General features: G+C 36.3%; 1 protein-coding gene across 2 annotated transcripts; it reads left to right on the forward strand.

Annotated features, from left to right (window-relative positions):
- Positions 1-8,454: 8,454 nt before the first annotated feature.
- On the forward strand, positions 8,455-48,059 carry USP38 (ubiquitin specific peptidase 38). Of its 2 annotated transcripts, XM_027598605.1 has the most exons (10): positions 8,455-9,782; positions 11,365-11,500; positions 17,867-17,996; positions 19,701-19,802; positions 23,194-23,352; positions 25,706-25,899; positions 28,436-28,529; positions 30,900-31,006; positions 39,891-41,253; positions 46,996-48,059. In XM_027598605.1, the coding sequence occupies exons 1-10, from the start codon at positions 9,101-9,103 to the stop codon at positions 47,155-47,157; spliced, it is 3,129 nt and encodes a 1,042-aa protein (XP_027454406.1). In that variant the 5' UTR covers positions 8,455-9,100; the 3' UTR covers positions 47,158-48,059. The 2 variants fall into 2 exon arrangements, with proteins under 2 accessions (XP_027454406.1, XP_027454407.1); XM_027598606.1 differs by lacking the exon at positions 19,701-19,802.
- The last annotated feature ends 24,030 nt before the right edge of the window (positions 48,060-72,089 follow it).

The raw sequence follows: 72,089 nt of genomic DNA on the forward strand, positions 1-72,089 counted from the left end.
TCCCCACCCCCCATCCTGAAGCAGCTGGCTTGACAGAACAGTGGAACAGCCTTTTGAAGACTCAGTTACAGTGCCAACTAGGTGACAACTTGCAGGGCCAAAGCAAAGTTCTCCAGAAGGTTGTGTATTCTCTGAATCAACATCTGATATATGATGCTATTTCTCTCACAACCAGGATTCACAGGTCCCAAAATCAAGGGGTAGAAGTAGGAGTGGCATCATTCATTACCCCTGGTGACCTACTAGCAAAATTTTTGTTCCCTCTTACTGAGATCTTATGCTCTGCTAGTTTAGAAGTCTTGGATCCAAACAGAGGAATGCTTCCACAAGGAAACACAACAATGATTCCAATGAACTAAGAGTTAAGAATGCCACTAGGCCACATTGGACAACTCATACCTATGAATCAACAGGCAAAAAAAAGGGTTGCTCTGCTGGGTATGGTGATTGATCCTGGCCATCAGTGACAAATCAGACTGCTAGTCTACCCTAGAGATAAGGAATGTACTCTGTCCAGAATATAAGAGATACTTTAAGGCATCTCTCACTACATGCCCTAAGTGATTGAAGTCAGTCTATAAGAATCCAATCAAAACAGGACTACAAATGCACCAAGACTCTTCGGGAATAAAGGTTTGAGTCACTCTACCAAGCAAAAAACCACAACCAGCTAAAGTGCTTGCTGAAGGCAAAAGGAATAAAGATAGTGAGAAAAAGGTTCTTATAAATACCAGCTATTTATAACATATTTATAACATGACCAGTTACAGAAATAAGGACCATAAAAATCCTAAGTATTTTTTCCTCATTTTGTTATATGTTTGTATGTAATATACTTGCATGGTATGTATAACAAAAGTATTTGCTTAGTATATATATTAATATATGCAGCAAATATTTTCTCTTTCCTCCTATTCCCTTAAGTAACATAAGATGGAACATCTAGTATGCAAGTATTGTTAATTTTACATCATTTGGTATTTAAGTTATAAAGTTATTAAGATATAAAGAAGAGAGAACATCATTCAAAACTTTATCTTCTCTTCTGGGGAAGCAGGGAAACCGTATTTCAGGATATTTGGTAAAATTATGATCTTGTCATTGTCTTTATTTGGAGATTAAATATGGTTTAAGGAGATGTGTGTGGGTGCCAAATGGACAAAGGATAGACCTGTGTAGTTAATTTTGTATCACCTTGACGGAGCCACAGATTGCCCATATATTTGGTCAAATAGTATTCTCTGGTGTGTCTGTAAAGACATTTCTGAATGCTATTAACATCTGATTCACTAGACTGTGTAAAGCAAATTGCTCTACCCAGTGTGGCTGAGCCTCATCCAATCCAGTAAAGGCCTGAATAGAAGAAAAAGGCAGAGTAAGAGAAAATTCATTTTCTCTGCCTGCCTTCAGATTTAGACTAGAACTATAGCATTGACTCTCCTGGAACTCTAGCTTATCAACTTTAGATCCTAGTACTTCTGTTTCCATAACTGTGTGAGAAAATTCCTTATAATAAATCTCAATAGAGTTCTGTTTCTATTCGTTCTGTTTCTCTGGAGAACCCACACTAATACACTACAAAACTATTTCACCACCACGAAAATCACCCTCAAGCTATCCCTTTATATTCATACCCACCCTCCTCTTCCCCAACCCTACCATCCCTAACTTCTGGCAACCACTAATCCATTCTTCACCTCTAAATTTTGTTTTCATTTTGAGAATGTTATATAAATGGAATCACATTTATCACAGCAGGGTCCTGGGATCGAGCCCCCTATCAGGCTCCCTGCTCAGGCAGGAAGCCTGCTTCTCCCTCTCCCACTCCCCCTGCCTGTGTTCCCTCTTTCACTGTGTCTGTCTCTGTCAAATAAATAAATAAAATCTTTAAAAAAAAATTTTTAATGGAATCACATTATATAACTTTTGAAATTGGCTTTTTTCACTTAACATAATGTCCTTAAGACCCATCCAAGTGGTATGTCTATCAAGAGTTTGTTCCTTTCTACTTTTATTAGTATTCCATGGTATGGATGTACCACAATTTGATTAGTCATTCACCTACTGACAAACATTTTGGTTCTTTCTAGTTATTGCCTATTAGAAATAAAGCTGCTCTGAACATTTGTGTATATGTTTTTCTATGAACATAGTTCTCATTTCTCTGGAATAAAAACCCAGTTTGATGACTCAGTCATATGGTAGTTGCATACTTAATTTCTAAAAAACTGCCAAATAATTTTCCAGAGTAGCTGAATGATTTTGCATTCCTACCAGCATGTATGAGAGATCCAGTTTCTCTGCATCCTTGCCAACATTAGTATAGTCACTATTTTTTACTCTAGCTGTTCTAAGAGGTGTGTAATGATACCTCATGGTCTTAATTTGTATTTCCCTAGTGACTACTGATGTTGAACATCTTTTCCTGTGCTTATTTCCCATCTGTGTATACTCTTCAGTGCAATGTCTGCATGTTTTCTTGCTTTTCAATTGGATTGCTTAATTTTTTTACTGCCCATTTTTTAAATAATTTTTATTGTTATGTTAATCACCATACATTACATCATTAGTTTTTGATGTAGTGTTCCATGATTCATTGTTTGTGCATAACACCCAATGCTCCACGCAGAATGTGCCCTCTTTAATACCCATTACCAGCTACTGCCCATTTTCTAAAACCTTTTTACTGTGGTGAAACATATATAAAACTTATCATTTTAACCATTTTTAAGTGTACAGTTCAATATTAAGTACATGTTGTGAAATCATTACCACTATCCAATTCCAAACACTTTTGTCCTCCCAAACAGAAATTCTGTACCCATTAAGCAGTAACTCCCAAATTCCTCTTTCCCCTAACCTCTGGTAACTTCTATTCAACTGTCTCTGAATTTGACTTTTCTAGGTACCTCACGTAAGTGGAATCATTTAATTTTTGTTCTTTTGTGTCTGGTTTATTTCATTTAGCATAATGTTTTCAAGGTCGATCCGTGTTGTAGTATTTCACTCCCTTTTAAGGCTGAATAATATTGTGTAGATATATCTTGTTTATCCACTCATCTATTAACGAATATTTAGGTTCTTTCCACCTTTTGGATATTGTGAATAATGCTGCTACAAACACCGGTGTTCAAGTATCCATTTGAGTCCCTGCTTTCAATTCTTTTGGGCATATAACTCCAAGTGGAATTGCTGGACTGGATCACATGGTAATTCTATGTTTAACCTGCGGAATCATTGTTTCCCACAGCAGCTACACCATATTACATTCTCATTAGCAATGCACAACTTCTACACATCCTCACCAACTCTGATTATCCCCCCTTTTTAAATAATACCCATCCTAATGGGTATAAAGTGGTATCTCATTGTGGCTTTGATTTGCATCTCCCTACTGGCTATTGATGTTAAGCATCTTCTCATGTGCTTATTGGCCATTTGTATATCCGTAATATCTTCTTTGCAGACATATCTATTCACGTCCTTTGCCCATTTTTTTTTTTTTTTTAAATTTGAGAGCTAGTGAGAGCACAAGCCCAGTGGGTAGAGGGTGAAGGAGAAGCAGACTCCTTGCTGAGCAGGGAGCCCTGACACAGAACACACAGGGCTGAATCCCAGGACCCTTGGGATCATGACCTGAGCCAAAGGCAGATGCTTAACTGACTGAGCCACCCAGGCACCCCTCCTTTGCCCATTTTTTAATTGTTTTGTTATTGTTGAGTTGTAGTTCTGTATATATTCTGGATATTATTCACTTATCAGATGTAAGCTTTGCAAATATTTTCTCCCATACCATGTTTAGTCTTTTCACTCTCTTGATAGTGTCACTGGATACATAAAAGCCTTTCACTGTTGAATTCTGAGAGTTCTTTATTCTAGATATGTCTTTGTCAGATACCTGGTTTACAAATACCTTCTCCCAGTCTGTAGCTTGTTTTTTCATTCTCTTAACAGGGTCTTTCGCTGGGGAAAAGTTTTTAATTTTGATGAAGTCCAATGTATTAATTTGCTTTTAAGTATTATGTCAAAGTACTCTTATCAAGCCCTATGTCCCAAGTATTTTTTTCTATGTCTTCTTCTAAAAGTGTTATGATTTTATGTTTTACATTTAAATCTATGATCCATTTTGAATTAATTTTTATATAAGGTGTAATGCTTAAGTCAAGGTTTTTTCTTTGCCTATAAATATCCAGTTGCTCCAGCACCATTTGCTGAAAAGGCTATCCTTTCTCCTCCACTGAATGGCTTTTGCATCTCTGCCAAAATTCAGTTGAGCATATTTGTGTGTGTCTATTTCTGGGTAGTCTAACCTGTTTAATTGATCTATGTGTCTATCCTTCTGCCAGTACCACATTGTGTTGATTATTGTAATATATAATAAGTGTTAAATTTGGGTAGAGTGATTCCTCCCACTTAATTCTTCTTTTCCAAAATTGTTATTATTCCAGTTTGCCTTTCCATATAAATTTTAAAATACTCTTGTATCTACAAAAAAAAAATCTTGCTGGGATTATAAAAGGAATTATGTTAAACCTGTATGTCAGTTTGGTAATAATTAACATCTTTACTATGAGTTTCCCAATCCATGAACCCAATATGTATCTTCATATATTTATATTTTCTTTGATTTCTTTCATGAGTGTTTTGTCAATTTCAGTACAAGTCCTGCCCATGTTTTATAAGATTTATACCTAAGTTGTTTTGTTATGATTGTAAATAGTATTACATTTTTTGTTTTGGTTTCCATGTGTTCATTGCTAGTATATAAAAGTATAATTGATTTTTGTCTATTATCTTGTATCCTGAGACCTTGCTGAACTCACTTTTCTAGAATTTATTTTGTTGATTTCTAGGAATTTCAAAACTAATTCCTTCATTTTGTTAAAAATAATAAAAAGTTCATTTGTTCAATAAATTATTAGATTGTTTACTTTGTGCCAGATACTGTTCTAACTACTAGATATGGAGGTTACTAAGAAAATTAGGGTTTCTTGACCTCATGGAGCTTAAGATTCTAGAGGAAAAAAAAGGACTGCAATTAATTAACAAGTTAATTTCACATGATGCCTAAGTACTATAAAGAAATACACAGAATAACATAATAGAGTGGTAGATAAACTAGAACTGACCCTATGAGGAGATGACTTCTGAGCAGACTTAAATTATAGTAGCCAGAGAAGAAAGTTTCAATAAGTACAAAAGCCCAGAGACCTGGAAGAGTTTGACCTAAGGAAGAACCATAAGAAGGCCACTGTGGCTCACATAGTAAGGAGGAGAGTGGTAGGAAAAGCCTCAAGAGCTGCTTCAGGTAAAGTCTTGCAGTTAATGGTAGGCACTTGAATTTTATTCTAAATAAGATGGGAAGCACTGAAGGTTTTAAAACTAAGTTGTTAGGTAAGTGTGGTGTGCATTACTTCAATCATAAAAAATATTATCCCACCATACCATATTTCTTTCCATCTTTTTAAAATTTAAAAAATGTATATGAACATAAACTGCATGAAGTGATTATTAGCAACTATTCACAAAATGATTTATTAATCACAGCTCTTTCTAGTCTACACAATGAGTTTGCTTTTGATTCTATAGGGAAATATAAATATCCTGGGTAAAGATAACCTCATAGTAGTGCTGTTGCAGTTGGCCAACTCTAGCCACTGCCTTTGAAAATGTCTTTCCTCTTTGCCTATTACAAACATATAAACACAGATACATTTTTCACCTAATAGCTATTTATTTAATCTCTCGTGCTTTCATAACCTTATCTGTAAAATGTAGCCACTAATGTCTACTTCCAAAGTCTGTTCTGAGAACTAAGAATAAAGTATACTATATTGAGTTCCAGGCAAATAGAGGGTGTTTAATAAATGATAATTCCCTATCCTGAGCTTTTTCTCATTCACCCCCATCACTTAGCTCCTACTTCCAGATCTAAGATAGTTATAAAACCATTTAATTCATAACTGGGGCCTTAGAGCAAATTTTTATACAAAATTTTAAAGCCTGTAGCAATAGCACCTATTAATTCAATGATTAGTGGCATAACACCCTTCAACAAAATCTTTCCATAGACTTTTGGAAAATATTTTAAGATATTGAACAAGAACATGGTACTGTATGTAACTTTTAGTTGTGGGATAAAATCAATTATGTAAAGCCAGCCACTTTTAACTGAAATCTTATAACAGAAGAGCATATTGTGTACATTCCTTTTTTTAACCAATGGCAAAACAGAAAAACATGCTTTGACTATTTTAGCACAAAAACCCACTAAATATGCTATTTCATGCATCTATCACTCAAGAAGTACTTTAAAAATACTGAGTCATGGGCTTTTGGAAGCCTGACAGTATGAAACTACGTTATCCGTATTATGCAGACTGAGAACAACTTGCACTATGTTCTCTCAGACACCTTATTTTACAACATTCAATTTCTCAAGACAGAATATTAACAGAAAGAAAGGTTATTAATGATTTGTTAAGTTTTTAACTAACCAGTATTTTTTTCCTGCCTATTTTGGAGTAATTACTTCACTCCCGTTATTCAGCAATCTTCAATCATCTTCAAGTGGCTCCCTTAGCAAACACTCCACTAAGGCTAATTCCAAATCTCTGCTACTCCACAAATCCACAGTCCTGCCATCCATTCCTCTTAATGTTTTACTTTCTACATTATTTTTGTCTTCCAATATGGCACCATTTCCAGTAAATTCCAACTTTTCTCTGTAGTTTTACCCTCTAGTTGAAAAGGAAAAGTTCCAAAGCTATTCCTGTGCTCTAGCATGATTGTCTTTTAGACTGATCGGTTGCCTTAGTTCTCTTTTATCTTCAATTTCTTCCTGCAAACTCAGTCTCAAGTTTCCTCTACTCGGCTCCTTTCTCATCTAAACTGCTATTCTTAAGATTACCCTAATTGACATGTTAAATATATTGGTATAATCATTTTGTAAATTGGTAAAAGCAAAACAATATTTAGCAAAGTAAAAAATGTACAATTTTGTTCCTTTTTCTATTGGAAAATATTTCTATCTATTCTATTTCTATTCTATATTAAACCATTTCTTTTAAGTTTTGGCATTATTGGAGGCCATTTATGCCTAATTTCACAACTATATTACCCAAACCTGAACGGGGCTATAATTACCCAATTTTTTCCAATTTAAAGGCCTCTGATTAAAGCCTATATTCTTATTGTAAATCTTTGGAATTTAACTTGAAAGAAGTACAAAGCATGATGACTGCAGCTGTTTACTGTAAATCGTCTTCACTGTCAGCAGGCACGCATACAGGCAAACCTCAGAGATACTGCAGGTTCAGTTCCAGACCACTGTAGTATGAAGTGAATATCACAAGAGTCAAATGAATTCTGGGGTTTCCCAGGTCATATAAAAGCTACGTTTACACAATATTGTCTATTAAGTGTGCAAGAGCTTTATGACTAAAAAAATACATACCTTAATTTAAAAATACTGTATTGCTAAAAGATGCTAACCATCATCTGAGCTTCCAGTGAATCATAATCACTGCTCACAGATTACCGTAACAAGTAATGATTAAAAAGCTTAAAATATTACAATAACCAAAATGTGACAGAGCCACAAAGTTAGCAAATGCAGTTTGAAAAACAGCGCCAATAGACTTGCTTAACACAGGGTTGCCACAAGCCTTCAATTTATAAACCAGTATCTGCAAACCACCATTTACTCTAGTGCATGAAGTGCCACAAAATGAGGAACTAAACACTGTGCAATTTTCACCTGGTTTTCTATTTTTCAAAGTACACTTTAAGATGACATAGGCAAATATCTACCTGTCATTCTTTCTCACCTGCCACCTTTTCCTTACTCTTCCACCATTTGTTGGGCAGCTTTTAGTTTTTCAGCATGCCCCAAAAGCTCACTAAAAAGATACTTAGAGGCTGGATAAAACAAATCTCTACCAATACTGACCCTCACTAGAAGCACGCAGCTGCCAGTACAGTTCTTATTTTAATAACCACAACATAGGAGAAGGCACTCACATTTAGGAGTCCTAGCTCATTTCTCGATGAACGAGCCAAAACCTAAATCATTTCTCCTCAATCACAGTTTTGAGTTCTCTTCCTTACTTTCTCCCCGAATGTTTTTCTCTCGTTTCCAAAACTTTCTCATTCACAAAATTTTACATAAACAGCATTTCCTCAGGCTTTCACGAGTAACCTGACCTGCACAGAACCTACAGAGGTCGGAACGTGGGAATACTAAAGTCGTGGCCACTTCCTCAGCGTCCACTCCCGGCCGCGCCTCCCAGAAAACCGCCTGTGACTCGACACACGCTCCCCAATGACGCGAGCGTCACCGCGCGACTCGACTGGAAGCGGCCGCACCTGCGCAGCAGCAGTGGAGAGGGGCGAGGCGGGGCGGGGAGGGGGCCAGAGCATAGCCTGGAGGGTGGCCGCGAGCTGGGGAGGAGAAGGGGGAGAGGGGGCGAGGTGGTTAAGAGAGTTGGAGGACCGGAGGGCCGGAGGGCCGGAGGGCGGGTCTTTCCGGAGGGACCTCCGTCCTTCACTTCCTGTTTGCGGGAACTTCTGAATCCGGGTCAAGGGGGTTCACCTCCTTATCTTCTCCGGGGCTGACCCGGCACTTTCAGTGACAGCGGCTTCTGACTCAAGCCAGGGCTGGTTTCATCTAAACGACCTGCTGAGCCCGGACGTCCACACCTGCCTCGGGACACTAAGGCGCGCTTCCTCCACGTACTGGCTGGCAGCCACGGGCCTTGAGTGACCGCCGCCGCCGGGGGTCCTCGCCGTCCCCTTCGCGCTGATGCTGAGAGGGAGCGCGGGCCCGGGGCGGCGGCGGAGTGCGAGCCTTTGGCTCCCTAGGCCCGCCGCGGGCGGTGCCGGTTCCGACGCTCCCCAGGCTTGCCACCTCCCGCCCGGGCTTGGATGGGCCCCTCTGCCCGATAAATGTGGCTGCTGAGACTGCGGTGGCGGTGGTCGGTGCCGCTGCTGCTGCTGCTGCTCTCCAAGTTCACCTTTGCCGCGGGACTCTCCTGCCCCACGTCGGGACTGTCGCCCCCCGCTCCTAACCCCCTGGCCCTGGCCTTGCAGTTTGGCGACAATGGACAAGATCCTGGAGGGCCTGGTGAGTTCTTCGCACCCCCTGCCCCTGAAGCGGGTGATTGTGAGGAAGGTGGTGGAATCGGCAGAACATTGGCTAGACGAGGCGCAGTGTGAAGCCATGTTTGACCTGACCACCCGGCTCATCCTGGAGGGCCAAGACCCCTTTCAGCGGCAGGTGGGGCACCAAGTGCTGGAGGCCTATGCGCGATACCACCGGCCAGAGTTCGAGTCCTTCTTCAACAAGACATTCGTGTTGGGCCTCCTTCAGCAGGGCTACCACTCGCTGGACAGGAAGGACGTAGCCATTCTGGACTACATTCACAACGGCCTGAAGCTGATCATGAGCTGCCCATCGGTGCTGGACCTCTTCAGCCTGCTGCAAGTGGAGGTGTTACGCATGGTGTGTGAGAGGCCGGAGCCGCAGCTCTGTGCCCGATTGAGCGACCTCCTGACCGACTTCGTGCAGTGCATCCCCAAGGGGAAATTGTCGATCACCTTCTGTCAACAGCTTGTTCGAACGATAGGCCATTTCCAGTGCGTGTCCACCCAGGAGAAGGAGCTGCGGGAATATGTCTCTCAGGTGACAAAAGTGAGTAACTTGCTGCAGAACATCTGGAAGGCCGAGCCCTCCACACTCCTGCCTTCCCTGCAAGAAGTTTTTGCAAGCATTTCTTCCACAGGTAAGTGTCATTATATTCCAGAAAAATCTCTCTTGGAAATTCAGTGTGTCTATTGGACACTCATCATATTTGCTTCTCTGCCCTGAAAACATCCTTAATGGAGAACAAATCTTAATACCCTCATCCAAAGTTTAATTCCCATCCACTTACGTATTTAGGCTGTCGCTTTGTACCTTTGGAAAAAAAAAAAAGTAGTGTTCCTATTCTAAATGTTGAAAACTTTGAGGTCTAAGACCTTTGGCACTAAATAAGTTGCTTAATTACCCAGCCTCTGCTGAAGTTATGGAATGCTTTGAGGATGATAGCTACTAAATAAAGCTTCTATTCATTAGTGACTAATGATAGCATAATAATGTTTACCATATTATTATTGTACTGTGACTCTGTCATTTTGTCATTATAATTTTCTCCCCTGTTTTTTAATTTTCCCACTTTTTTATTCATGGGCTGGGTGGTTTTATTACTGGATTATCACAGTTAACTATGTAGTTTTTGAATATTGACATTTTTTTCTACAATAGTTTACAGGTAGAGAGGGTACAGGAGAATGAGGGAAAGGAAAGAGTATGAGGACTTAAATAGGTGTTTTTGTGCTCAGTGTATAGCCCATGAACTACATCCTTAGAAAGTGGCAAGGAATCAAGTGATAATTGGCAAGAAAATACTTTCTCACCCAGAATTTTACCTTGCATTTACATTCCTTGTTTGGACTTGGAGCTTTCAGCTCTGTAAATTGTGAAAGAATAGACCCAAAATTGTGTCCGCTTCCTCTCTACTTGGCACAACCGTTCTCCTTTTCTATTGTTTGAAATTGAGCTTGTGAAGGAGGTGTCTTTTATCTTGGGAACCAGAAATAAGAACAGAGTTTTAACAAACTCCGTGTCTTCTGATGAATTAAATGTGTTTAGGAAAGAATTACCAACTATATATTTGCAGTATCTGAATTGTTTTAATTTTTTAATTGTAATTTTTCTTGTATTGCCTGTGTTGCTAGGACTTTTAGAATTCCCCACAGCTTGATTTCAACAGTGGTAGTAAAGGTGCTTACCTTGAATTTGCTTAATTATTATATAGTTTAAGCAAAGTCCCCTCAAAATTCACCTTAATTTTTACTTTTTTAAGAGATTTTTTTAAAATCTTCCTTAGAACAATGTAATGACTACTGTAATTAATAGTTATAAGTTACTTTGAAGATCTAAAGTGGGCATTTAAATGATACCTTGAATTCTTCTCTGACTGCTGACTTACAGATGAATATTTTAACACAACAGTGACTTAATATTAATAATGCAGGAAAATAAGGTAACTTATGAACTAAATATGGTGTAGTGAACAGTAGTTTTTATATTGCAGTAGTTCTCTCTATAATGAGCAATCATTGCTACTCACCCTTCATCTCTCATTTCTGTAATTTAACATTCCTTGTATGTTAGAGTTCTACCCATGAGGTAGAGCCTAACAACTGCTTCCAGAGTAACACCTTTGCCACAAGTACATTTTTTTTGTAAATTGTTGTTTCTCTCTAAATACTTCACTTGAACCTTCTTGCCATATTCCTTTTTCTTTTTAATTAAAAAAATAGATACATCATTTGAACCTTCTGTAGCACTGGCAAGCCTTGTGCAGCATATTCCTCTTCAGATGATTACAGTTCTCATCAGGAGCCTAACTACGGATCCAAATGTAAAAGATGCAAGTATGACCCAAGCTCTTTGCAGGTACTTCTTCATGACACTGTAGACGGTGGTGTAGATTTGGGAGAAGGAGATATTTTGTTGTATTTTGTGGGTAATCAAAAACTTAGATGTTTAAAACTGAAATCATAGAATGAAATACATATTCTCCAAACTAATTGGAATGAATTATTTACCTTACTATATAGGTTTGACAGGCCTCCTGGTAATTCGAAGTCCATTTTCAGTTCAGCTTTTTTTAATTCCAAAAATATACACGTGTATACACTTACTGTACAGTAAGGAGTTGGTTGGATTATCAATATGTTTTACTAATTTCCTTACTCATTATGGTTTCCTGCAACCTGTTTCTTCTCCCTGGGTTTTTTAATTTTTGTTTTTTTTAAGCTAAGTACATACTTTTACTTTCTCTTTTCAATCAGAATCTCTGGATAATACACTCTATCTTTGTCTGTTTAAAATATGTTTTTTCTTCCTTATTCTTAAATAGATGATTTGGTAAGATGCAGAATTCTAATTTGCTAGTCATTTTCTCTGCATTTTGAAAATAATACTGCATTGTCTTCTGGCATTTATGGTTGCTGATATGGAGTCTGCTGTCAGTCCAATTGTCATTCCTTTGTGAGTAGTTAGGCTTTTTCTGGTACTGTTTATGTCTCTTTCTTCTTGATGTCTTTCAGTTTATTCTTATATTTCTAGGTGTAAACTTAATATTTAGCCTCAGCATTTTCATGCTTTTATTAATTCATTCGTTCATTTATTCAAACCGTATTTACTGGACACTTACTTACCATGAGTGCTAGGCAGTGCTTCAAAACCTTGAACAAATGGATAAAAAAAAATCTGTATTCACGAACTTGCTTTCTAGATGGAGAGGAAGACAGTAAATTAGTAACATATAAGATGTATCTTGATTTCAGAGATGTCAAAATGTGGAAATACATAGTCACTTGATATTCTAGTTTAATTGGCATGACTTTTCCTTCCTTAGTGGTACATAAACTAATTATACAACCTAAAATTGATTTTGTTTTAGATTTTATTAAATATGATCATTAAAATTATAATTTAGTATTTGAATAGTGATGAGTGTTTTGGAAAAAAAGTAGATAGGAAGGACATAAAGTATGAGGGAGTGGTTTGCAATTTTAAATAAGATGGGTTAGGAAGGCCTCAATGAGAACATGAAGATGAAGTAAAGACATAAAGGAAATGAGGGAGCAAAGCCTGTGGAGATCTAAGGGGAAGAACATCAATACTGTCTTACAACTCACTAATTTTTTCTTCAAAGGTACTCATTTGTAGAGCTTGTTCCAGCTATTGAGTTTCTTTATTTCAATGACTCTATTTTTCTAATTGAGCTTTTCCTCTCTACCTATTTTTGTTTCACATCTGCCTGGGTTTTTTTGTAATTTTTTTCTACAGTATACACGCACATGTGTGTGTATGTATGTGGCACATCTAAATAAAATACAACGATTTGGAACAAAATGGTTTCTGTGTACCTGTTATAAAATTGCAGTCATGACATATAAACTTAAGTATTTATGTTGGATTTTCTGAAAGCTACATGTATAAATTTTACTATCTGTAACGCAAACTTTGGGGACTTGGATTTTTTCCACCTTTTCCCCCTTTTTATGTAGTGTTTGAAAAGACCCTTCTCTTCTAGCTTTCCTTCTTTTTTCCTTGTGGTCTTAAATTTAACTGAATCAATTTAGCTGTAACTATTACGTTCAGTTTCTTGTTGCTCATTCTCTCAAAGTTCCACAGATCTATATAAATATTGTTCCTGCTGTTTGGCCTCTATCTCTACTACTTTCAATTTATGGTTATCTCCTTGCCATATTTAGTGGTCTGTATTTTTGTTTTCATCTTCTTGGTATCTTTGTATTCATAGTTAAAATTCCAGAAATCCTGTGACGCCATGCTGTTAGGATTTTCTTCATATTGTCTGTTCTTTTTATTTTTCCTTTTCCCTTTATTCTTACCACTTTTTCAATTCTCTTCTATATGTGGTTAATTTCCAAGTCTTTATGTAAAGTTCTCATTGTTCATTTACTTTTAATTTTAAGAAACACTCTTACAGGGCACCTGGGTGGCTTAGTCACTTGAGCCTCTGACTCTTGATCTCAGCTTAGGTTTTCATCTCAGGGTTGTGAGTTCAAGCCCCACATTGGGCTCCACGCTGGGCATGGAGCCTACTTAAAAAAAAAAAAAAAAAAAGGGCACCTGGGTGGCTCCATCCGTTAAGCATCTGCCTTTGCTCAGGTCATGATCTCAGGGTCCTGGGATTGAGCCCCACATCGGGCTCCCTGCTCGGCAGGGAGCCTGCTTCTCCCTCTGCCCCTGCTGCTCCCCCTACTTGTGCTCTCTCTCTCTCTAATAAAAAAAATAAAAATTGTTTGAAAAAAAGACTCATATCCCACCCATCTCTCCATAATGAAATTCCTTCTATGTCCTATTTAGCAGTAACACTCCTTTATCAGCATGACCTCAACAGCACTAAAATTTCTTTCTCTTTGAGATGAATATATCATAAATTATGTTGTCCTTAAACAAAATAGAAAGATTCAGAGAATTACATATTTCATAGCTGAAAGTGAAATTAGAAATCAGTTTGTCACCTTCATTGCCTAGGTAATAATATCTAACATTTTTCATTACATGCCATAAGTCATTGCAGCAGTCTTCTAGTTGGTCTTTTTGCCAGCATGACTTACACTTACTACTCTAAGTCATCCTGATCTATTCAATTTTCCCTTCTGATCAGCAAACTGCAGTGACTTCCACCCCTTATTAAATCAAGTGCAAATTCCAATTCTTGGTATTTAGCAATCTTCATCTTAATTTTTCAACCTTTTCAAAACAGCCATGGTATCCAGCTTCTGAATTTGTTTTGTTTTTAAAATATATTTGGTAATTAATTTTTACCTATTTGTTTCTATGGGAAGTTGTGATCCAGTTTTTGTATTGCATTTCTAATTTATTCTGCATGATCCTGTTTAACCCATAGTCTGTCTGGAGTAATTATTCTTATATTGCATATGTAACTGAACAGGATAGCAGTGTTTATTTTTATCATACTCCCACCTTCTGTTTCCCCATAGTCTATATTTCCCCACACATAGTACTTACCATACTTGAACTGTTATTTTCTGTAAACCAAAGAAATGCAAATACCATACCAGGAACAGATAAATAACATTAAAGTATGAAATTGGCCAGATCTAACTGAAATAATAAGGAATGGGATACACAAGCACCTTCTAAAAGAGAATGCTGATCCTCAACTCCACTTTCAAAATTCAAAGAAATTTGAATTCAGTGTTGCTGATCTGATTTTTCAAAAGAAGCCTGTAATCCAGTTTTTTATGTGAAATTTCCCAATTTTTAAAACAGTGGAACAAGGTAAACTGAGGCTGGATCTAGCCATGAAGGTGCCATCTAAAAGTGAAAATTGATTTTATTCTGTACAAATTAAGAATAAATCTATTCTTTTGTCTTTTATAATATTGCCAATTTTAATGTTAAGATTTTCAAGTTGCATTTTTTTGCAACTTGAATGGTTTCATTTATTAAACAAATTTGAACTCCTTCTCAGTGCCAAGCACTATGCTAAGTACTGGGGATCCACAGATTAAAGATTAAAAAAAAACAATAAGAAGAAGATCACTGCTCTTAAGCTCATGGTCTAATGGAGGAAAGAAGATTTTTTTTTTTATTTTATTTATTTATTTGAGAGAATGAGAGAGAGAGAGAGAGCATGAGAGGGGGTTGGGTCAGAGGGAGAAGCAGACTCCCTGCCGAGCAGGGAGCCCGATGCGGGACTCGATCCCAGGACTCCAGGATCATGACCTGAGCCAAAGGCAGTTGCTTAACCAACTGAGCCACCCAGGCGCCCGGAAAGAAGATTTCAAAGTACATAAATTACAACTATAGTTAAATGTTCTTTAGTAAGAAATTAACTCAGTATATCAGGGTTAAGTGTCCTTAAAATTCATGTAGTAACCAATACATGGTGGACAAGATTAGTGTAGTTAACCATAAAAACAACTCATCCTACAATGCCTGTGCCTGAAAGGATTTGGGTATATATATGCAAGTCCAATCAAATTGAAGCAGAACTGGAATATAATTAAAGTGTAGCTGAAAGCATTGCATTTATACACTAGCAGAGCTTAGTTCAAACACTAGTGCTTCTGTTTATTAATTGTGTAACTGTTGACAAATTTCCTAACTTTTCTTACCAATTTGAAAGCAGAAATTGTAACTATTATGTTTTCAGCACTTAACAGAGTAACTGTTATATAATTGGCACTCAAATATTTGTTGAGTGAATGGCTTCTAATTCATGTTACTTCTGACTTGAAGTTTCTTTAGGATGGTCAGGAGATGGTCAGCTAGAAATACGGAGGAGAGGAAAAAGCTGATTGGGTGATTAGGTATAATGAAGAACCATGGCCAAGTGGAATTTTCTACTCTGCTCTTAGACCTGAGCTAAGGGAGTTCTGGCCCAGGACCCCGTGTTCTGGAGAGCCCAGTTTCCTTCTGCTCTGTAGGTACCATTCCCCATGGGGCAGAGTCCACAGAGCCAAGGAGATGTGCTCACATATATTTCTTCTCTTTGAACCACATCTTTTTTTGTGTGTATATTTGTACTAAAAAAATATAAAATGTGTCCTAACATGATTTTTTTAAACAAGAACAGTTTTTAAAAGACTTATTGGCACTTTTTTTCTTCTTTAATTGAACAAAATCTCAGATCTTTCCATGTTAGATCCTCACGGATAGATTCATATAGATCCATCTCATTCTTTAAAACTCTGCATGATGTTCCATAGTATATTTTGCCATTCCCTTATTGATGCACATTTAGATTGTTAGCATTTTTCCATATCCTAAATACAGTGCTACAGTGAACTTACTCTTTATACACAAATGCAAGTGTCTCTCTACTTCCTGTATGTAGAGTGGCTACAAACTTTTATGAAAATCAACTTAACAACAGTTAGAATTTGTGGAACAGCTGTCAGAGGCTATTTTAATGCTTTGTAACCATCATTATTTGCAGAAGATGGCCAGAAAAACAAAAGGAAATAAAATATGTGTAGGCAACATAAGGAACATACAGATAACTTGTAGTTAACATAAGCATTTGGACTTTGGGCCACTCTGGTTCCATCTGATGGAACATTTTAATCTTAAGAGCAAAAACTTTAAAAAAAGATAGCACTCTAGTGTTAATGTAGATAGTTATAGCATAGCTATTGTGAAAATAACTATCAATTTTGAAGTCAATTTTTTTAACATGTTAGTTGCTCTTTTGGGCATGTGCTTTTGTACTTAGTATTTATGTTTGACATTTTGTTCAATTATTTATTTATTGCCACATATGTTGATATTTGGTAGAAGAGAGGCATTCACAATGAGTATTTCCAGTGTCATATATTAACTCATGTAGTCTTCAAATCAACCCTGTAAAATAAACATGTTTATCTATAATCTACAGTTAAGGAAACTGAGACACAGAGTTTAAATAACTTACATAGGTATTAGGGCCCCCCAACTAATAAATGGTAAGTTGAGATTTTGAAACCAGATCACTCTGATTTTAAAACCCTTTTTTTTTTTCCCCACGACTATTTCTTATTGTGTAATCCCCAAAATTGGATTATTGGATCAAATACTATGAACATTTGACCCAAATGCTTTCCAAAAGGATTGTACCACTCTTCATTGTGATTGATATTTAACATTAAGGACAGTCTCCATCACATCCCATATTACTTTGTCTTTATTTCCATTAAACTGAGTTGATATTCAAGAAGAACACTCACTAATTCAGTATGAGGCCATTTGATGTATTTACACATTCAGTGCCCTTTTATTTATGTAAAGCTTCCTTTCTTGTCTTGGTATAGTAGGATAATGAAAGGGATGAAAAGACCTGTTTCACAATTCAAAATAGTCATTTTTAACAGTGCATTTCATATTTGGACTGCAATCACCAGAAAGGAGAAATTTTGTTTCCATGTATCTTAGCCCAATAGCTACATTTGAACTGTTCTTCTTTGAGTAAATTTGCCTAATAAATTCTAGATAGCACTGTGTAGAATCAACTTAAAACTGCATGTATGTGAAATGACACTTTATCAGAAATTCTTTTTATTGAAATATGTAAGAAACTGTCAGCTTACAAGATTGGAAACTCCTTGAGTACAAGCACCTTTATACTCATTTCTGCATCTTGAACAGTGCTTTTCACAAGCAAGCTCAGTAAATTTTGAGTCACAAAGGAAGGGGTTATCTACTGTAACTCTTGTTATTCCCAACTAAAAGACATTGAAAATATTTTCAAGACTGATAGTTTTGTTTTTGAATCTTCAGAATGATTGACTGGCTCTCCTGGCCATTGGCTCAGCATGTGGATACATGGGTGATTGCACTCCTAAAAGGACTGGCAGCTGTCCAGAAGTTTACTATTTTGATAGATGTTACTTTACTGAAAATAGAACTGGTAAGTGGGAGTATATAAATCTCTTAGAATGAATGGTCTCAATCTTTTAATCTTTGGGTAGTCCCCTATAAAGCATCTAATATTGAATATGTTCTTGTTTTTGGTTTGGTTTTGAATCATAATTTTAAAATAGAAATTAAGAATGGTATTTAAGTATAGGTAATCAGAATAATTTTGCTGTTTTCAAGTGTCTAATATGAAAACCTATTCCTCCCATTATCTCTTAAACCCAACTAATCAAGCTTTTACCACCATTCGTCTACCAAGACTATCTTTGACACCAGTGCTTTCCAGTACTGCTAACCTCAGGAGTTATTTCTCAGGCCTCCTCTCATTTGACCTATCAGCAGCATTTGACACAGCATTTGATCACTCCCTCTTGAAACACTTGCCTCACTTCGTTTTTGTCCTAGTTCTCTTGGCTTTTGTCCTAGTTTACTGGCACCTCAGTCTCCCATAATGGATCTTTCTAACTTTAGAGTGCTTTGGAGTTTCATTTTTGAGCCATTTTCTTCTCAGTCCATTCTCACAGCATATGTGTCCCATGGTTTTAAATAATGTTTCTAAGTTAATGACTGCCAGGTATATATTTCTTGTTCATTATTTTCCCATGAACTCCATAGTCATGTATCCAAGTGTCTATACTTGAATCTCAAATTCAACTTATCCATGATCTAATTTCTGATTTTTCCCTCCCAGACCTGGTCTTTCCCATCTTAATAGCGACTCCACTCAGGACAAAACCTGAAAGCTATCATTCTTTCTTTTCATTCTGTCTCAACCCTTATCCTACAAATCCTATCAACTCCACCTTTAAAATGTCCGGAATCCTACCACTTTTAACCAGCTTCATCAATACCACCTTGGTCCAAAGCCCTCATCATCCCTAGCTGTACAGATTGCAGTAGTCTCCCTGCTCCTGCCCTTGGGCTCCTATAGGTGTCACACAAGACCTACAAGATCTTGCCCACTGCTGCTTCTCTCCTCGAGTCTCCCACTATTATTGCCTCAGTCTCTGTACTTTGCTTACACTGCTCTCTTTGCTCTGTCTCTAGTACACCAGGCTGGAGATCTCAGGGCCTTTGTAGTGCTTGGCCTTTGCCTTGCTTATTATGCTCTTCTCCCAGGTATCTGCAGGCTTACTTTCATTTCCTTCAATTTTTTATAGTCAGATGTCACCTTTTAAATGACACATTTTTTTAATACCCTAATAAAATAACAGATCCCTTTGCTACTCAGCAGTCCCCGTTCTTCATACCCTATTTTCATAGTACTTATCTCCATGTTACTTTTTATTGTCTACCCACCCTGGAGACAGTAAGCCCTATCAAATTAGAAATTTTTTTTAATCCACTGTTATATCCTCAGTGCCTAGAACAATGCCAAGCCATAGTAGGTACTGAATCAGTGTTGGTTGAATGAAATCAAATGAAGCGTGGGCCAAGGAACAGTCACTTTGTGGGTAAGGCTTGACAGATTTGTATTTGATCAAGGGGTTTTAAGAGTTGTTTAGGCCACTGTATTCCCTTGATCTCTGTCATGTTGTTATTTCCCAACTTTCTCTCCCAAAGTGACATGTTATGGTAGAACTTTCCAGGAAGGGGAATAGTCACATAAATATTTTTGGTCCAAGGATAATAACCACTGATTGGGTTAATGATTTCCCTACAAACTCATAAGGTGGATGTCTTATCTTTTTTGAAGGTTTTTAATCGACTTTGGTTTCCTCTTGTGAGACCTGGTGCTCTTGCAGTTCTTTCTCACATGCTGCTCAGTTTTCAGCATTCTCCAGAGGCATTCCATCTGGTAAGTTAGGACACAAGCTTTCTGCTCTGAAGAACTTTGCGTTAAAATTTAGTTTAATATGGAGTCACATTTGTATATAGTGAAAAAGATTGTAGGTTAGTCCTGAATCTATTTTCTTGTAGCTTTATGATTTCTTAGAAAATTGAGGTTGTGGGATTTCCCTCCAAAGAATATATTTTCAGAATGTTTTGAGTCTCACCAAAACTGCTGCACTTGCAACCACTATCAGCAGTTGAATATTGCTCTACATGAGAGATGTCACGTGTCAGTGTCACTGATGGTTGTCTGTTGCACGTAGAACAGTGTAGAAGAAAAATGCTTTAGAATTTCAGAAATGTGAAAACCTCAGGTGTTGTTTTATTGCCCCAGAATTAAGACTTCATTCTCTTCCAACCCATAGTGTACAAATGCTATTAACTCTACCTTTAAAATATATCCAGAACCCTACCACTTTTAATGAGCTACATCACTGGTTTTGATCTGATTTGATTTGACTTCATTTCTTTGATTATCAGTCATTACATGTGGAAATGACAAAATGTTATTTTGAGAACCTGTCCATTTATCTATCTAGCGCATCACAGGAAAGCAGTGCTTTATGTGGTTATTTGCTTCTCCTAGGGTCTGATCCCTGGTTTTACAGGACTAAACTCTCATTATTAGTACACCCACAAGGTAAATACCTTAGGAATGCTGACCCAGTACAAGCAAATTCAAGGGAGACTGATGAAGAAGTGCGAATTCCAGTTGTTGATTATTAGCTAGAAGTAGAACTAGCCTCAAAGAACCATATACATACTTAGGCTGCTTAGTGCCTCACTACTACTGAAGGAAAATCTGCAGTCTTTGTAGAAAGTAATCCTTATCAACAAGTAGTTATATTATACGTTGTCACTTAGAATAGGTTTTTCTGAGAATTTCTACAGTTAATTGCATAATTGATGATCTTGACCATCAACCAATAACCTTATATCTGTTACATAAACAAAACTCAAAACTCGAGCTAAGATAGCATGTGTACTAGCTAAGTCTAACAAGATATAGAACATCAATCATTTGTGTCTGTCTTCAGGCACAATCATGTGTGGACCATTTGAGAAAAGGTTTATTTTCAGATTTTCTGAGAAGGAGATTCTTAATATAACTTACTCATCCATTCTAATGTTTATTGCTCTCACACTGAGGACATTTCTTAATCTCTCTGATGAGCCGTTTATGCCATACTCTAAATCTTTTTCTTGGCTCCCAGTTTTTTAAAAGATAGAGGATATCTCCATATGTTGTATTGCTTCTTTTTCTGAAAAACATAGTTAAAATAAAAATGGTTGACTCTGAAATATTTGGCTTATTGCAATATTGATATGAAACCGTTTATTTAAGGATTAGTTAGATCTGGAATTGAAAATTGTCATCTGGCTCAGTAAATTCTAAAAACTAAGATCTAATTATTGCCTACATACTGTGCATAGCCTGACTGGCTACTCAACTAAGGTGAACTTGGGCATCTAGTGATGTGTCATGTAGTAGTTAAGTCAACTATAACTCTAACTCAGTGAAGGACACAGGTTTAGAAGTTGTTAAATATGAGCAATAACCTGGAATCACCAACATCGTTACTCATAGCATTTTAGAGCAAACCAAGATTGATGTTATAATATATGTTATTATAGACCAAATTGCTTTTTATATGCTTCTTATAAGTGGAAAGAAATTTATTTTAAACAAAAGGAAAACATCCAAGTTTCTAATAAGTTATACACATTTTGTCAAATAGTAACTTAAGTTTAGTGAGTATTACAGTAAATGTCCACAAATATTTAGATTTGCTCACTCAAAAAAAATCAACTTTCAAGCAGTTAGAAGGTAATAGCCTGCTTGGACATATATTTATATGCCTGTGAAGAACTTAGTCTCATTTCTATGTCAGTGATAATTCTGACCATATAGGATATAATAATAGACAACTATATTACCTGATTGCAAAGACCAGATCTACACTAGGAAGGCTTTTGGAAGATTTGGAATTGTAAATTAAATAATCATTTTCTCTTCTCTTTCATTTCTCTCTCTCATTTCACCTGTGAGGAAACAAAATAACTTTGGATTTCTGCTACGTTAGCAAGAGTATCTGCTAGATATGGCTTTATGGAGCAGAACTATAATTCAGCTTTGTTTAGAAATGAGAGATGAGAGTAGTAGAGTGAACTTATTAGGAACTGATGGTTTCATGGTCAAATTAATACCTTTGATGGAAGTAAGATCAAAGAAGGTAGTGCAAAAGTTAAAATGTGATTTTAAGTCCTCAAGCATAAAATCAGAGCAAAATGAGAATAGCACTGTTAATTTAAGAATATGGTTGTTCCTTTTAGGAGGAAGGAAAGGGAGTCGATTATGATGCAACTATAATTGTTGTTCATTGCCATTTGGTGATAAGACAATAAGCCGTAACTTCACTTTTATCACAAGTTAGCAACCAAAAAAACGTTCTACAAATAAAACATAATATTATTAGACGTCTTTTACATATGAAGTGTAAATGTGTATTATTAGATTGTGATTAATAATTAATTCGATACCACTGCACTAATGGAATGAGCCATTTCTGCAAAACCAAGTTTATCTTGTTAATAACCTCTTGAATATGTGATGACTCTGTATTGACTTTAGTCTAATTTTATAATGAAAGGACACTGTTATGTTTATTATCAATACTAAGTTTTCTACATGTTTTTGAACAATGAGCATTTTAAATGTCCCTTTTATTTTTAACTCCAGTTTCTTAAAAATAATAGAAATTTCTGATCCCATTTATTTTTAGAACCATCTCCTTTTGGAGGTGGAGAATTGGAGGCTTTAATAAGGATAACCATGCTAACATAAGACATCTTCCCTATACTTACCTAAAAGAAGAGCCTGAGCTGTAATTTTAGTGACTTTCTTGAAGTAGACTTTAATGTGCAATGTACAGTGTTTAATTCTTTCAAGTGAAAAATCTAAAATTCACACTAGATGGAGCTCTTAAGCTAATTTTAGGTTTATATTTTAAAAGTTTGTTCCTACTGAACAATCTGGTAAATATAAAATAATCCTAACATTTTTCAGAATGGCAGAGGTGACTAAGGCTTCTATTTTGTACCTTAGTTTGTGTTTTAGATGGAGTATAAGGGTAAGGAGAGGGGTCTTATATGGAATTAAAATTATATGTGACTTTGAAACTCAGTTTACCTTGATATTCTAGAAATTTTAACTTCATAACTTTTTTAGAAAAAGACTGTGACTGAACGTACAGAAAAGTACTTGCTGATCATGTAACATTTGCATTCCATTTGTAGGCTAGGGAATTTGTTGCCATTTGTATAAATAGAGGAACGTTTGTCTTTTTTCTCTTCAGATTATTCCTTACATAGTTAATTTGGTTCACTCCTTCAAAAGTGATGGTCTGCCTTCCAGTACAGCTTTCTTAGTGCAGTTAACAGAACTGATACACTGTATGATGTATCATTATTCTGGATTTCCAGATCTCTACGAACCTATTTTGGAAGCAATAAAGGTATGATGGTAGTTGTACCAATATTTGCACAGCTGCAGACCATAATGTGATAGATTAATGTAGTGGAAGATTTCTATAACTATTCAATTTACTATTCTATGGTAATATGCTTTTTATTTGAAAAATGTAATTGGAATCAGGGTTCATTAATATTTAGGGAGTAATCTCTTTCTTATTATAATTAATCTAAATAACCATATTTCTTCAGTTCTACAATGCCATCAATTATAAGGCAGTATCTTTAAATTTATAACAGCTGTTGGGGAAATTTATTTAAAAAGAAATGCCACATTAAGTGAATACATACAATGTCAGAATTGTTAAAATATTTTCTTTAAAGATATTTATTTATCTTAGAGAGAGAGAGAGAAAGAGAAGGAGCAGCAGACTCCCCACTAAGCAGGAAGCCCAACATGGAGCTTGATCCCGGGACTCCTGGATCATGACCTGAGCAGACGCTTAACAGACTGAGCCACCCAGGCTCCTATAGTAGTGTTAAAATATTTAAAAACATCTTAGAATCAAGAAAAGGCAATTCAATAAAATATTTGACTTTGTTTCCATTCCATTTTTGCTATGGACTGTTCATGAAGATCCATATTTTATAGAATCTTTACTTGAGTTCTTTGTGAACTTACCCTGTTTTTCAACTTTGTATAGATAGTAGACCTAAAAAGCACTGATTCTGTTTGTCTTAAAGAATGGGTCACAATATACATACTTCACTCTTAAATTTACTGCATAATCAGGGTGTCGCAAAAGAATTGGAAAATTTGCCTCAGGCAGACCTAATCAGAAGTTATTAGAAATCAATTCTATTAATAGTGTTCCTTTTTGAGATCTGAAATACAAGATAAGTCTTATTATCTTTATTACCTCTTCTGTATCTGAAATGAATACAAAGCTTATTCTTTTTACTATGTAGCTAGCTAAATCAAACTGATTTTGGTTGAACCCAAAACAAGACTGTTGAGCAATTAATGTATTCCAGTAGTGTGACATTTGACCCTCCAGAAATAAATGTTTTTATGTATAGGAGCATTTTATCATGGACTTAATAGTAATGTTAATCTCCTTCTACGGTGTCTCTCTGTGAAGATAGATGAAATAGTATGTTAATCTCTTTCTACGGTTAATCTCTGTCTCTCTGTGAAGATAGATGAAATAGTATGTTAATCTCTTTCTACGGTGTCTCTCTGTGAAGATAGATGAAACCTCTTCCTGTTAATTGCCGTTTTTCAGTGCTTTACATGTTGAGAACTCTGATAACTGAAATAGGCTCAGAAGAAGCAAGGTTCTCACTCCTAGTCCAAGAGCAACACTTTTCTATTAGCTGCCAACATCAAGAAAATTAAGAGATTAAAATTCCTTCAGAAAATATTTTCTGAGGTCTAAGTACCAGTAGTAGCAGTCAAAAAAAGGACTTAATGATGTTACCAACTTTCATTATTCTCCATTGCTCTATTCATGCTTGAAATCACTTAGATTTAAAATTATATCTCAGGGCACCTGGGTGGTTCAGTCCGTTAAGCTTCTGCCTTTGGTTCAGGTCATGATCCCAGAGTCCAGGGATCGAGCCCTGCGTCAGGCTCCCTGCTCACTGGGGAGCCTGCTTCTCCCTCTCCCTCTGCCGTTCCCCCTGCTTTTGCCTGCTCTCTCTCTCTCTCTCAAATAAATAAGATCTTTAAAATAAATTATAAAATAAAATTGTATCTCAAATATCATAGAGCAGATAAAAGAATCTCTATCTTTTAATAATTTTCTATATTGTTAAACATGAGACTGAGTTTTATTTTTCGAAGTCAGAGGTCATTGTGCTTAGGTGCTTCCATTTTTCATCCCCTGATTACTTTGAGCTTTTATTTCTAAGGGTTAATATTGAGTAAATAGTAGTAGTGAATGAAAAGGAGATTTTCTTACTTTCACCAGAGAATTTGAAAGCAAATTATCTAGGTTATTCAGTTGTGTGCTAATTTAAGTCCTCATTCTAGTCCCTTTGAGTAGCACTGCAGTATACTCTATGACCTCAAAGTTTTATTCTGAAACATTTTCCTGGCACATTGGAAACATAAATAGTTCAAGTGTGACTTGAATTCCTCGTTCTTGAATATTTCTTAACTTGATAAACTCGACTTTTAGGATGTACTTACTAATTTTAGGAGATAATTTATTTTTTCCATGTAATATAATGTAACTTTTTCTGATGACTGGTCAAGTATTAGGGGTGATTTCAAAACCAAGTGGAAGAAAAGAAAAGTTAAATGTCAGTGGAAGAATCTTTATGGTGTTAATTAATTTAATAACAAAAATAGTTTAAATTTTTTAAGCTATTTCTGTTCTTGATGATCTACAGGATTTTCCTAAGCCCAGTGAAGAGAAGATTAAATTGATTCTCAATCAAAGTGCCTGGACTTCTCAATCCAATTCTTTGGCCTCTTGCTTGTCTAGACTTTCTGGAAAATCTGAAACTGGGAAAACTGGTCTTATTAATCTAGGAAATACATGTTATATGAACAGTGTTATACAAGCATTGTTTATGGCTACAGAGTAAGTTTAAAATTGAACCTTTTTTGTTAACTGTAGAAATTGATGCATACTGATGAAATGTAAGATGGTGGGATTGTCTTCACATTATTTCTTATAAATGGCAGAAATATTAATATTTGTATATAATTGCCTTATTTAGAAATGAAATTGCTTTCAGTGCTCAGGAACTATTAAAATGTTAACTTACATAAATTCTACTTTATGTTTATATTATATATTGCATTGAGACTCTTGAATTATTCTGGCTGGATATTTATTAGTTTAACAGAAGGATTAAGTGGGCTTATTCCAAAGAGTTTAAGTGTCCTCAAATACTAATTTATTATTATCCTATAAGACAGTGTATTTTTTTTTAACCTATATATCTTTTAAGGGAGTTACAGTTTTTTCTGCTTGTAGGTATTTTGCTGTTTATCAGATTGATAACTTCTTTGTTACTGTGAAAGAAGCTTAAGCTCTGTTTCCCTCCACAAGTCATAGACACTGAACAAATTTATAAACATATGTTCCTTTGTCCTCTTACAGATTTACTTTCAAATTCATTTTCTTTTGCAGCCAAGCAAATATAAAATCAGAAGTTGTTAGCTATGTGATTGCTGTCTGTAAAAGTACAAAATAATGATAAACTTTTCCTAAGGACAACAACATGGTTGGATTTTTCTCTTCATTGCCAGTAGAGTATTTATGGAACTTGACCAAAGGTCTTTACAAATTGAGTTCCATGCCTTTGTAAGTTTTTATGCCTACCTAGAAGAATCATAAACTAAAAGATGAAGAGTTAGGTTTATTTTATTTTCTGGACCCAGAATATACTCTCAACACTAAGGTGTTTTTTGTTTGGCACGGTGTTTTATTTTTTTTTTATTTGTATTTGAGATTTTTAATTTTTTTTTAAAAATGTGTACACTTAGACACAAGTGATACTAAGCATGAAACTAAATTCAGATCTGTATGTCACCACCAGATGTCATCTAGTCCAGCCAGATGATAGTGAAAGGAGAGACCCAAAGCAATTTTATCCAGCAACAGCAATTCAAAGAGTCATCTTATTGAATAAGCCAACGATCCTATCTAAGAAAACGCACAGAGCATATTTTATTTATTTGGTAATATGTGAATTCTTTGTGGTTTAAAAAAACAAATTTAGAAATATACGACATAAAAATCAGACATAAAAAATTTTTTTAATCAGACATCCCCATTCACAAAAGTAATTTGTTAACAGTTTTGCGTGCCTTGTTTCAGATCATTTTTTTGACAGTTATAAGATTTTATCTAGAACAAGAAAAAATACATTGTTTTAAAAAAATATTTATAGTCTTATTTATATGTTTTTTTCCAGCACTTGCTTTTATCTTTTAATGATTCATGTTGGAAGTATTCCCATGATAGGGTAGTGACAGAACTGTCATTCTGAATAAATAGATGTACTATATTTTATTTAACCATACACCTGTTGATGAACATTAGGTTATTTTGCTCATAATTAACATCTCTGCCCCTATGCGGATGTAGAGGTTTTCCTTTGAAAGGGGTATGCCAAATTGCTCTCCAGAAAGACTGTAGCATTTGAACTTGTGTACTAATATATAATTGTACCTGTGACCCCATACCTTTAGCAGTCTTGAAAATTTTTTCTAATTGGGGGAAAAACATCTTTTTGCTTTAATTTGCAATATTGCTGACCATTACAGTTTTCTGTCTATGTTTTTCTTTGTTCATTTGTGTTTGTTTTCTAAATAACCTGTTCTTTCTTTTGTGCACCTTTCTATTGAGTTTTTTTCTTTTTCATACTGATTTTATATACTCTGGATGATAATCCTTCATTACATGCTCTCTTCCTGTTAGTGTGATTCAAATTTGTAGAGTGTTTCATTTGTAATTTTTTATTTTATGTAGTGAAATCTGCTATTTCTCATTTGTAGTGTCTGAATTGTAGGAAGGCTTCCCCCCTCGACATTTCCCCCCTCTTTTTTATTTTAAATACTTCAGTAGTTTTCTATTTTACATTATCTCATTACTCCTGTGTGGCATTTGTAATAATGTAAAATTTTATTTAATTCCATATTTTTCCAAGTGGATACTGAATTGTTCCTATTCTCTTGTTTGAATAATTTATCCTTTTCCCATCCTGTACTTGTACCATAGTCTTTAAATCACTCTAACGTTATAGTATGTTTTGTTGACAATATATTTTTTATTTCATGCAGGTGTGTGAAAGAATTTAAAAGTTGCTTATTTAAGTCATTAATTAATAGCTTAATCCATTTCTGTTTGCTAATCCAGAAAATAGGAATAATATGTGACAGCACATAGGCCATTACCTGGTCCCATAGTAACTGTTTTGTTTATCATCATTCTTCCCTTCCTTCTTCACTACGTTGTAAGTAGTAACTCTGCTAGGTAAAGGGCCATCAGGTGAGTGACATTTTGCTTTGAAGATAAGTTCTTGAACTAACTTCCTTTTAGCTTTTAAAAAATGCTTGTGTGTATGTATGTACATGTATACAAGACTCACTGTTTTATTCTCTTTCAGTTTCAGGAGACAAGTATTATCTTTAAATCTAAATGGGTGCAATTCATTAATGAAAAAATTACAGCATCTCTTTGCCTTTTTGGCTCATACACAGGTGAGTGTAGGTGTGTGTAGTATGTATATGTTAAGTTCATTGATAATATTCTTTAAACTTCACATTATACCAAACTTGGTGAATCTTTTTTAAATAATACATATTTGACGCAGCACAACAAATCCATTTAGATATGCTTAAAGAGATCCTGCCTAAAATCAGGATATGCTCTAAGTTTTTATTTCTTCCCCGTTTTCCATTCTTATAGATGAATATTATGCTGACCCTTTGTTCTAACTATTATAGATAAAAGCTGATTTTCTCCCCCGATAAATAAGTGCATCTTTAATAGCTTATAGATAGTAAATTGATAGATTTTTCACAATAATAATAAAATAATCTTGTGGCACATTGGCTTCTTTTTTCTCCTATTTCTTATATATGTGCCCTCTCATTCTCATTGTGACCAAAATTTTAAGCTCTAGAACTTAATAGATAAACAACTTCATCTGTTAAGTTCTAAGGCTTAAAATTTTATGATGATCTTTTATGTCCACAAATTAATCCAAGAAAATGAATTTGTGCTGCTGGCAAGAAAGTCATATATAGTAAATATTCATTTAAGAGACATTTATTGAGAGATACAATATGGAGTCTGATAAACATTCAAAGGGGAAGGGAATTCTTATGCTCAAGGAACTCTTAAGTTTTGAGTAGTACATATGAATAATATAAATATCACTTATAAATAATGTATATTACTATTTTCTGGTTTTACTCTGATTGTCTTACTTTTACAGAGTTCTAAAGGAGTAGGTGGGAGAGTCAGAAGAGAAGATAGCTTTAATGGGATTGAGTTGATAAGAATGCCTTGTTTCTATCTATAAGCTGTGAAATAGCTCAAGTATAACTTCTTAAATGGAAAAAATTAACATATGAGTGATAGCCTATAAGTAGTAATATACTCAAAGATATAATTTTCTCTTTCTGAAGATAAATTAAAAAGAGATAATCATTCTCTTTCTGAGGAAAATATGTTTACAAACTAAATTTAATATCTCAGGACGAAGGGAGACGAAATCTTTTCCCTCCAACTGCCAAACATTATTTTCCTAGTAAATTGATTTCTGTACTTGCTTTATCACTAATCTATATTTACCATACACTGTATAAAATGTATATGTATCTATGTGTGTATATGTAGATATAAATACATTATATATACTATATTACCTTACTGAATCAGAACTGTTAGAAAAAAACTATAGGAGGGTTCCATGCTCCCAAGGAAAGAAGAAAGGAATTCACAAGAGAACCTAATGAAAGTTATGTCACAGTAGAGACCTTGTCTGATAGCAAGCCAACAAGGATTGTTTTAAGTAGATAGATTTCCCTATGTAATTGAAAAGGCTTTTCTTATAATTGAGAAAGCTAACACTTCCTGAGCATTTAAATTTGCCTAGCTTCTATCCTAAGTAGTTTACATGTATTATTTCTTAATCCTCAAAAACAATCTATGAACTAATAAGGTAGTATCCCCATTTTACAGATGAAGAAACTGGGTTTACATTACCTGCTTTTCAGGGTCATGCAAACAAGTGGCAAATTGGGGTATGAACCAAATGACTCTAGAGCTCATGCTCAACTGGTATGTTAAAGTTCCTTCCTTCAGAATGCTATCAACACCCCTATTTTGATATTTTTCTTAACTGAGGACTCTGTTATATACCAAAAATATTCAAAATGTCAGGAGAATTCTAAGTTTTCAAGTTATAATCACATCTTTTCAGATGCCTTTTCAGTTCCTTTTTGTTGTTGCAAAATCTAGGATTTGAACCAAGATTGCTTCAAAGTCAGTGAGCAACCACTTCACTAAGCGTCCTCCACACCAAAAAAAAAAATCAGCAAGGACCCTAAACAATATACTTACATTCTGTGCATTTATGAAATGTGTACCTAGTCAAAGAAATTTTCACTTAAAGTAGATAGGCATGGCCCTATACAGTACTCCCCCTTATCATTTTATCTAAAATATATATTCTTCAGTTTGTCTTTTTCTTATAATTTCCAAAATATTACGGATGCAAGCATATGACTGTCATAGAGAGATAATGCCAGTAGCATTATATTAAGTGTTCGAGAGACCTAGGTTCTAATGTGGACTCCCTCTGGCACTACTTCAGCTGTCTAACCTCGGGCAAGTCACATGTTTCTCTAGATGTTAATTCTTACCTGCAGAATGAGAAGTTATGACTGAAGATTACCTAAATTTATTTCTAATTTTATCTGTCCCCATTTCTGGCACTCTGTAGTAGGGTTAAGTGCAATGTAATTTTAATTAATCTTTACTAAACACTGTAAATGAAGATTTCAGTTATTTGATTCATGGTGTGAGAATCACTTCCTTGTATTTTCTCTACTGATATCAAGAGAGAAGCATATGCACCTCGGGTATTCTTTGAGGCTTCTAGACCTCCATGGTTTACCCCCAGATCACAGCAAGACTGTTCTGAATACCTCAGGTTTCTGCTAGACAGGTAAAACGTATTTTGAAAGTTATGATTTGAATTGTTTTCTTTCATAACACTGTGGCATATTGTTTTTGCCTTTAAAAACATATTTCAAATGTTAATCTTTAAAGTACCTTGCATTTACTGTATATATTTAAGTGTTCTTTGTTTTTAATTTGGTGTCTTTTTTTTTTTATTTTCTTACTTTGGACCAGCTGTTCTCAGAGTGTGGTACAAAGACCCCCTAGGAGTTCCAAAAACATTTTCGGGGGTCTTCCCTTTTCTAACTATATGTGTATATGTAATCAAAGCCAGATTTTCTTCATATGCTTCATCCAGAACAACATATCACAATAGATTGAATGGAGAACAGCTATGAGGATCCAGCTGTCTTCTGTTAAGCCAGATACTTGAAATATTTGCAAAATGTAAAACAATGCCATTCTTCTCACTAAATTTTTTGGTTTTAGAAAATATAACTTTTTCATAATGAATATTATTAATATTAACACATAGTGGGTTTATTATTGTTTTCAAATGTATTATTTTATTCTCAGTTTTTGAATACAGTAAATATGGGTGGATCTAACCACATGAATGAAAGCTGTTGGGTTCCTCAATTTTCCTCAGTTACTTTTTTTTTTTTTTTTTGAGAAAGAAGTTATCTTTTATTGGTAGAGTTCATTTGCCAACTTTAAAAGCTTAAGGTTTTAGGTTGGGGTGGAAGCCAGACTGTGAAGGGACAAGAAATGGGAAAGAAGTGGAACACCAACCACAGCTCATTCTTTCAAGAAGCTAGATCTCAAAGAAGTTATGTAGAAGTTAAAGGCCATGAGATAGATGAAGACAGTTTGCTGTAAGTTATAACTTACACAATTTGCTGCCTTTGATCATGCATTAAATCTACTCTCTTCTTAAAGCATTAAACTCCCAGTTATTGTCTGAGTAGATGCGTAATGGTCCAAACTCTGTAAACAAAGATGAAGGCAGAACCTAGAGTCCTAGGAGCTTCACAGGTTCCTTGAATTATTTTTCGTCAGGGAACTTTTGCTTTTCCTGGTCTTTTTTATTAGCTGGTTTCTTCATCATGAGAGCGATTTTTCTTTTTGTTTTCACAAGGCACTCCATTCTTTTTGATCACAATTTTTTTTTCTGACAGATTTTTCATTGGATCCAAATTTGCAGCCCAGGCCCTGAGGATCGAATTTATGTGTTTATTGCAGCAGTTCTCAAAGATTTTAGTCTCAGGGCTGCTCTATACTATTTGTTTTGTTTTCTATTCTTTTTCCTTTAAATTTTTTTGTCATGTTAATCACCATACATTACATCATTAGTTTTTGATGTAGTGTTCCATGATTCATTGTATGTGTACAACACCCAGTGCTCCACGCAGAACGTGCCCTCCTCAATACCCATCACCAGGCTAACCCATCCCCCCACCCCCCTCCCCTCTAGAACCCTCAGTTTCTTTTTCAGAGTCCATCATCTCTCATGGTTCGTCTCCCCCTCCAATTTCCCCCCCTTCATTCTTCTCCTCCTGATATCTTCTTCTTTTTTTTTCTTAACATATATTGCATTGTTTGTTTCAGAGGCACAGATCTGTGATTCAACAGTCTTGCACAATTCACAGCACTCACCATAGCACATACCCTCCCCAATGTCTATCACCCAGCCACCCCATCCCTCCCACCCCACCCCCACTCCAGCAACCCTCAGTTTGTTTCCTGAGATTAAGAATTCCTCATGTCTTTCTCCAATTGACTTATTTCACTCAGCATAACAACCTCCAGTTCCATCCACGTTGTTGCAAATGGCAAGATCTCATTCCTTTTGATGGCTGCATAATATTCCATTGTATATATATATACCACATCTTCTTTGTCCATTCATCTGTCAGTGGACATCTTGGCTCTTTCCACAGTTTGGCTATTGTGGACATTGCAGTTATAAACATTGGGGTATACATACCGCTTCGGATCCCTACATTTGTATCTTTGGGGTAAATACCCAGCAGTGCAATTGCTGGATCGTATGGCAACTCTATTTTCAACTTTTTGAGGAACCTCCATACTGTTTTCCAAAGTGGTTGCACCAGCTTGCATTCCCACCAACAGTGTAGGAGGGTTCCCCTTTCTCCACATCCCCGCCAACATCTGTCGTTCCCTGACTTGTTAATTTTAGCCATTCTGACGGGTGTGAGGTGGTATCTCATTGAGGTTTTGATTTGGATTTCCCTGATACCAAGCGATGTTGAGCACTTTTTCATGTGTCTGTTGGCCATTTGTATGTCTTCTTTGGAAAAATGTCTATTCATATCTTCTGCCCATTTCTTGATTGGATTATTTGTTCTTTGGGTGTTGAGTTTGATAAGTTCTTTATAGATTTTGGATACTAGCCCTTTATCGATATGTCATTTGCAAATATCTTCTCCCATTCGGTTGGTGTCTTTTGGTTTTGTAGAGTCTTTCTTTTGCTGTGCAAAAGCTTTTTATCTTGATGAAATCCCAATAGTTGATTTTTGCCCTTCCTTCCCTTGCATTTGGCGATGTTTCTAGAAAGAAGTTGCTGCAGCTGAGATCAAAGAGGTTGCTGCCTGTGTTCTCTTTTAGGATTTTGATGGACTCCTGTCTCACGTTTAGGTCTTTCAGCCATTTGGAGTCTATTTTTGTGTGTGGTGTAAGGAAATGGTCCAGTTTCATTCTTCTGCATGTGGCTGTCCAATTTTCCCAACACCATTTGTTGAAGAGACTGTCTTTTTTCCATTGGACATTCTTTCCTGCTTTGTCAAAGATGAGTTGACCATAGAGTTGAGGGTCCATTTCTGGGCTCTCTATTCTGTTCCATTGCTCTGTGTGTCTGTTTTTGTGCCAGTACCATACCGTCTTGATGATGACAGCTTTGTAATAGAGCTGGAAGTCTGGAATTCTGATGCCGCCAGCTTTGCTTTCCTTTTGAACATTCCTCTGGCTATTCGGGGTCTTTTCTGGTTCCATACAAATGTTAGGATTATTTGTTCCATTTCTTTAAAAAAGGGGATGGTATTTTGATGGGGGTTGCATTGAATGTGTAGATTGCTCTAGGTAGCATTGACATCTTCACAATATTTGTTCTTCCAATCCATGAGCATGGAACGTTTTTCCATTTCTTTGTGTCTTCCTCACTTTCTTTCATGAGTAGTTTACAGTTTTCTGAGTACAGATCCTTTGCCTCTTTGGTTAGATTTATTCCTAGGTATCTTATGGTTTTGTGTGCAGTTTTAAATGGGATAGACTCCTTGATTTGTCTCTCTTCTGTCTTGTTGTTGGTGTATAGGAATGCCACTGATTTCTGTGCATTGATTTTATATCCTGCCACTTTACTGAATTTCTGTGTGAGTTCTAGCAGTTTTGGGGTGGAGTCTTTTGGGTTTTCCACATACAGTATCATATCATCTGTAAACAGAGTTTGACTTCTTCTTTGCCGATTTGGATGCCTTTGATTTCTTTTTGTTGTCTGATTGCTGTGGCTAGGACTTCTAATACTGTGTTGAATACAGTGGTGATAGTGGACATCCCTGACGCGTTCCTGACCTTAGGGGGAAAATTTTCCCCATTGAGAATGATATTCGCTGTAGATTTTTCATAGATGGCTTTTATGATATTGAGGTATGTACCCTTTATCCCAATACTGTGAAGAGTTTTGATCAAGAAAGATGCTGTACTTTGTCAAATGCTTTTTCTGCATCTATTGAAAGGATCATATGATTCTTGGTCTTTCTTTTGTTAATGTATTGTATCACGTTGATTGATTTGTGGATGTTGAACCAACCTTGCAGCCCAGGGATAAATCCCACTTGGTCTTGGTGAATAATCCTTTTAATGTACTGTTAGATCCTGTTGGCTAGTATTTTGGTGAGTATTTTTGCATCCGTGTTCATCAAGGATATTGGTCTGTAATTCTCCTTTTTGATGGGGTCTTTGTCTGGTTTTGGGATCAAGGTAATGGTGGCCTCATAAAACGAGTTTGGAAGTTTTCCTTCCATTTCTATTTTTTGGAACAGTTTCAGGAGAATAGGTATTAATTCTTCTTTAAAAGTTGGGTAGAATTCCCCTGGGAAGCCATCTCGCCCTGGGCTTTTGTTTGTTGGGAGATTTTTGATGACTGCTTCAATTTCCTTAGTGTTTATAGGTCTGTTCAGGTTTTCTATTTCTTCCTGGTTCAGTTTTGGTAGTTGATACATCTCTAGGAATGCATCCATTTCTTCCAGATTGTCTAATTTGCTGGCATAGAATTGCTCATAATACGTTCTTATAATTGTTTGTATTTCTTTGGTGTTGCTTGTGATCTCTCCTCTTTCATTCATGATTTTATTGATTTGGGTCATTTCTCTTTTCTTTTTGATCAGTCTGGACAGGGGTTTATCAATCTTGTTAATTCTTTCAAAGAACCAGCTCCTAGTTTCGTTGATCTGTTCTACTGTTCTTTTGGTTTCTAGTTCATTGATTTCTGCTCTGATCTTTATTATTTCTTTTCTCTTGCTGGGTTTAGGCTTTATTTGCTGTTCTTTCTCCAGCTCCTTTAGGTGTAGGGTTAGGTTGTGTATTTGAGACCTTTCTTGTTTCTTGAGAAAGGCTTGTATTGCTATAGACTTTCCTCTCAGGACTGCCTTTGCTGTATCCCAAAGATTTTGAACAGTTGTGTTTTCATTTTCATTGGTTTCCATGAATTTTTTTAATTCTTCTTTAATTTCCTGGTTGACCCATTTATTCTTTAGTAGGATGCTCTTTAGCCTCCATGTATTTGAGTTCTTTCCAACTTTCCTCTTGTGATTGAGTTCTAGTTTCAAAGCACTGTGGTCTGAAAATATGCAGGGAATAATCCCAGTCTTTTGGTACCGGTTGAGACCTGATTTGTGACCTAGTATGTGATCTATTCTGGAGAATGTTCCATGGGCACTAGAGAAGAATGTGTATTCTGTTGCTGTGGGATGGAATGTTCTGAATATGTCTGTGAAGTCCATTTGGTCCAGTGTGTCATTTAAAGTCTTTATTTCTTTGTTGATTTTTTGCTTAGATGATCTGTCCATTTCAGTCAGGGGGGTGTTAAAGTCCCCCACTATTATTGTATTGTTGTCAGTGTGTTTCTTTGTTTTTGTTATTAATTGCCTTATATAATTGGCTGCTCCCATGTTAGGGGCATAGATATTTACAATTGTTAGATCTTCTTGTTGGATCGACCCTTTAAGTAGGATATAGTGTCCTTCCTTATCTCTTATTACACTCTTTAGTTTAAAATCTAATTTGTCTGATATAAGGATTGCCACCCCAGCTTTCTTTTGGTGTCCATTAGCATAGTAAATGGTTTTCCACCCCCTCACTTTCAATCTGGGGGTATCTTCGGGTCTAAAATGAGTCTCTTGCAGACAGCATATCGATGGGTCTTGTTTTTTAATCCAATCTGATAGCCTGTGTCTTTTGATTGGGGCATTAGGCCATTTACATTTAGGGTAACTATTGAAAGGTATGAATTTAGTGCCATTGTATTGCCTGTAAGGTGACTGTTACTGTATATTGTCTATGTTCCTTTCTGATCTATGCTGCTTTTAGGCTCTCTCTTTGCTTAGAGGACCCCTTTCAATATTTCTTGTACGGCTGGTTTCGTGTTTGCAAATTCCTTTAGTTTTTGTTTGTCCTGGAAGCTTTTTATCTCTCCTATTTTCAATGACAGCCTAGCTGGATATAGTATTCTTGGCTGCATATTTTTCTCGTTTAGTGCCCTGAATATATCATGCCAGTCCTTTCTGGCCTGCCAGGTCTCTGTGGATAGGTCTGTTGCCAGTCTAATGTTTCTACCATTATAGGTTACAGATCTCTTCTCCCGAGCTGCTTGCAGGATTTTTCTCTGTCTCTGAGACTCATAAGTTTTACTATTAGATGTCAAGGTGTTGACCTATTTTTATTGATTTTGAGAGGGGTTCTCTGTGCCTCCTGGATTTTGATGCCTGTTTCCTTCCCCAAATTAGGGAAGTTCTCTGCTATAATTTGCTGCAAGATACCTTCTGCCCCTCTCTCTCTTTCTTCTTCTTCTGGGATCCCAATTATTCTAATGTTGTTTCGTCTTATCGTATTGCTTATCTCTCGAATTCTGCCCTCGTGATCCAGTAGTTGTTTCTCTTTTTCTCAGCTTCTTTATTGTCCATCATTTGGTCTTCTATATCGCTGATTCTCTCTTCTGCCTCATTTGTCCTAGCAGTTAGTGCCCCCATTTTTTATTGCACCTCATTAATAGCCTTTTTGATTTCAATTTGGTTAGATTTTAGTTCTTTTATTTCTCCAGAAAGGGTTTCTCTAATAACTTCCATGCTTTTTTCAAGCCCAGCTAGTATATTTAAAATCATGATTCTGAATTCTATGTCCGACATCGTACTAACGTCCATATTGAGTAAGTCCCTGGCAAACGGTACTACCTCTTGTTCTTTTTGTTGAGGTGATTTTTTTCTGTCTTGTCATTTTGTCCAGAGGAGAATAGATGAATGAGAGAACAAAATGCTAACAGGGTAACAACGTCCCCAGAAAATATACTCTAAACAAATCAGAAAAGACCTGAAACCAGGGGAAAAGAAAGGGAAAGAAAGAAAAAGAAAGAGAGAAAAAAAAAAGAAAAAGATAAAAACAAACAAAAACAGAACAAAACAAAACAAAAAAAACAGAATATGATCAAGAATGATCAGGCTGGTGCATAGATCAGTGCCACACACTAGATTTTGGGTATATTTTGGTCTGTTAGAAGAAAGTGCCTCCCAAAATTTTAAAGAAAGAAAGACTTATATATGTACAAAATAAGGGTTGATACGATGAAGGGATGGAATATGACTGTAAAGATGAAAATTATAAAAAATTTTATAAAAGGAACCGATAAGGTAAGTTATTTGAAAAAAGAAAGAAGAGGATTAAAATAAAAGAAAGAAAGAAAAAAAAGGGGGGAGAGAATGTGATCAGGCAGGAGACTAGAACAAAGCCATACACTAGAGATTTAGGGTATATTTTGATGTGTTAGAAGAAACTGTATCTCAAAATTTTAAAGAGAGAACAACTTATATATATATGCCAAAAATAAGGGTAACTACTATGAAGGGATAGAATATGACTCTGAAAATGAAAAATAAAAATGTTTTTTTTTAAAAAGGGATTGATAAGATGTTGGTTGAAAAAGGGAAAAAGAAAAATTAAAAAAAAAACAGTTAAAAAATTAACTTTGAAAGACTAAAGAATCATGGTAAAAAAGCCATGAATTCTATGTTCAGTATTCCCTAGTGCTGGAGTTCTGCAGTTCTCATTGATGGGTAAACTTGGTCTTGGCTGGCTGTTCTTGCTGATCTTCTGGGGGAGGGTCCTGTTGCCGTGGTTCCCACATGTTTTTGCCGGAGGTGGAATTGCCCCACCCTTGTCAGTCCGGCTAAGTAATCTGCTTGGGTTTGCTCTCGGGAGCTTTTGTTCCCTGCAAGCCTTCAGTACAGCTTTGGAGGACTAGAGTGAAAATGGCGGTCTCCTAATCTCCGCCGGGGAGGAGCCAAGAAGTCGGGGCCCCGCTCCTCAGTGCGCCCCCAGAGAAAAGCAGTCAATCGCTCCCGTCTCCCTTTCTGCAGCCGCACTCCACGCTCACCCGGCCTGTGACCGAGCATTTCTATCTCTGGCACCGGACTCGGTGTAGAGTTCCCAAACCCAGCAGATCCCTGCGGTGCGCTCCCGCGCCGCTCCTCCCAGGGGAGGAAGGGGAGTCTCCCGGATCTGCCGCTTGTTGGGTCCCTGCTGGAGGAGCAGTGGCCCGACTGCCGCAGATCACAGTTTATGGCAACCTGGAGCTGAGAGCCCGTGCCTCAGCTCTGTCTCTGTAGCCGGCTTCCCCGTTCCGATACCTGGGAGCTCTGCCTCACTCAGGTACCCCCAGTCTTTCTGTGACCCCGAGGGTCCTGAGACCACACTGTCCCGTGAGGGTTCCAGCCCCCGCTTAGCCATTGGAGCGACGTCCCTCAGCGGAGCAGACTTCTCAAGTTCTGATTTTGTGCTCTGCGGCTCTATCACTTGCCAGAAGCGGCGGACAGAGGCCCCCTCCCCCGCCGTCTATCCTCCCGAATATCACCTTGGATTCACTTCTCCGCAGGTCTTACCTTCCAGAAAGTGGTCGCTTTTCTGTTCAGAGTTGTTGCTATTCTTTTCTTCGATCTCCTGTTGAGTTCATAGGTGTTCAGAATGGTTTGATCCCTATCCCTCTGAATTCCTGACACCAGACTAAATCCAGGTCTCCTACTCCTCCGCTGTCTTGCTCCGCCCCCTCCTCAGTTACTGTTAAAGAGTATAACAGGGTCCAGAGACCAAAAAATTTAATAGTTGCTCCTTTAGATCAGTGCATAATTAGATGAGTTTGGTATATTTTACTGTGTCCTTACCACTTAATTAATAAAACCTGTATCTTCTCCAGATCGTTGCCTCCCTTCTTTTACATGGATGACTAGTAAAGTTAGTTGAACTTAACATGTGCAATCAGCTAAGGACATGTCGAGTAGCTTCTTTGTACCAGTCTTTCTATGAGATGTCTTTGTACCAGGTTTTCTATGAGAAAATAAAAAGATATATAAGATTATTAGCAGACATAAGATAATCACTTAGTATCATGTAATAAGTGCTATAAAATAGCAGTATGAAGAAGGAATGAGTCTATAGAGTCGTGATAGCCCCTCACTTCTAATTTACATTCTCAAATTGTTCGATATTCCTCTTATTTTAAAAGAGGAAAAACTGGATTTTTTAAAATTAAGTCTTATATTTGATAAAAATAATTTGGCTGTTTATATAAGCCACCAGTATTTTTAAATAGCAGTGACATTGAAACTTAAGTGAAGTAGCGATATAATGGTATATATACTCTCCTGCAGGCTACATGAAGAAGAAAAGATCTTGAAAGTTCAGTCCTCACACAAGCCTTCTGAAAGTCTGGGGTGCAATGAAACTTCTTTGCAGGAAGTAGCCAGTAAGGCAGCTGTACTAACAGAGAGCCCTTGCACAAGTGATGGTGAGAAGACTTTAATAGAAAAAATGTTTGGAGGAAAACTACGAACTCACATATGTTGTCTGAACTGCAGGAGTACCTCACAAAAAGTGGAAGCCTTTACCGATCTTTCACTGGCCTTTTGTCCTTCCTCTTCTATTGAAAACTTGTCCTTTCAAGATCCAGCATCATCACCCAATACACAAGATGGTGGTCTAATGCAAGCCGATGAACCCGGTCCTTCAGAAGAACCAGGAGTTTATAATCCAGCAAAAGGTGCATTTGTTTGTGACTTAGCTATGAATGAAAGAATGTTAGGCAGTCCTTCTGATGAGTTTTGCTGTACTGAAAACACCTGTGTCCCCAGTGAATCTAGCAGGATTCTTGTTAACAAAGATGTACCTCAGAAACCAGGAGGTGGAAGCACACCTTCAGTAACTGACTTACTAAATTATTTTTTGGCTCCAGAGATTCTTACTGGCGACAACCAGTATTATTGTGAAAACTGTGCCTCTTTGCAGAATGCAGAGAAAACTATGCAAATCACGGAGGAGCCTGAGTACCTTATTCTTACTCTCCTGAGATTTTCATATGATCAAAAGTATCACGTGAGAAGAAAAATTTTAGACAACGTGTCACTGCCACTGGTTTTGGAGTTGCCAGTTAAAAGAACTACTTCTTTCTCTTCATTGTCAGAAAGCTGGTCTATAGATGTTGACTTCACTGATATTAGTGAGAACCTAGCTAAAAAATTAAAGCCTTCTGGAACTGAAGAAACTTGCTGCTCCAGATTGGTGCCATATCTATTAAGTTCCGTTGTCGTTCACTCTGGTATATCCTCTGAAAGTGGGCATTACTATTCTTATGCCAGAAACATCACAGGTACAGAGTCCTCATACCAGATGTGCCATCAGTCTGAAACTCTGGCGTTAGCATCCTCCCAGAGTCATTTACTGGGGAGAAATAGTCCCGGTGCAGTTATTGAACAGGATTTAGAAAATAAGGAAATGTCAAAAGAATGGTTTTTATTTAATGACAGCAGAGTGACATTTACTTCATTTCAGTCAGTCCAGAAAATTACGAGTAGGTTTCCAAAGGACACAGCTTATGTGCTTTTATATAAAAAACAGAATAGCACCAACAGTTTAAGTGGTAACAGTTCAACCAGTGGACTCTGGGTAAATGGAGACCCTCCTCTACAGAAAGAACTTATGGATGCTATAACAAAAGACAATAAACTATATTTACAGGTAAGTTGGAAATAAAAACTTCATCATTTGTGGAAAATATTTAAACAATTGGTTTAATGGTTAAATGAATACCCTAATTTTGAAATCCAACTTTCTGCATTTTGAAGGAATTTACAGAGTGGCAGTTCTGAAATTTGAGTCTGGGTTTATATGAAATGGGTTCAGCCTATATAAATTATCTTACTTTCTAGTGTTATGAATTAATTATGAAAAGTTGCAATTAGATGTAGTATAAAAGACCTCACTTGTTTTTGTTTTGTTTTGTTTTAGATTTTATTTATTTATTTGAGAGAGAGAATGAGAGAGCATGAGGGGGGGAGGGTCAAAGGGAGAAGCAGACTCACTACTGAGCAGGGAGCCCGATGTGGGACTCGATCCTGGGACTCCAGGATCATGACCTGAGCTGAAGGCAGTCACCTAACCAACTGAGCCACCCAGGCGCCCCAAGACCTCACTTGTTTTTAATTACAAAAGATGTGATCATTATCAAATCATTCCATACAGAAATATAGGAAGCTTAGTAAAATGGAAAGTATCTTCCCTCTCTTTAGTCCCACCTACCAGGGGAAACAGCTGCTAAATTTGGTGTTTATTCCATTCTAGACTATTTTACAGATATTTTCAGGGCACTTACTAACATTCAGGTGAATAAGATAAAGGACATTGAAAGGTAGAATATATTTAAAAAAGCATATTTGTGGGTGCCTGGGTGGCTCAGTTGGTTAGGCGACTGCCTTCGGCTCAGGTCATGATCCTGGAGTCCCTAGATCGAGTCCCGCCTCGAGCTCCCTGCTAGGCAGGGAGACTGCTTCTCCCTCTGACCCTCCCCCCTCTCATGTGCTTTCTCTCTCTCTCATTCTCTCTCTCTCAAATAAATAAATAAAATCTTTAAAAAAAAAACACATATTTGTATTCTTTAAGGAACTGAGCAATAAAACCAAGAAGCTAATAGAACAATTAGTAAATAAAAGCCATGGAACAAAGGTGTTTCATATGAGCTAGATCTTGCTGCAAGTATTTTTCTCTGAAACCTGCCAACTTGCTAATAGCATAAAAACCAACACTAAATTATCAGTGAAATTGTAGTTGTATTAACTGTATAGTCCAAGTGACTTTATGAGTTTACATAAGTAAGTTCTAAAAATTTTGTGTTTGAAAATCACAAAGCTGAAAGATACAGATTAAGAAATGGGTCACTATAGTACTGATTTTTAGAAGGAAATTTTCTCAAAAGTTTTCAAATTTACCATACTATAAAATACTCAAATAATGATACATTGTTGTTTTTTTTTTTAAAGATTTTTATTTATTTATTTGACAGAGAGAGACACAGTGAGAGAAGGAACACAAGCAGGGAGAGTGGCAGAGGGAGAAGCAGGCTTCCTGCGGAGCAGGGAGCCCAATGCGGGGCTCGATCCCAGGACCCTGGCATCACCACCTGAGCGGAAGGCAGACGCTTAACGACTGAGCCACCCAGGCGCCCCTACATGATACATTGTTAAAGGAGTGTAGTGTGGCAATGTTCTAGAGTAACACAAAAATAATGTATTTTTCAGAAAAAAAAATTTAGAAACAATATTTATTAAACCAGATTCACCACCAAAGATTCTTACATCCAGTCAGAAGGCTTATGATTTAGGTAACAGGATGTATTCAACCATATCCTTCTTGCTAGATATTAAATACGCACCAGATATTAATCATCATGATTTTTGAAGATTAGAAAAGAGCAGTAAGGGCAAGAGGATTAGGTTGAAATAGAAAACTTCTGTGATATAAGATACAGATAATAAGGCCTAGTACAATCTTGACTTGTGAAAATATGCAGATTATATATCAGTGATTGGGTAAAACAGTATATTTATCAAAGGAGAGAGACATGGGTTTTAAAAAGATGAGGAACTGCTTTATTTCTGTGATTGGATTGCCAAAAGCTCTTGTAACCATAACAACTACTTTATTACAGCCTTTCCCCAAATGATTTTCTCTTTCTTAACTATTTACCTCCTTACAATATTTACAATATCTGAATGTGATAAGCCATTCTTTTCATTATTGTTTTAAGGCCCATTGTCACTATAAAGGAAAGCATTATATACTTTGTTAATTCAGTTTTTCAGTGCTTGTAGTTCTGAATTCTGTCTGAAGTCTCAGATTGGCAAGTTATTTAATGTAAAAAAGATAACTGCCAAATTTTACAATAACATATTTATGTTCCTGTATTAAGACCAGCTATTAAATCAATGCTTATTACCAAACTACCTTTTTGAAGCAAATTATGATAATAAATACTCAACTCTTACTTAAAAACTTAAGTACATTTATACTTTGTATTATTGACTTTTAAATACAATAATGTAATTGATTCATGTTGAGGTTTGAATTGTAATGGCTCTCATACAATTTAACTGAATCATTCTGGTATTTTAAGTTTGTGTTAAGAGACTATATTGTTTTGAATACATGGAGCATATATATATATATATATATATATATATACACACACACATATATGTATACATACATGTTTTCGTTCCTATTTTCGTTTTTGTTTTTACATTTTTGAGGTATAGTTCAAAATTTGTGCTCATTTCATAGTAATGCTTTAAAATAGATTGCTATGTCAAGAATACAACTTTAGGGGCACCTGGGTGGCTCAGTAGTTAAGTGTCTGCCTTCGGCTCAGGTCATGATCCCAGGGTCCTGGGATCAAGCCCTGCATCGGGCTCCCTGCTCAGTGGGAAGCCTGCTTCTCCCTCTCCCACTCCCCCTGCTCGTGTTCCCTCTCTTGCTGTGTCTCTCTCTGTCAAATAAATAAATAAAATCTTAAAAAAAAATACAACTTTAGTTTTAAGATAATAGCTTTATACCTATTTATAAAACAATTGCAAAAACTTAATCAAGTCTTAGTAAAAGTAAGGATGTGGAGTGAACATTTTGAGTTCCTTTGCTCTTGAGTAGTACTGCAAATGAATTTACCATCATAGTACATATCAGGGTAGCTACTTTTTTAATTCTTCATAATCACATTAGAAATTCATCTTGTATAATTTTAAAAAGCTGTTTTGGGGATTCCATTTTTAAATTTTACTAAAATCATATCTAGATTGACATGTGTTACAAAGAAACTCTTGCTCTTTCTGGTACTGGTGAGATTAGTGATATTGAAAAGTGGGCAAAAAATCCCATGTGACCAAACCATTTTCTGCTGTGTATCATAGCCTGACACATAGGACAGTAGTGCAGATTGTGGATCTCAGGTAAATTTTGGGAAGGGCTTTTTCTTCATTTCTTTCTTTCCCTTCAGTCCAACTTGCATAAGGAATGTCTGTATTATTTTAGTGTCTGGACACCAAAATTATGCTTTGGGTAGGATCCAGAGAGAGAAAGTTTGTGTGAGTAGCACCAGCACTGCACTGTGAAGATCAGCACCTGTCCCCACGTGTCCCACATCAGCTACAGACAGAGCTTCTGTCCTTTCTTGTTTGGTTTCTTTCCTTTGTTTCTTTGGAGGAGGTGATAGTTTAATGTCTTAATATTTTTCTTCATCGTACATACAGAAAAGTATACATAATATATCTATGTAGTTTAAAGAAAAATAAAAGATGGATTAATTTAATGTTAACATATTTACTTAAATGAGAGATCTAAATATTTTGCAAGTTATTTGTCCCAAAGCAACAGTAACTCCAGGCCTATAGTCCACTACTGAAATAAGAATTAATTTTAATACTTGATATAAAATTGGGATATAAATTATATATACTATGAGAATCATAATTTTTGACATTATACATCTGTATTAAAAGAAGTAAAATGAGAAGCAGTTTTCCCTGCTTCAATCCATTAAGCTTGTCTTCTGAAAACAGGATATCATACATTTTTCTCTGTCAGCCATATATTTATATAAGTAGATAAAAAGCCAAAAAGGAATATTCCTTTCTTGGGAAGCTGTCTTGAAATACAATGTAGCTTTCATGCGTCTTAGAAGCAATAGACTTAATTTTGTATTGTGTGTGTCCTTTAACACTGCTTCTGAGGGGGAGTTCCTTTCTAACAAAATTTGCCATCTCTTTTGGTAGCAGAACTTCTTGAACTCTACCTTGCATATTCAGTTTTATTTATTTCATTAGGGAACATGATCTATATCTGAAACCAGTCTTAGATACAGAGTCATTTTCATTGCTTGTTTGGATAGTTTAATAGGTTATAGAGCTAGAGCAATGAGGATTTTGTTTCTCATTTTTGTGTCTATTTCTTATATACATACCTATAGCTTTTATTTTCTATCTATAAAACTAAAAATTTTAGTTCTATTTTAATTCTTACTTTAATTTTACAGATTAAAAAATAGATTATATCTTAAAAAACATTATACAAAGGAACCAGCACAGTATATTAAGAAGTTTTTGGAGAAGTATCTTGCAAATTAAGTTTTAAACCTGCCTGAGACTGGTTAATTAGGCCATTCTGTTACAAGGATTTCTTATCTAAGGTTACATTCAGCTATAAAAATATGTGATTCTTCATCATTTTTTTTGTATTAGCAATTGCGCAACTGTCACTGTATGTTGCTGAGAAATAAGGTATTCATAATGTGAGAAATAGATGTCCAAGTAAGCCTGGCTTTTTATTCCATAATAAAAAATTGGGCACCTTGTGAAGAAGGGAGAATAGTTAACTAGAAAAATTTAGCTAGAAATTATAAAATAACACTACCTTGTCAGTTGGAGCAAAGTAACTGGGCTTTTAGTTGAAAATTGGAAAAAGTATAGTTTTTATGATTACTGTTAAGTGTATTTTTAAAGTTTTAAAGCCGTCAGGATGATTATGCCTAACAAATTAAGAGTAGCTTTTAGACCTAATTGGCACGTCATTTGAAAGTTATAGAACCTTTCCCAGAAAAACGGGTGTGTGCCAGAATATTTTACATTTTCTTCCAAGGAGTTTGTACCAGTTTTAGAATGCAGTTTGACACCTTGCCAAATGAATTCGCCATTATTTATTTACATTTGCTCCTTCTGAAGCTAAGTAGCTAATAGTGTTCTAATCTGAGCTCATTAATATTTATTGAGCACCTAATATGTGTCTGGCAAGTATACCAGTATGACTGGTTCCTGATAAAAGTTCTGATAATCTGGTAAGGAAACGCTGTAAGTAATACTGTAAGGAGATAGGCACCATTTTCCTTAGCAATGTTACTGAAATCCTACCTTTATTTATTGAGAAGTATTCTAAGGAAAGGCTAGGCAGCATTCAGCCTTCTTTCATTATTTATACCTTTTACTGTATCACCCACATACAAAATAGCCCCACTGGATAAAGAGTAGATAACCCATTGTCATAACCTTTAAATTCTACATTCTGTGTATTAGAAAGGAAATCTGTTCCTCTGTGTGTTGTTGAGTATTTACAAGAACAATAGTGTTCCTGTATAGGATTTTAGGATGTGGGACTTCAATTTTCTCTTCTGCAAACTGAAGTATTGAAAAAGAATGGGCTTTAGGATCTGTCATTCTGTAGAGTTACACCAGGATTTTGCTCTCTGTATTACTTGTTCCATCTGTGATTATGTACTTTAGTAAGATTCGGTAAGGATTAGTGTAGTCAGTACTTTTTAAATTACTGAGATTTGAGGGATGCTTATTAAGAATTAAATCAGTTTTGAAATATTTATATAGATGATATACTCATCCATTGCATTTAGGGTTTTAATTTTATAAAAATTCTTTTTTATTTTAGGAACAAGAGTTGAACGCTCGAGCCCGGGCCCTACAAGCTGCATCTGCCTCCTGTTCATTTCGGCCCAATGGATTTGATGACAATGACCCGCCAGGAAGCTGTGGACCAACTGGTGGAGGGGGTGGAGGAGGATTTAATACAGTTGGCAGACTCGTATTTTGATCCTGAGAGAATCCAAAATGCACTGGTCACAAAACATCTAATACTATGACTGTTAAAATGTCAGACTGTAACAAATATCATACCTATCTTTTATTTTTCTTTTCATTAGACCCTGTACTTAAAGAAAACACACTCAGTGCTTGTTTTTATTTTCTTGACAGTACATTTATTAGCAAATGCATCATGGGAAAAAAATCTACCTCTTAAAATTCCATTTGCTTTTATGGTTAGACATGCTTGACCAAAAATTTTCAGAGGAAAATGTGTACCCAGTCCCTAATTAAGCTGCATTAAATTTAGCAGAGGCATTTAAATGGTCTCGTCCTCCGTTTACTAAACAAAAAAATATAATTCATTTAGCATCTTTTATAAAAGAATTGATGCTAGAAATGATAGAAATACTGGTTAAAAAGAAAGAAAAAAATCCTTTATTTCATGCATAGTACCCCATTATTAAATTCAAATCTTTTAAAATGCTGAAGATAATACAGTCTCTAATGAAGGCAATAACATAAAATTTATTAGGCTATAGTACTTTTCAGGTTTTTGTTTAGTGCTATCTTCAGCACCACTGTATCCGCATTTCAAGTACAAATGTTTTAAAAAAGGATTATTTATACATATATGCTGAACTGATTTTAAGAAAGGTGCATGATCCTGTAGGAACAACATTTTTACCTAAAAAATTGCTAACTTTGTAGTATTTCTAATTGTTTAAGGATTTTTAAATTCTATTTCAGGGAGTATATCTTCTGTGTGTTTTGAAGGTGAGTTCTGTATGTGCCTTGCAGTACTGTAATTCAAAAATAGGAATCTTTGGCTGCGGAAAAGTTTTTTAAAAATGAAATGTTAGGAAGTAATTTTTTTGTGCTAACATTAAAATTATAACTTTTTGAAAGATATTAGATTTTCCTGAAGTAAAATCCAATGGTTCTAAATCAATAAGTGTGATAGATTATTTTTAAATCATAGAAGAATTCAGAGGAAATGAGCCTAGGCAAGTAAAAAATCTTTTTTGAGTTTGTTACTTAATCCTCAGATTATTAAACATCAATTGCATATTTTTAGAGTTGGACATTTGTTTTTTTTTTAATTTGAATCTTGTGCTTTGCACAGTTGTTTCTATTTCATAGTTTCAGATAAAATGGTGAAATGTCAGACCCTGCCATCCTGCATTTTCTTTTACCAGGGAGTGGGAAACAAGTCAGTTCTCCCGGGTCTTGATTATACGTGTTCTAGGAGTTATTATCCCAGTTGTCCCTTTTCCTGAAAGTTTTAACTTATCCATGGTTGTACATTGTTCTGAAATTGGTCTCATATTTATTTTGAAAACATTTTAAGGAAAGAGTGTTCTCTGGTGATTTGGAGTTTATCTTTTTCCCAAGCTTTTAACAGTCATAGTTAAAAACAGAACTCCTCATCTTCATTCCACTGTGTCCCACTCCTAACTCGTTTCCAGTCACCGGGAAGATTAGGAAAACTGATTGGATTAAAACTGGAAATTCCTTGCAGAATTGATTGAGACTTGTCTTTTCTATAAATGAATGAAACAGAAATTTTTATCACATTGTCTTTCCTGTGTGCTTCCTCTTGTCTTAATAGTGTATTGCTAAGCTACTCTAGGTATTCAGTTATCCACTGGCTAATTAATGATTTATCATCAGATTATATCAGTGTTAGCATTTATTGAAATTGGTAAAGTCATTTAATACCTGGTACATTAATATTGGGCTCAGGTGTTCCTGGGAACTTTGTTAAAGACAGACCTACACATGGGTTTATCTATGAATACCAAATCATTCAAGGATTTTTATCTGTCAAAGTAATACATACTGAATTTTCAAAATGATAAAAAGATGGAATTCTAGTTATAGAATAATACTGGAACTATTCAGATAATAATTTCATACAGTAGCAAAGACTTAAAGACTTCCTTTTCAGATTAAAACTATAATAACATTAATCATTTGCTGAATTTAAAGTATTTATATCGATATAAATGAACTTGAAACTTGAAACTAGAATAACCAGAGGCTCCATTTCTCACATTCCTAACCTCTTATAGAGAGGTTTTTCCTCTTGCAAATTTTGTAAGGTCTGACTCTGCTAGGGTACTATTGCTGCTTCTCTTTAGTTCATTCCAAGGTAATCAGTTCAAATGAAGCTGCTCAGTGCTCCTCAAAAGAGCACATTAGGCCCCACCACCAACAAAAATGAAAAATTGGAAATCTAAGTCTGTTCCTTTCAAAGATCTTTATTGACACATTGATAAAAATAGAATTTTTCTTCAGAGAGATATGCAAAGAAGAAAATATATATAATGTGGTCAGTCATGCAAGCCCTTATAATCCATTCACAAGCAGGTGCCTATGCAACTCTGACTAATGACATTTACATAGCTCAAGTTGGAGAACGGAATCTAATTCAATCTTTGTTCAAGCTTCTTCCCACCACCTCTCTACCAGCTGAAGAATCAAGAGAAAGAGCAGCATTGGGCTTAAGATCCCTGATTTTTGTCTCCATACCTTAAGACTCCAGAAGAATCCTTTGGATGTAGAAATAAAGATTCCTCATGATGTCTAGCGGTATTGGGGATCCTTATAACAGATTCAAAAAAGACTACTATTAAATCTAGAAAGACCAAAAAATATTTTAAAACTTAGTTTTAAAGCTGAAATCTGTAATATTCCTTCTCAATTAGTTCTACTCTCTTTATGATAATGTTATTTACAAAAGTAGTTGTCTTTTCATATACTACCTCTTTAAAAACTTTTGCTACCCTCCTATAAGAAGAGGTTGAATGCTTCTTGTGTGTGCAACGCAGTTGAAGAAAAAATTGGCATAGTCTGTCCAGTACACAGATGATAATGGAAATCACCATTTTGATGTTGTGTACTTTGTTCCAGTTCTTAATTCCCAGTATATCTTTTTCCTGTGATTGTGCACTTCACATAATATACTCAATACAAAGAGAGCTTTTTAAGTGACTGGTTCAGAGGAAATAATACCGTGCATTTATGTATAGTATCTTTATCATATGAATGCTATACTTTCTATATCCTTTCATCCTCTGCTTTTTTCTAATGAGTTTAGATTTCTAAAACTATTGCTGAAGTAAAGAAGGATAAGTTATTTACATTTTATAAAAACATAAGTGTTAACTGACTTCTATTAACAACTCAGTAACGTCATCTGAGGGAGTAAGGCTAAACCTTAGATAATGTAATATGAGAGCTTAAAGTGCAACAGCTAGCAAATTTAAATTAAAAATTGTCTCAAGGAAGCTTAAAAAATAAATCTAAAATATAAGTTGCTCCATATATACATTCTTAAGCATTTACCAAACTGTCACATACCATCATAGTGTTAGCCTTATTTTGTTATTACTAACAAAATTTAATTTTGTTAATATTAATTTTCTTAAAGAGTTCTTTATAGGAGTGAGTGAATCTCAAAATGAATGGGGGATTTAAAAAAAAAGATTTAAAATAAACTGCTTTAAAAAAAAAGCCATCTTGTAAAGAAACTGCAGCTTCCCCTTATAAAAAGAAATCACTATAGAACTAATTTTTAAAGACATGAAATAAAGATTTTTATAAAATCAACAACCTGGGTTTTACAGATTCAAAGGGATTTGTTATATAAAACCTTTAGCCCCAATGTTATATAACCAGTGTGGATTTGACATTAAAAATAGACTCTAAGAAAGTCAGCCAAATGTGTTGCCAGCACTCCTCAGTGTCAGTTATGGCCTGCAGTTGTTTTTCTCTTAATAGATCTCATGTTTTCACATTTTGCTTTGTGTGCTAGACACACACACACACACACACAATGTACACACGTACACACACACCTTGATTTCAGAGAGATGAAAAAGCCTTCCCTAGCTAGATGAGCAGTTTTCAACTTTGCGTTCATGTTAAAATCACTCGGAGAGTTTATAAAAAATAAAAGCATATCCAGGCCTCACCCCAGACCAATTAAATTATGTGGGGACCAGGCATCAATATTTTTTGAAGTTCCTCATGTGATTTTGATGTGCAGCATTGGTTGAGAACTTCTGGGCTGGAAAAGGAGTTTTTTCCTAGGGCTTTTTTATCCAAGATAACTAGTATATTGACTGTCTACCATGTGCAGGAGACTGGTTGATATTTCTATGTCTTTTTGCTCATAACTTTGTTCTCTCTAACCCCATTACAGATCAGTAAAGTCTTACTAAGGAACTTCCTCAAAATCCTGCAGCTAAAAAATAAATGAGATTTTTAAAACTAAAACTTGAGATTTTAAGCAAAGTCTTAAGAACTCCAGAGTCAGGGTGCCTGGGTGGCTCAGTTGGTTAAGCGACTGCCTTCGGCTCAGGTCATGATCCAGGAGTCCCGGGATCGAGTCTCGCATCAGGCTCCCTGCTCAGCGGGGAGTCTGCTTCTCCCTCTGACCCTCTTCCCTCTCGTGCTCTCTATCTCTCATTCTCTCTCTCTCAAATAAATAAATAAAATCTTAAAAAAAAAAAAAACTCCAGAGTCAGTATTCTAATGGAAAGATAATAACAAGTGGGAGAAAAATGTGAGCTAAAGACTTATGCAAATTACATATTAATAAAGCCTTGCCCAATAAATTTTTTGAAACAAAATTTCTATATTGTTTCACTTTTCCTTGTGTCCTTCAAATATGATTCCAAAAAAATAAAGTGAGATCTGCTTTGTTAAAACCTGTAAGTAATGATCTAAATGGTTGAGAAACATGGTTCTTAGCAAACTCATTTGCTAGGCCAGTTTAATTCTGCTTACTTGCCTAACTTCTTCCATTTTTCCCCTTCTGGCCTCCCTCAGTCATATTGGATCTTGCATAGTTCTTATTCAAACATTATGTACTTGCCATCTCTAGGCTTTTGTACATACAAGTCTCAGTAGAGCATACCATTCCCCTTACTCTACTTTCCCCTCCCTGCTTTCTGTTGACTAATTTCTGCTAACCTTTTACTATGCTTAAGTCTTCTCATACTACACTCCCAAACCTATTAGTCTCCCATTTTATCCTGGATTGTGTCTTACTGCTTTTGCTTTGAAAAGGCCATGGCCTAGTAGTGGAGAGTGAAATTAGTCATAGAGTACAGGCTGATCATTTACACCCAACAAAGATTAAAAGCAGGACTTGAAACGATCAAACTCATCTGTGAGTAATTTAATTGTCGTACAAACTCCAACACTTTTTAAAGGAGTACAATAAACCTAGCATTTAAGAAAATTCCAGCATCTGTTAAAAACTTATCAGGCATTCAAAGGAGGAAAATATATCCAGGGGGGAAAAGACAATACAAACAGATTCAGAAATTATGAAAGGGAATTGGCAAACTAAGAGCTTAAAAGAATGTAAAGAAAAATTATGAACACAATGAAGAAAGAAGTGGAAAATTCAAGAAGCTCAACCCTAGCAGAGTAACATGAATCACATGATGACATCATAATCAAATTACTTAAACACAATGACAAAGAAATTCTTAAAAGAAGCCAAAGAAAAAGAACACATTACATACAAAAAAGTCAGCAAACTATATACAACCCTCAAGCCAAATCTATCCTGCCTCCATATTTTTCATAAATAAAGTTTTATAGGAACACTGCCACACCTACTTGTTTACCTATTGTCTGTGGCTGTTTTCACACGACAAAGGCAGAGTTGAGTAGTTGTGACAGAATATATGGCCTGCAAAGCCAAAAATATTTACTAGAACGCTTTATTTAAAAAAAAAATAGTGACCCCTGATAAAAACAGAGGAAAAACAATCTTAAAATAAGCAAGCTAAAAGGCAATAGAATGACTTACATCTAAAAAGTGCAGAAAGAAAAAAAACAACCTGTGAATATTCACTGTATCTGTGAAAATGTCATTCAAAATGAAGATGAAATAGATACTTAGAGACAAAAGAATTTTTCCTTGAAGTTTGCACTAGATGATATGTTAAAAATCTTCGGGCTGAGGGAAAATGATACCAGATGAAAACTTGGATCTACATAAATGAATGAAGAATAGTGGGAATAGATTTTGCACCAGTGACTCAATTTACAGAACATCCGGGAATGGAGGAACAGCTTTGGAAAAGCTCAAGACTCACACTGTGCCCATGAGCAGCAATTTAGATCTCCTGCTGCATCCACCATGCATCTAGCACACACCGTAAAGACAAGAGACTCCCTTCCAGGAAAAGAAGTATAAACATGGACTAAAGTAGGGTTTGGCAAGCTATACCCTGTGAGAGCCAGTCACTTATCTACATAGAAAATCCAAAATAATATAAGAATGTTACGTATAACTTACATATAAACTTTTAGAATTAATAAGTTTAACAACTTCCCTGAATACAAAGCCAATATATAAAATTTAAGTGTATAGATATACACTATACAGAAAAATATCAGGAACAAGTATTAGAATATAAAATTTAATAATGATAACATATACACTAACATTAAAAAGTCCATTTTTTAGAAACCTAACAATAGATGTATAAAGACCTCCACACAGAATACTACAAAACATTTAGAAAATTAAAGAAGACCCAAATAAATCATGGCTTAGAAAGCTCGATAGTATAAATATCTAAATTTTCTTAAACTGACATATAGAATCGATGCATTCCCAACCTTGGGATTCTTTTTTTTTCAGAGATTTTACTTATTTATTTGACAGAGAGAGAGAGACAGCAAAAGAGGGAACACAAACAGGGTGAGCGGAAGAGGGAGAAGCAGGCTTCCTGCTGAGCAGGGAGCCCAATGCGGGACTCGATCCCAGGACCCTGGGATCATGACCTGAGCCAAAGGCAGACGCTTAACGAGCCACCCAGGTACCCTGGGATTATTTTTTGTTTGTTTGTTTTTTCTTTTTTGTATTAATTGAGAAGCTGATTCTAAAATGGAAAATTTATAAAAAATAGCCAAGATTCTTGAAAATGAAGAACAAGTTAGGATGAGTTTCTTTACAGGATAACAAGGCTTTTATAAAGCTAAAATCAATACAGTCTTTTTTGTATTAATTGAGAAGCTGATTCTAAAATGGAAAATTTATAAAAAATAGCCAAGATTCTTGAAAATGAAGAACAAGTTAGGATGAGTTTCTTTACAGGATAACAAGGCTTTTATAAAGCTAAAATCAATACAGAGTGGGCTAATTATTTCTGTTCAGAAGAAAGAATCCAGAAATAGACCCAAAATTACATGCATATATGACTTATGACAAAAATGAGATGACCATACATCCTGGTTTGCCTGAGACAGGCCGTTCCCAGGTCACAGAACTTTCAGAGCTAAAATTAGGAAAGTTCTAGGCAAACTGGGATGAGTTGATCACCGTAAGCAACAGTGGCACTTTAGAGCTGTAAGGAAAAGATGGTCTTTGTAATAAATTATAAAGTTATAAATTTATAGTGAGGTAATTGGATAATCATGTAAAATTAAAGAAACTTAGCCCTCACCTCCGCTATATACAAAATATACTTCAGGTGGATTATAAATCTAAAAGGCAAGATAACACTTCTAAAAGATTACTTAGAATATCTTCAAAACCTAGGAATATGGAAAGATTTCTTAAATAGAACTCAAAAAGCCTTGGTCATGAAGGAAAACAATGATAAAATGTGTAACATAAAATGAAAAACTTATGTTCATCAAATACACCATGAAGAATGGGAAAGAAAACCACGGAATGGAAGATATTTGCAACTCATAAATGAATATATAAATAACTGCTGCAAATCAATAAAAAATAGACAATTCATAGAAAAACGGGAAAAAGACTTGAGGCACTTCAAAAGGCAACAAATTTCTAATACAAAAAGATGCTGAACTTTATGAAACATCAAGAAATGTAAATAAAAGCACTTGGTAATCCTTTAAATGCTCACAGAATAAATGTAAAAAAGGTTAACAAATCAAACATTGATGAAGATGTAGGATGTAAGCTCTCGTATACTATTTATAGGAATGTGAACTGATAAAAATTACTTTGGAAAACCGTTTGGCAGTATCTTCCAAAACAAGGCATAAGCATACTCTGTCACCCACTAACTCACTTCTAGGAATAGATCATACAGAAATGTGTGCACAAAACAAAATTTTAAATGTTCTAAGTAGTCTTATTCATAATAGCCTAAAACTTGAAATAACCCAAGGGTCTATGAAGAGTAGGGTAGGTAAATAAATTGTGGCATATTCATGTATTAAAGTCCTAGACAGCAGCGAAAATGAATAAAGTCCAGATGCACATCATAATATGGACAAATTGCACAAGCATAATATCGAGGAAAACAAACCAGACACAAAGGAATGCATAATCTTATAGTTCCATTCATATAAAACAGGTCATTTTACGTAAGGATGTAAGAAGTAAGGATATGACCTTTGGAAAAAAGGAAGAGGGAAGTGATCAGAAAGGACCATGAAAGGGGAACTTCTGCAGTGTGATTAATTAATGTTAATTAATGTTCTGTTTTTTACCTGCTTGTTCATGTATCAGTCATGTTCATTTTATGATATAACATCTCAAACTGTATACTTACAATTTTGTACTTTTCTGTATGTCTTGTATACCTCGAGAAAAGTTTGAAAATTTAATTATAACAGGAATTTCTTTGAAGACTGGCCTAGCAGAGTTTAAGACGAGAGGCCAGAAAGCAGTTCAGAAGCTACTGCAAGAACCCCAGGGATGAATGATGGGTCAGTCTAAGAGTTGCAGAAAATTGGAGAGGATGAAAATGAATTGTTTACATACATCTAAACTGAGTATGTTTAAATTTAAATTAAATTAAAATGTCAGTTTCTGAGGTGCATTAACCACATTTTAAGTGGTCATTGGCCTCATGTGGCCATGGCTACCATAATGGACATGATTGAGTGGTGATAAACTACATTTTGTAATTGTGTGCCTCGTTCCCAACCTGGATACCCATTATCTGGGTACCCTTTTAAAAAATTAAATACCTATCTAGTTTCTAATTCTGAAATAAATGAAAATACTTAAAATAACTCTGGGTACCCATCTTCCTGGAAATTTCAGGCTCAGTCCTTCTTAGAGAATGAACCATACATGACTTTTAAAAGAGGAACCTAATGACAATATTAATGACTTGCCAGTTACTAAGGCTACAGAGCAATAGACTTATTTTAATTCTGCTTCTGTTGACCATTTATTAACCAACCATTCTGCCCATGGCTATAAGAAAAGAAATAGCTCATAATGCTTCCTTGCCTATTAGAACATCTTGTCCTCTTTTTAATTTTATTTTTATTTCTTGAGCTTGGGGTTATACTGTCTTCCACTTGCTAGCACTGATCCTAGTTTCTTTAAGCGGACAATAACAGATGTGGTATGTGCTCCTGATATCAAAATCACAATATTCCAGTAGGGAGCACCGCTGCCGTTCAGTCTCTCTAGGGGGATCTCTATGCACTTGGCCAAGTCCAAGGCACATGTTTATAAATACTACTCAGAATGTATTTTTGACAGCTTATATTTCCAGAGAACTTCATCATTTTCAGGTGTGAAAGGCAGGCTTGACCTTCATTTGGTTCCATTTGGAGCAGTTTGTTTTCAAACACTGTCCAGAGTTAATGAGGAAAATATTGAAATCTAGGTTCAAAACATGGAAAAGTAATTTGCTATGGTAATTGATGGTACACTTCTATATGTCTCAGCTGAATAAGTTCTTGCATTGGATAATGCCCACCCTCTTGGTTTTCAGTAATAGCAGAAGCAACAACTAATCAAATTAGCCAATGATCAGAGACAAGTTTATTACTTTCCTCACCAATGGCTAACTAAGATGAGCACAAAACTAAAAGTAAAGCAATAATGATAATAATACAAAACTTGCCTCTCAGTCTCCACTGGCCTCCCTTAAATCCTGCCAAAATAATAGTAAAATATTCCTATCTAAACTAAGAATCTTGCTTTGGAAAATGATTGCCCAGAGTATTCTATTTTGTCGTCAGCAAGGACACTGGCTGCCAATATAAACGTCAGCAGTTTTCTGAAACAGTTACAGAATACTCACTATCCCTTATTGGAATATCATGGTTAGATACTTGTAAGTATATAAAGTATGTAAGGGCGAAGTTTGTATTAAGTACTAGAGACAAAATAATAACTTGGTTGCCTTCTGGCAAATAAATTATCTTCCCAGATCTATTATTGACTCAAAATAAGTGCTTTAATCCATATCTCCATTTTCTAGGCAACCCAGTGTCAATTAACAACACCTAGTATATTGGAGACTTGGTTTGAAGGAAGAACAAGAGAGTTAATGATGTTTTTTATAAAGAGGATCTTTATAAAAAACACAAATGATCACAATTGGCAAAACTTCAGTGATAACCCTGTAGTCAGTGGCTTACCTTACTCTCTCCACAGAAATTGAACAGAGCTGCTAGCAAGGAGTTACATGACTAGCCTAAGTATACTTGAGCATTGCTTTAACCTTCATTTCCTGTCTCCTCCTACTCATTTTAAGGAGAGATTTTAATTAAAAAATAAAGTCCCCCAAAAATAGGCAACAGAAAAGTGGAAAAATTAAGGATCTGAATCATCTATAGATGCAATAACCAGGCACTTAGAAGAGTGAGTTGGTTTTCCTTCATCACTAGGAAAATCTGTAACAGATGGACGACTGTTTTTATGGTTGTCAAATAACTTTAAACATCAATCATTAATGTATTGAGTTATTTGTAAACATTCTCCTCTGATTTTTTAAGTTGAGAGTTTGTTTTTAATTTTCAGTCTTCAAATAAATTGATTAATGTGAAATTTTTTGCCATTACAGGTTTAAATATATATATATTTAACACAATCCCCATTAAAGTGATGAGTACATGAAGACAGTTGATTGTTAACTCTTTTTGAAAATATGACTGTAACTAGATTGAATTCCCTCCGAAGGAATGCCTTCTTCATCTTTGCATCCCAGTGTCTACCATATACCTGATATTTAGTGGGTTTTTCAAAACCAAAGAAAAATATAAATGTGAGGTAAATATTTTTTCAGAACTGTTTCTTCTGATCTGGTGACAGTCCAGAAATAAAAAGAAGTGCTAAAAAATCAGATTGGGTAAAGTTAAAAACTATTCAATAATTATATTTAATTTTTTACCATTTGTGATATATAATTATATTTTCTGCAAATATATTTAGAATATCTCTGGAAATATACACAATAAACTGTTAGTATTAATGCTTCCAGGGAGAGAATTGGGGGACTAGAGGTAGAAAGGAGACTTGTTTTTACAGTATATTTTTTGTACTTTTTGAATTTTCTATCATGTGTATATAATTCCATTTTTTCAATTTGTTCTTTAAAAATCACCATTTACCGGGTCCTGGGTGGCTCAGTTGGTTAAGCGACTGCCTTCGGCTCAGGTCATGGTCCCAGGGTTCTGGGATCGAGCCCCACATCGGGCTCCCTGCTCTGCGGGAAGGCTGCTTCTCCCTCTCCCACTCCCCCTGCTTGTGTTCCCTCTCTCTCTGTCTCTGTCTCTGTCTCTCTCTCTCTCTGTCAATTAAATAAATAAAATCTTAAATAAATAAATAAATAAATAAATAAATAAATAAATAAAAATAAAAATCACCGTTTACCTGACAATACAGTAAACCTAAATAAATTCTGTTCATTGGTGCAAAGTGTTTTTAATCGATAGTGCCTCTCCATTCAATGACTTTTTGGTTAGACCCTTTTTTAAACATTTATGTTTAGAGAGGTCTTAAGTATGTTACTAAATAGAGATGATTCTATGCTATTAGCCTTATGCTATAGAAAAAAATAATAAGGTAGTGACTATAATTATTTAAGCATGAATTAGCAAAAGGATAGAATTAGGCTGGTGGCAGCAGCAAAAAAAAAAAAAAAAAAAAAGACGAATGAGAGAAGCAAATTGTGGGGCCATTTTAAAATCAGCAGACCCCATGAACCTCTGAATTCTGATCTCCTAAAGCCTTCATTTTTCTCTTGTGACCTGAAAAAGTACATTATCTCTAGGGGTTTGAATCTCACAGGAGGGAACACAGATACTCAAATCTAACTAAAGACCTCAATTGTGTGAAGAAAACTTTACTCATAAAACTTGCAAATGTACCATTCAATGAGAATTTTCTCTCCTGCTGGCCATATATGATTTATTTTTTAGACTGGAAAATTTCAAAGATATAAAAAGATAAGATGTATAATGAGCCTCGGTGTACTATCACCACTTCCCCTCTCCCAGGATTTTGAAGAAATCCCAGGCTTCATTTTATCTTCAAATAGTTCTATTTATATCACTAAGTCCTAAGAATTCTTTTTAAAATAAAATTTAACCAATAAATATTTCATATATGAAAAATTAACAATTGTTTCTTAACATCATAAAATTTCCAGTCAATGTCATTTTCCCTATTGTCTTAGAATGTTTTGTCTTATACATTACTTGGAAATGTTTTGTCTTAGAATGTTTGTTTTTGTTTGAATCAGAATCCACATGTGATCAATACATTGCAATGGATTTAGATATGCCCTCTCAGACTTCTTAAGTCTATAGGTTTCCCTCTCCTTCTCTCTTTTATTTTCCTTGGAAATTATTTGTTGTTGTCATTGTTGGATAAAACAGTTTCCCTGTTTTATAGTTTCCCATAGAAAATATCCCTCTAGGATTACAATCAAATTACTGCTATAAAGAATCACTTAGAGGGACGCCTGGGTGGCTCAGTCGGTTAAGCGTCTGCCTTCGGCTCAGGTCATGATCCCGGGATCCTGGAATCAAGTCCCGCATCGGGCTCCTTGCTCAGCAGGGAGCCTGCTTCTCCCTCTGCTTGTGCTCTCTCTCTCTCTGACAAATGAATAAATAAAAAATCTTAAAAAAAAAAAGAATCACTTAGAATAGTTCCTTACTAAATGGTATGCCTCTAACTTGATTCAGAGTTAGATTCACTTGTCTTTTTCTTAATTTCTGTTTTTAGGAATTGATTTTTAATTTATTTTCTTATTTTATAATTATGTAAAACTTACATGATTCCAAAATCAAAACTATAAAATAAGGTATATTCAAAGATCAATTTCTACCCCTCTCCCTATTCTACTCCCTCCCCCATTAGTAATCCATTTTGTTTAATTTTATAGTTTATCCTCCTGTTTTTTTATTTTATTTTATTTTATTTTTAAAAGATGTTATTTATTTATTTGACAGAGAGAGACACAGCGAGAGAGGGAACACAAGCAGGGGCAGTGGGAGAGGGAGAAGCAGGCCTTCCATGGAGCAGGGGGCCCGATGATGCGGGGCTTGATCCCAGGACCCTGGGATCATGACCTGAGCTGAAGGCAGACGCTTAACAACTGAGCCACCCAGGCACCCTATCCTCCTGTTGTTTTTAAAGCAAATATATGTATACATTAGATAAAGATAGATGATAGATGATGATAGATAGATAGATAGATGATAGATGATTGATAGATGATAGATAGATGATAGATAGATATAGATAGATAGATAGATGAGATAGAAACACACTTAGATAAATGGAATTTCACTATCCATGATTTTATCCACCTTACTTTTTAAAAAGCATATCCTGGAGATCACTCTATAATAGTACAGAGAAATAGTGTTCCCTCCCTTTTGGAACTGGAATCATCCCATCATGTGGATAGACAATGGTTCATTAGACTAGTCCTCATTGATGGAAATTGTGTTGTTTGCCTCTATTCCTCTTTTGGAAGTGTTAACTCCTTGTGCTAATAAGGAATGCAGAGGGTTCAGGCCCCACCACATTACCACAAAGACCAGATGGCAGTTCTTCTGACTCCTGTCATTCCTTCTTAGAGGCCCTCCATTTCTCAGCTTTCTCCTTCTTCTGTTTGGAGGAGGCCTTTATGTCCTCTCTTTTCTCCTACCCTTGCCTATTTTCCCTCATCATCTTCACCTCCACTTGGTGGGTGGGGGGAGGGGGACACAACTGTACTCTGCAACATTCTCAAGAATCTCATCTTTTTGTCTCCTTTCTCTCTTGGTGGAAGGTTGAAAGAGGTCTTTATTTTTCTTCAGAAACCTTGTTATTTTGATAAAATAAGTGGGTTGTGGGCAGCATCACCAGAAAGAAAACCTCCTCAAAAAATGAAACTCATGTCCAGCACTTCCTGGTTTCTGAGACCATAAATCATTAAGCATTCTCACGTCAAACATTTCTGGCCGCAGCTCCCCAACATGCTATGCAGTGTGATCTTCTCTCATGATGCTGGGCAGCAACAAGGAGCTGCAGCTCCCAGTCAGCACCGCACTCCCAGGGGTGAACAACAGATACACTTACAGCCATTCTGTACACATGCAACCCATTCTGTTTTTCACTCTAGTACAGTATTCAGTAAATTACATGAGAACTTCAACACTACTATAAAATAGGCTGTGTGTGAGAGGATTTTGCCCAACTATACACAAATGTATGTGTTCTGAGCACATTTAAGGTAGGCTAGGCTAAGCTATAAAGTTGGGTAGGTTGGGTGTATTGAGTACATTTTTGACTTTGACTTATTCTCAACTTATGATGGTTTTAGCAGGACATAACCCCATCTTAAGTCAAGAGAGATCTGTATTGTTGGGAGCAGCTTACCTCAGTCTGTTCACAGGGCCTGGGGCTCTTCCCTTGATTCTCACTCTTGTTAGAATCTATTCACATGCAAGACAAGAAAGCAAGGCTGTTGAGAATCCAAAAAACAGGACATGGTGGCTGAGCTATCACATCAGGCCCATGTCTCAGTGAACAAAATAAAGGTAAGTCTATAGAAGGAGACTGAGGTATGGCTTCTACATCAGAGGTGATGTGACTTGGAAATAAATACTCAGGAGAAGGACTTACAGTATTGAGCTGGCATTTGTTCCTCTTTAATCTTCCATCATCTCCTCCTCTCAGTTGGCTCAACCTAAATCCAGGGGGATTAGGAAGGGGCAAAATAAGAACATAAATAGGCCACAGTGAAGGTGAGGCACAGACCAAGCCCTCACTCACCTCTTTCCCTCTATTGCTAGTATCCCTAAGTTATTTTTATATTATTATGAGTCACTCTTTATATATGCATATATGAAGAGTACAAAGGAGTATAGAGTGAAAAGTAAAATTACTCTCCTGCCCCCACCTCACAGCCTACACAGGTTCAACTCCCCAGAGAAAACTATTAAGGGAAAAACTCCCCATTCCTGATTTTTCCTTCCATGTGGGGATGTGTCAGTCCTGGTCTCTCTCCATTCCACCATGAAATTTGTTTTTTAAATGGCTTAATCTGAGTGGTCAATTTGAGAAAGAGAAACTGGGGGCTGGAGCTTCAGGGGGAAGCTGTGCTCTGCTGCTCGTCCAGATGTGGGCTCTGCCTGCAATGGAGGAAGGGCTACCCTGGTCCAGAACTTTTATCACTGCATGGACCAAGTTCCTCCTCCTGACATGCATTAAACGAGGCTTTTAGCTCTCACAGCCATCATATACTCCAGCTTAGCCTTTATGAATAATAAAGTAGCATTGGAATCTCCCATCAACCCTACTCCTAGCCTTATTCCCCAATTTGCTCAGAAACTGGTTGGGAAAGAGGAGTTCCATTGATTAGTTCTCTTCAGAGTCTCCAACACCAATTACTTATGATTCTACTATTCATAATCTTTGTAATATTAAAGAACTGTATCTTCTATTTCTCTATCCCCCCACTTCAAATAGTAATTCTCAACTCCCCAATTTATAAAATGAAAAATCAGTTCCCTACATTCTTGCTCCAACTTTCCTTCTACATCATCTTCCAGCTTATCAGCTCTACATTTAATGTGTACACTATTGAAGTTTATGGTATTTTTACTTTATGTGGATTTACATACATGTACATATATACAATTACAATTCAATGTTCTAAACTTTGTCTAAAGCCAAATTATGAAAACTGAAAAACAATTATAAATAGTTAAAACATGATTAAGGAAATGCTATTCTCATCAGAACAAATGAAAGAGTGAAACAGAAGCTTATGTCAATAAACATGTGCTGCTTGAAGGAAACTTTTCCAGTGTTGAGATCAAATGAATATTCTTTTCTTATATTCCATCAATCATTATCATGCCACGTTTTTTGTTTGCTTCATATTTAGACAATGAGTTTTATACAGTTTTTTACAGTTGTAAAATTTCCAGGCCAAATTACTCTTGCCCTTGGAGAAACACAAATTCTTATCTAAATCCTAGAGCTCCCCATTGAATGATCTAGGACCAGACAGTTGTTCTTGAGGACACCAAGGACTATGCCCTCCGCCCTAATCTACTTTCTCCACCTCTCTCACATCCTAGTAAAGTTATTTATAGATACCAGGACCTACATCCAGGAATGAAGAGGCAATGACCCAGGCAATCACTCTCTTCATAAAATCATACAGTGAAAGGCATCTTAGATATCCACTTGTCCAAAGTCTCCATTTTATAGTTGAGTAAACTGGAACCCAGAGAATTTGATTGATGTTTTATGCCCAATTTACAGAGCAAGGTATATTAGCCTATGTTGACTTGTCGCAATAGAATCATAAAGAGGTAAAATACTAAAAGGCATTGGCTCCCTCAGTGTTCTGTTTTTGCCTGTAGGTCAGCTCTAGGTGAGAGCTAGGTGTATTAGCACAGATGAGGAGATTGCCTCACTATTTGGGAAGCTCTAGATGGGGAGGAGGACAAGAGTGGAAAAGTACTAAACACTGAGCCAGAGTGTAGAAAAGGGTCTTGAAGTCCCCTTGAGAAGGAGGCCTCCGAATGGAGGCCTTTGGACTAGGAATGTCGATATGTGCAACAGCACAACTGGCCTGTGAGGGAACTGAGTGTCTGAAATGCCCTCCAGACTGCACCACTGGTGGCAAGGGCAGCTTTCCCCCTAGAGGTCTACCAGATAAAGCCTTTCTAATTGCCTATGATTGGGCTTGAAAGATGGGTCACACATAGGATTTGGGTCTGGAGCCAAAGCTTTACTTTATTATGATTTATTTATATGACATACAGTAAAATTAATTTCTCAGTTGGTGTACTGTCCTGCAAAGTTTGTTTGAGGTGTTTTTGTTTGTTTAAAGCTAATTATCGCCAAATTTTCTCCAGGGTGAAGAAACCAAAGATAATATAATTGGACATTATTATGTATTATTATGAGTGCTTTTCTGTGTTCAAATACAGAGCTGGGCACTTTGCAAAATCTCAATAAATACATGCATATTTTTTCTTTTCTTGTTTTGGTTACTCTAAAGATCTAAATATAAGCAATAGTCCATTATATTTTCATTTCCTGCACTATATGGCCTTTAAATTTGCTTTCTAATCTTATTATTCCACTCATTGTATACGGTTTTAATTATAATCTCACATCTTTCTTAGTAGAAATAATCTTGGTAGAAATCAAGAAGATATTAAAGATAATGTTGATTGGTATGTAAAAAGTTGTGGATACTGCCTAAGGAGATTGCTTCCTAAGAAAAGATACCCCAGATAGTATATAGGAACCACCCTTCCCTATTCTTGCCTCTAGACCCCACCTGCTTCCCTGCCTCAACACAGCCCCTAAATCAGGACAGGAAAATCTGGAGAAAAAAGAGGTGGGAAAGAGAAGAAATTCACAACCTAAAACAAGCCAAAGCATGTTCCCACCCATTTCATAGGACTTTTCAAAACTTGCTAAAGTAAATTTAGCTCTGTAAATGTTTATTTTTAAAGGCTGGATATTAAGTATGGAAGGGAAGTTGAACTGCAGAGCAAGATGGAAGTGTTGTGTGAAATTTCAGTAATTGTTCCCATTAACTGAAAAAATATTTGCTTAGGATTTCTTTGCACTACCGCCCTTTGGTTAGCCAAGGGAACTGGAATGTGCTGGCCAGGGGAGCTCCACTGCCATTTTACCTACCACTTTTTCAAAGCTAGAACATCTCCAGCTATGCCTTCCTATATTTAGTATATTGTTATACCTCCCTCGGTTTGAATACGTACCACGCAGAATGTTAATAGATTGAATTAAAATGGAACCACACTACAAAAGAGAGAGCAATCATTAAGCCTCATCTTTCTGCTTCTTCCAGCTCTGCCTCAGGCTTGGAACACTTTTTTTTCCTGAGTTTTAAAAAACTTTATTATGATTTTATTTATATGACATACAGTAAAATTAATTTCTCAGTTGGTGTACTGTCCTACAAAGTTTGTTTGAGGTGTTTTTGTTTGTTTCTTTTTGGCTTGGGTTCCTTTGTTGGTTTAAGACAATTCATAAGCATTATTAAAAGTAAGCCTCTAGTATTTCCTTTCCTTGTATTTTTTTTTTTAAGGATTTATTTATTTGAGAGAGAGAGAGAGCAGGGGGCAGGGCAGAGGGAGAGACAGAATCTCAAGCAGACTCCCCACTGAGCACAGAGCTCTACGCTGGCTAGATCTCAGGAGCCTGAGATCATGACCTGAGCCAAAATCAAGAGTTGGACGCTTAACCAATTGAGCCACCCAGGTGCCACCCAGGCGCCCCATCCTTGTATTTTTTTTTTTATAACTGATTTGTAAGTCTTCCCCACTACCTTGCTCTTTTATTGCTGCCTACTCCCTTCATAATTTATTGGTCTTTTCTTCTACCTAGCTCAGTCTGTTTCTATATGCAGCTAGGCAACATGATATACACACTGTAAAATACAGTTGTCCTGACTTGCTGTTTTCTACCTTTATGTCTGGACAAAGAGTAAAAATCTGGAAGTGTCTATTTCCCATCTTCTTGGGGGGAAAAAATGCATGCTGTACTAATTGGCCTAAATTGTTAAAATCCAAGTTCGGTTGGCCTATGTTATGACTTTAATCACAGGTTCTTTTGAATAGAGCCAAATCCCAGCTGCCCAAACCAAACATCATTTAGGCTGGAAATAAGCAGTGCTATTGCCTCAATCCCCATTGCTCTTCTGGCCCAGATCAGCAGATCTCACCTCGCCCACTGCCAGCCCTGCCCTTCTCAGCCCTGGTCAGAGTATCACACCTTTGGTGCAAGGCAGGAGCTACAGACTGAATAAGGAAATAAAGGCAAAGGCATTATCCCCAGGACTCTATCAACCAGAAACACCATCAGTCCCTGGTTTCCTTCTGGCCACTCTTTGAGACCACCAGGAGTATAGTGACTGCTTCAGCCTCCTTTATTCATGAATAGCAGTAAAATTAACCTAAATGATGTTTGGGTGAATTCTCCTCCTCATGTATTAAATTTACTAAGAAGGGGGGCGCCTGGGTGGCTCAGTCATTAAGCGTCTGCCTTCGGCTCAGTTCATAATCCCAGGGTCCTGGGATTGAGCCCCACATCCGGCTCCTTGCTCGGCGGGAAGCCTGCTTCCCCCTCTCCCACCCTCCCTGCTTGTGTTCCCTCTCTCACTGTGTCTCTCTCTGTCAAATAAATAAATAAATAAAATCTTTAAAAAATAAATAAATAAATAAATAAATAAATAAATAAATAAATAAATTTACTAAGAAGGACCACATATATACATGAAGTCAATACCTTTCCATCATTTACCCACAATTAAATTACTCAATATTTCAGTATTGTTATGTATTAAGATTAACTATAATCTTTTCCAAAGAAAATCTACCAAACATAGTCATAAGCAATGAGTCAGTCTCATCCCAGATCACTCAGAAGTGGTATATGACCAAAGATAATGAGGATGTTTTCATGGAAATATGCCAAAAATAAGAGATAGAATAAGAAACCACTGCAGACTATTTTATGTCTAAATATAAACAATAAGAGCTATATTATAAATCATAGACAAGAAAAAACTTGAATGAGTGCTACTGCATATTATCCATCTCAGTAGAACAACTTGCTAAGATTTGAGAAGAAACGATGCCTTCCTCTTCTAATAAAGAGGAAGAAGTTTGGATTCTCACACAGGAAAAAAATTTGTCCATATATGTATGTGACATTGTGTAGTAAGGAAGATAGAAAGTGTCGATCCTGTACTAAGCATCCCACGAAGATGAAGTTCACAAGGCTTTTTGGACTCTATGCTTCTTCTTAATATGGGAACTCTGTTTTCCATTTGGAACGGCAATCAGAACACTTGTTATCCCACCAAGAATAATTGCCTTAGTCACAATGAGGCACTTAACAAAGAAAGGAAACAGCATCCAGTCTCAGGTTTCAAAATCAAATCAAAGCAATGAGATGAATAGGGCAGAGATTTCTGCCAGTTTTGTTCCCTGGTACATCCCAAGTACTTATAATGATTCCTGACATCTAGTAGGTGGCCAATAAATATTTACTGAGTGAATGATATATGCAAAAATGAATAAGCAATAATTCAACATTATTCACACTGAAGGATAAACTATTTCTCAGTGTGTATAACCATCAGACATTTTGCAAAATGTTTTGCAAGTATAGCAGCCTCCTTTACTTGCTATTCAGCTACCAAATATTAAAGCTGAAATGAATTTAAAGCAAGAGCATGAGCATAAGCATAGTTTTTTTTAATTGAACAAATAAGTATTGTGGTCCTACTATGTGCAGAGCATTGGAATAGAGTAAGAGCTGCTACATGAAAAGCAAATCACAATAGAAGTATGAAACAAAACAGAAGTGAAACACACAAAAGAGGATGAGCAGAGTGGATAGCATCGGAAAAAGCATGACTTTTATTTTAATCATCCGAGCCTTAATAAATAGTAACCAAAATCTCATATCAAAAATCTACCCTTTTGCCCATAATGTCTCTTCTACGTGATTATGTAGATTGTATCAGTCAGAATTTGGTCAAGAAAACAGAAACCACTCTAGGTGTTTCAAGCAGTAAGGAATTTAATATGGAGGGGTACCTCAGTGGATCAGTCTGTTAAGTGTCTGCCTTCGGCTCAGGTCATGGTCCCAGGATCCTGGGATCAAGCCCTGAGTTGGGCTCCCTGCTCGGTGGGAAGCCTGCTTCTCTCTCTGCCTACTGCTCACTCTGCTTGTGCTCTCTCTCTCTCTCAAATAAATAAATAAAATCTTTTAAAAGAAAAAAAAGGAATTTAATACGGAGAATCAGAGCTCTTACACAAAAGCACTGGAAAGGATGAGGAGAATAAAGGTCAGGGAAGCTCCTCACAACATTCAGAAATCAGGAAGTTCAGGATTCAGAAGAAACCTCTGCCAATTATCTCAGATTTCCACAGCACCAGAGTGAGTGATTTCCAGAAGAATACTTAGAAACTTCTGGCAAAACCTCATGACTGCCCTTTGCTAGAGCTTACATACTTGTCCACAGTAGCTGAGTCAGTGATAGCTTCTACTTTTTTTTTCTTTCTGTTATGTTCTAAATCTCACAGAGTGTTTCCCATTTCTGGAACCTATACTAGAAGCCTGATGGCAAAGCAGTTCGGTAAAAGTAGTTTCCAGGCCTCCAAACCTTACAGTATGGAATATGGGGTGGGGGAGGGGGTGTGGGCAGGGGCGGAATATTGCAGAGTTGGAATGTTGCTTAGATCCCAACAGAAAATCCAGCACAAAGATTTAAGTTAAGACTATAGCCAAGTGTAAATTGTTTTCATTCATCATGTGGATTCAGTCATCTTCCTTTCGTAGATTTGTTGCTGTTGTCTTTCTGAAAATCTCAAGTTCAAGAATCCCTCTATAGGTACCACCCCAGAAAGCTATGGGGACTGCATGGGCCCAACTGACTACTTGATCTGTTGTCCCAGACGGGACAAAAACCTAGTAAACAGCTTGCCTGTGGGCTGCTTAGAGAATGCTGTTTTAATAAAGCTTTATTTCCACCCGGGTAAGGCACTGGCAAGTCATAACAAGATGGGAAGGAAATGCTCTCAGGAAAGGTTTTGCAGAGGAGGATTGAAAATTTAGTAGCAGTTCTCCAAACAGAAAAGAACTCAGTGGACAATGAAAGCAACAGAAACAGCATGATAAGCCTCTACTAGAATATTTTTTAAAGATTTATTTACTTGAGAAAGAGAGAGAATGCACACGTGCACACACACACACACACACACAAACACACGTGTGTGGGGCAGGGTGGGGGGTGCAAAGGGAAAGAAAGAGAACCTCAAGCAGACTCCCCGCTGAGCACAGAGCCCAATGAGGGGCTTGATCTCACAACTCTGAGATCATGACCTGAGCCAAAACTAAGAGTCAGATACTTAATGGACTGAGCCACACAGGTACTCAGCCTCTACCAGAATTTATCAGGAGGGAATTGTGTCTCTTCTGACTACCTTGCATGTTTTCTTATATCCACTCAAGAAACCTTCAATACAAACTCTTTTTAAGTTAGCACTATCAACTGAGGGGGAAAAGAAAAGGTATATTCTAGAAATAGGGCTGAAGAAAAGATACAGAATGGAATGATACAGTCATAGTTCTCTCACTTAAAACAACACAAAACAGAAATTGTTTCCATCAGCCCTCCCAACTTGAGCTCCCAACAGAAGCCCCCTGGGCAGCATAGGGAAGAATTAGCACCAACAGCTCACCTACCCACTGCTCTGGCCACTCCCTTACTCTCAGCTCATCTCTCCAGGAGGGAACTTCAGGGCCACCCAGGCTGTGAGCAATGTTCTGCTCTGGAGGGAATGCCTCTGGGAATGGGGTTATGACCTCCTAAGTGGAGAGAAATTCCCTGCCCTCCCTCTTCTGACCGTTTCCTTGGGTTAGGGAGTGCTGAAAACCAAGCTCAAGTATCAGGTTCTTATTTTGATCTATAAACTAAGAACACTCTTTTATCTTTTCCCTCCAATCCCTAGAGGGTTTTTCCTCTGTCAGTGCAGTGGAAGTTCAGGCTCCAAAAAGCCACCTAGGAAGCTGACCCATAGCCAGCTCAAGACCTACACTCCTTTTCTCCAGAAGACCCAGAAGTAAAGGTACCAGAGGACTTAACCAAAAGCAACATGGCAGGAGTTGTACAAGGAGAGCAATGAAGGGGTGAGAAGGTGTGTTAAGATTTTAAAGTTACTTCTTCTTCACAGGGTTCTAGTACTCAAGATGGGTAAAAATAAAGCACTAGGAGAACAAAAATACATTGAGAAGTAGCCAAAGCACTAGAATCCTTTTCATAAAAAAAGGAGGAAAAATGAAGGGAGGGAGAGGAAATGAGTGAGTGAGAGAAGATTTTAATTTTTCTTTAAGGGAAACTAAAGTCTCTTCAATGAGGAAACCTAGATCTAGGGTTGCAAACACTTTTTTTAAAATTTAAATTCTATTTAGTTAACATACAGTGCAATATTGGTTTCAGGAATAGAATTCAGTGGTTCATCACTAACATACAACACCCAATGCTCATCATAACAAGTGCCTTCCTTAATACCCATCACCCATCTAGCCCATCCCCCACCCACCTCCCAGGTTGCAAACACTTTCAAATACATTAGTAGCATATGAAAAACACTGAAAAGAAGTTGATAATACATCTCTTTTCAATGTGTTTACTTGCCCTTAGCTTGATGGGTGGTGTGCTCAATTTATGGTTTTCCTCATTATTTACAGTATAAAATGCAATTAAGGAAGGGTCATTACTAGACTAATCCTTCCCTGTAATAACGAATAATCAGTCATAGGGAAAAGAAGATTAAAGGCTTAGCCAAACCCTAAAACTACAGGTTGAACACATAGCTGGAGCTGTATGGTTGCTAGAATGCCTTTGCATGAAGCTGACAAATGAAGAATATGTGTTACCGAAACATCCTTATGCTCAGTAAGTTCATCATGCAATAGTTTTAATTAAAAGTCTATCATGCTGCATGGCTAAACACATTAGTACAAACCCAACTATCCCCAAATTGGACGTTTGTAACTACAAGTTTGTACCATTTAATCCCGTTTCCTTATTTCACCCATCCCAAGATGGTCTTTCCCTCTGGCAACCACCAAATTGGTCTCTCTATCTATTAGTCTGTTTCCGTTTTTGTGTTGTTTTGTTGGTTCATTTTTTTTAATTAATTTAATTTAATTAATTTATTTATTTTTAAAGATTTCATTTATTCATTTGAGACACAGAGATACAGAGAGAGAGCACGAGCAGGGAGAGAGGCAGAGGGAGAGGGAGAAACAGGCTCTCCGTTGAGCCAGGAGCCCGATGTGGGGCTCGATCCCAGGACTCTGGGATCATGACCTGAGCCGAAGGCAGACGCTTAATCGTCTGAGCCACCCAGGTGCCCCAGTTTGGGGGTTTTTTTTAGATTCCACATGTAAATGATATCATACCATATTTGTAATGTAAGTGAAAAGTATTCTTTATTTGTTTGGTATTCTCTGTGTACAAATTTGCCATCCCAAGTCTAGGTAAAATTGTAAAGCCTAGGAAAATTATAAAGGCTGATAAAAACTGCAGCAGGTATATTTTTGAAACCTGAGTTTTGGAAGCTTCTCTCTAAAATAAATCTCTCAGGGTGCCGGGGTGGTTCAGTCGGTTAAGCATCCGACTCTTGATTTTGGCTCAGTTCATGTTCTCAGAGTCATGGGACTGAGCCCTGTGTTGCACTCCGCTCTCAGCAGGGAGTCTGCTTGCTAGTCTCTCTCTCCCTCGCCCTCTGCCCCACTCACTCTCTCCGTCTTTCTCAAATAAATAAATCTTTAAAAATAAAATAAAATAAAAATCTCTCAATGTCACCACTTTCAGAATGCATCTAACTGGGGAATTCCAAAGCAGCTGGTTTCTCCTTGTACAATGTTACATAAGGGTCTCTAATAAAGCCTTTCCTAACATACACGGTACATTGCTGCACTGTGGAATTATTACCATCAAAACAAAAACTCACTATTCAGAGAAGTGTGTTTTTCTTCTGTATTCCCCCTCCTCTTTCTATTTTTGATGATAATTTCATGATTATTCCCAGCTTCAATCTTCTGGTGTTTTCTATAGGGCCATTACTGGAATTTTATGGGGGCTGATTCTTCACTGTTCGGGACAGTCTACGACATTG

The sequence above is a fragment of the Zalophus californianus genome, chromosome 2 (genome assembly GCF_009762305.2).
Source record: "Zalophus californianus isolate mZalCal1 chromosome 2, mZalCal1.pri.v2, whole genome shotgun sequence".
NCBI classification, from domain to species: Eukaryota; Metazoa; Chordata; class Mammalia; order Carnivora; family Otariidae; genus Zalophus; species Zalophus californianus.

Bases quoted from the DNA above. Each gene is read 5' to 3' on its own strand.
- USP38 (XM_027598605.1), top strand. From the start codon at position 9,101: ATGGACAAGATCCTGGAGGGCCTGGTGAGTTCTTCGCACCCCCTGCCC. The intron at 11,501-17,866 runs GTACTTCTTCAT...TTGAATCTTCAG, and splicing joins ATGACCCAAGCTCTTTGCAG to AATGATTGACTGGCTCTCCT. The intron at 23,353-25,705 runs GTATGATGGTAG...GATGATCTACAG, and splicing joins CTATTTTGGAAGCAATAAAG to GATTTTCCTAAGCCCAGTGA.